Source organism: Pinus tabuliformis, chromosome 4_2, assembly GCF_031772625.1.
Source record: "Pinus tabuliformis cultivar Carrire ecotype Pingquan chromosome 4_2, CPIR1, whole genome shotgun sequence".
NCBI lineage: Eukaryota > Viridiplantae > Streptophyta > Pinopsida > Pinales > Pinaceae > Pinus > Pinus tabuliformis.
This window is the reverse complement of record NC_142304.1, coordinates 169,674,998-169,747,086: the sequence shown is the minus strand read 5'-3', so window position 1 is coordinate 169,747,086 and position 72,089 is coordinate 169,674,998.

The following is a 72,089-nucleotide window of genomic DNA, read 5'->3' as shown; positions in this document are numbered from 1 at the left end:
AAACAAGCGCTCGATCTTTTTGTGCAATAATCCCTCAGGTCCAAAAAGATTAAAATCTAGAGGAGGGATAGCTCTTCCGGTCGTTTAACGAGCTGGAAGGCCAAAACTCGGCAAACTTTTCATATTTTACGAGTCAGGAGAAAAGAGCTCAAAGAAGACTCGTCTTTTGAGGAACGAGTGATAAACAGGGATAGCAGCAGATTCCAGGTACAGGTTGGAATTTTCCAATCACGGCAGTGTCACAAGGATGGCTAAGTGAAATCACTCTTCGCAGCTGTTCCTCAAAATGGGTAAACAAACATATGGAGATGAACGATTGGCCAAATGAACGGATGGAGGTGAGACTGCAAGAACACGACCAAGGGCTTTAATATGGCTGTCAAAGGTTACATTTACCAAGGTTATTTACCGGTTCATTTTTTCTGGGTGAGCTTGAACTCTAGGGGAAGATTGCTCACAACTTATGTTTATTTTTTAACGAGCATGAACTATGTGCTAAAACTGCTCGGATCTTGCGTTTATTTTTTAACGAGCATGAACTGTGTGCTAAAACTGCTCGATTATACCAGTCTTAATACAAGGAACGCCTCAGGTGAGGTAGTCATATTTAAGGAGCTATACCTCACTAGTTACTCCAATTTGGCAAGTTTTAACTTTTGCCCCACATCCTTTCTTTATGCAAGCTGGAAACGGCTAATCCTACGAGTTTAACGGGTTAGACCTACAGGTTTAAAGGGAGGACCTAAAAATTTAAAAAATAAATAGTCGTCCCGTGCTTGCACTCCAAAAGGTTCGCATGCCCCCAGGTATAAAGTATAATTTCAAGGCTACCCCTCCTCTGTTCCACCTCTGTTTTTCTACTTGTCGTCTTGCTATATTTTTAACGATACTTGTCTTCTCGTTATTTTTCGGTGCCGATGGTACTTGTCTTCCCATCAGTTCACTTTTTGATTTTTGCAAGATCGCAACAGATAAAACATTGGCGTTACGGAGGGAGGTTTGCTTCTTACTTATTATCCGAAAAATGGTTTTGTTCGCTGCCGCAAACTAAACTCTTTTTTCCGGCGATGTCTATTACTAGGTTACTAAAGATGGTGACCACTTGTTGCAGCAATTTCATCTCTTTCTTTGGAGGCTGCCCCTACTTCTCCTTCAAAACATATGTTTTAATGGGTGAGGCTTTCCTTCAAAGATGGTGGCTACTTGCCGCCACAAATGGATCTCCTCCCTCGGCATCCTACTTACCTAGACAAGGGGAGCGAGAAGCTGATTATCTCACTCACATAATTTTGACAAAAGAACTTTATCCTAGAACAACCCTCTCTTCCATGCCGGACGGGGTACGGACTAGTCATATTCTTCTGCGGAAATTAACTTTATACCCAAGGTTTTCTCTGCCCAAGGCAGGCCAGGGTGCATGCCCCCTGGGTCCCAGTTCTTTCTTCCGAATCACTCGCATTCATCGGGAAGTAGAACCGGGGGTGGAGGCATTCCTTGAGTGAATAAACCGTTAAGGGATGGTATTTGACTATTTGCGATGCGTGATCCTGGAAATGAAAGTTGGTCTACGAGCTTGACCATTCTTCCTTCGTGCGGAAAACACATAACTCTGAAGAGTGAGGACACTATCGCCTCCATGCAATATATATAGTCTCGTCCAAGGAGTAAGTTATACACCAAGGGTCCCTAGACGACCATGACGTTCATATGAACTGTCTTCCCCTTCAATGTAACAGGAACATTGGGGAGAATCCCTAACGGGCGACTGATTCCTTTATCAAAACCTGATAGATTTCTCATCTCAGGTAAAAGCGCCGGGGAACCCAGTGCTTTCCAAGCAATAGAGGAAAGGATACTCACAGGTGCCCCTTCATCAATGATAGTTCCAGCCATCACCATTCTGTAGATTTGGATGATGATTCTGAATGGGATACTGGCTGGTAACCGGGGTCTGCCTAGTTGATTCCAATCAAAGGACACAACCAGGTTGCTTGGTGGTGGGACCGAATACACGGCTGGATACGACCCTGACGATGTTCCTTCCTGCGATAAAGGAATGGGCGCGTTTCCCTGATGCTCATCAGAGTCTGTGTTGATGAAAAGAATCTGGATGGTGTCATCCTTGTTCTCTTCAGTGAGGGTGTCATTTGAAGATGAATCTTCAACGATGGTGTCATTTGAGGATGAAACCTCTGAAGGAAGAACCGGGTCAACTGCCGTTTCGACCTTTAGACTTTCGTCTGGTCTGGATTCAGTAGGTTCATTCTCAATGACCGACACTTCAGCTGACCACTTGATCGGGCCAGCTGGATTTTCAACTATCGAGGGATTTGGCACGAGTTTTTGGTATCCAGGAGGAAGTCGTAACGGTGAAACCGGACGATCTTCCAAAACTCTCTTCACCTCATCTAAGAATGGACAACGGTGGATGGCGTGATTGCCTTCACACAGTCTGCAGGGTGATCTTGGTCTCCCTCTTTGTACTTCACTCTCGCTAGTTGACGGAATGCAATCAACATGTCTATCAGAGGTTGATGCTACTGGATTGTGCAACCTGGGGGACCAGTCCATTAGTATCTGGGGAATACAAGGACAGTCACGGTGGAAGTGGGTCCCTTTGCAAATGACACATGGCGATTTAGGCCCGGTCGGTGCAGTGTGTGGATTTTTGTCAGATGTCTTTTGCTTGCCCCCAGTCGCCTTCGCCTTAGGCTCCTTCTGCTTCTTTTCTTTCTTCTTCTTCTCCTTCTTCTCCATGGGAGGCTGACTTTTGCCGGCTCTACCTTGTGAAGATGAAGGATCAGAGGAAGAATTGTAAGAAGTGGAAGGCTGGTGGGTAGCTCTAGACTGGTCTGACTGTTGATTCGACTGCTCAGGATTAGTGGTGATCTGAACTACATTAGTTGAAAAGAGCCATACAGGTAGGCAAATTGTCAATCCTGGAAGTGACAATGTGGCCATATGAGGCGCACCAACATCTCCCCAAGAGGAGAAGGGATTGGGACTTCCACCAAGGTGACTTCCTTGGTTGGTGGGCTCCATACTTTTCAACTGAAAGATCAACGTGGGAATAACAGGTGATTATGTTCCGATTAAAATAAATTTTATTAACGACGCTTTAGACACAACTTTGCTTTTTCATGTTTTAAGAGTCGAGAAAAAGCTAAAGATGACTCTAGTCTCCTTCGATGTTTTAACGAGCCCGAAGTGACAAATGCTCGGATGGACTTTTTCAGTTATAGAGTTTGAAAAAGGCCAAAAGAAACTTCTCTGGAGTTCTAGGCAGAGGGTGTGCCAAACTTTTCGCGAAACCACAGAATACGTTTTACGGTACGGGTGGTCGATCTTCGTGAATGCTGTGTTCACTGCATCGCGATCAGTAGGGCGGCCGACACGGCTTCCTATGGATAAAGGCTTTGTTCCTATAGGGGTCTCCCAATATATACGCGACGGTACGTGGGAGCACAAGTCCGTATTAGTGCCACCGACTCTCAGGAGGAATCACCCACCTTTGTAGAGATCGACAGTCACTATGTTTAACGACGCCGGAACACGTCTCTACCTAGACCTCTATGTGTTTGCATTATGTTACAAAGCGTTGTTATGTAAATTGAATTTATTTTAATGTTGATCTTGTTTAGCAGTTTGCCTTTAAGGATCACCACCAGATGTATGTAACAAATTCCTGAATGTAGTCTAAGATGAGAAGCAAACTTTTCAATCTTTCAACTTTGAAAATCTTAACTACTGAGGGAAAAGAAAGACAAATATTTTCACACAGATCATAGAGCACACACTAATGCAATTTTTCCTAAATCAGTATGCAAACAGTCAAATGCAAAATGCACAATGCATGTATTTTCTTTTCCCTTTCTTAATGTTGATGTATTACAAAAAGAAAGTTGTTATATAACTTTGATTTCGATTTCAAGCGAAAGTAAACAAGCTAGTCCAAAATCAAAAGACACCTTAAGATTTACTTGTTTAAACACTGGAAATGCATGAAATCAAACCATAATGACGAAAGTAAAAAGACTAATCAGCTATGGACAGCAAACAAGCTAACTCTTTAGACCAGCAAAATGCCTAACACAGGTTCAGATCTAAGAGGCCAAAGCAAGACTAGTTCACTTTCGTTATGGGAAATTGTAAATGATGTAAGAAATACAAAAGAACAAGTACAATTTCATTATATAACAGAGGCGGAATGATGGCAAGTAAGGTTGGTTTCAGAACAGGTACAAGACTGGTAACTGGCTGCAAAATCTATAGTGAAAACAGGCAAGAAAAAAGGGAGGAAACCCCAAATGCACAAGGCAAAATTGGGCCAACGCAGGTGCTGCACAGCCAGTCTGGCTCTCAGCGCAGGTAGCCCCTTCGGGACCTGCGTTGCAAAGTAGGTAGCCTGTGTACTACCTACTTTGGAAAACGAAAGTTGCGTTTTCTCAGTTTCCGGGTCACAATTTTCTCAAAAATTCACAGTTTTTGCTCAAATCAGAATCTATCAGTCAAGCACACACTAAGGGATGACAAGGAAGATGAAAAGCTATCACTAAGAGCTTACAAGGATCCTTGTAGATCAGCTCTTCAAATCATGAACATGCTCAGAAATGAGCTAGAGTAGCTGCCCTCTACTTCGCTTTTGATATAGTCAAAAGCTTTTCGATTTGGTACTCTTTTGTTCAGGAAATGAATAGCAAAATACTACAAACAATCAAACAGATACGATCCCCAGTGGAGTCGCCAGTTTGTTGTATGGAAAAGTATCCGATTCGGATGACCCTATCCCACTCTAAGGGTGATAGTACCTCAGCAACAACTGTAAATAAAACTACTTAAGGTTTACTTCTTTATGAAAGCAAGAGAGAATGAAGAAATGCACTAACCGTTGCCTTGCGCTTAATATTTGCTCCAATCTCTTCTCTTTGCTGCTTGCTCCTAGCTCTTTGCTCTTTTTCTGGCCCAGCTACAATGAGATCCTGCAAAATAACAAAGAAGGAAACTACAAGAAGCATGCAATCATAACTGATTCAAGGATTAGCATAAATCAAATATACAATTATCACAATACATCATTGAAACAAGTGCATATAGAAGAACCTCAATAGCTTTTATTAATGGAAGAAGTAAAGTTCTGAGAGTGTTACAACCATTGAAGGCCCCAATCCAGCAACACCTCCCAGCAGAAAGAATTTCTCCTCTTCACCTCCTTCAAGCAATCACCCAATAGTTCTATAGTGAAACCAACAGCATATCATTACTTTGCACAAAATTCCAGCCTCCTGAGCTCATAGGAGAGAGCTCAATATATAGATGAATTGAGAAAGGATGAGTCAGCTTGCAACTGATGTGTAGCTGCCTTGTGTCCTCTCTCTCTTCAGTTGATCTTCAGTTCTTGAGTCCACTTGGAGAACCTTGCTTCCACTTGGAGAAACAGAGCCTCTGACTCATCATAAGGCGAAATCCCTGATCCAAGTGTCATTTTTGGAAGATTCCAGAGCAATGACTCAGTGTGCCACTTGTCCCATCTCACTCAGCACAGGTGGCCTTTGTTCTACCTGCTTTGCAACGCAGGTACACCATGGAGGAGTTGAGTTTCAGCGCAGAAGCCTAGTGGAGCACCTGCTTTGATTTCAGGATTGCTTGTTTTTGAGTGTTTTCAGGTGGAGAACTGATCTGAGAGCTGTTGGTTTGCTGATCTTGTTCCTCTAGGGGTAGGAACATCATGTTTAGGGACTTTGGATCCCTTGGATTATTGACAATTCATGCCTGATGCTGCAAGGCACAAAATTGTCTATAACACATGGTAATTCCCAGAAGCTTTGAAATTGATTGGGTAAGCTTGAAAATGGTTGAATAAGTCCCCCATTGGGTGTGAATGCCTTTAATGTACAAGTAGTGATGGCTATGTGTGGATTTCAACAAAGTTGAGCACATATGAATTTAGTCCAAAAGAGAAATTCACCCAACACATTATATATATCTCATTTTGGATTTGAGATGTGGTTGGTTAACATGATTGAGTGAGAAAAATATCTAGAATAAGGAAGAATGTTTTAGGTGTATTGGTGAGAAAAAACATCTTATGCATGTGTGAAAATGGTGGCGGAGTGAGTAGATTGAAGGACTGTAGCAGAGTAGTAAAGCAGAATATTAGTTTGTGGATCAAAATTGTGGCTGTTGTAGCAGAGTTTGTTTGGAGGAAGATAACCTTAAGAAAAAGGCCTGTAGTTGAGCATGGATTGAGCAGTGCACTTGTCACATTATTTGACATTTGTTTGCAAGGTTTCTGGTGCATATGGCAAAATGCCATATTGATTTTATGTTGTTGGTATACTGTGTGTTTGATATGCTTTTTGTATACTATAGTTTGTATTAATGAGATTTTTATGGCCATGAGTGGCTTGATTGATGTATGTTAATATCATGGTTGAGTGTATGGGTTGTAGTATTGCTGCTGGTTTTTTATGTAGATGGGAAAATTGTTATTGAGTTGTTGAGGGTGTCATGCTGATGGGGTTTTATAATAGAGCTAAGTCGTATGTATGTTGAGCATAGTGTCTTGAGGATACAATGTGAAATATTATGGAAAAAAACATCTGCATAGAGTTTTTGGAGGAGTGGCCTCTAAGTGTTGAATTGCTAAGTTGGAGTAGAGATTTCGTGCTAGTGGTGACCAATTAATAGTTGGTAGTGGCCAACTAATTGTGTTTGAGGTTGAGTCTCTTAGCTGGTGGTGGCTAGCAATATATGTAAAATATATCATTTACTTGACACATAATATAATATTTAGAGCAACGTAACAACAACAAGGGTAGTTTTTCTCTTAGAAGGATTTCCATGAGATATCTTTGTGTCTCCTCGTGATGATGATTTTTTTTTTTTGTGTGTGTGTGTGTGTTTTGATGGTTTTCTATGTGTATATGTTGCTTATATGTTTACGTGGACATTTTATATATTCTTATAGTACTTGCTTATGGATAGATCCTCTCACATGTTAAGATGTTAATGAGTGGTTGATTCAGGATTTGAAAGAAAAGAGTAAAAATTAATAATAACACAACACTAATTCAACCACCCTCTCAGTATTGCCAATTTTATTACAATTGGTATCAGAGTGGGGCTCTTGGTAGTAGATTAGTATTTGAAGAGCAAATCTAGGAGGAATGTTGGAAAATATTGGCATTTATTTTGAGCATGAAACATCAAGGACTAGCTATTCTAATTGCAGCAAATTTCCAAGTATGGAAAGTAAAAGTCAAATATTAATTGGAAGCTTGTGGTGTTGACATTTGGCAATGTGTTTGTGAAGGATGTGGAGAGAATTCCATGCTAGCAAGTGTGATGCAAAATGATGGCCAAGCAAGGGGAATTATTTGTGAGAATCTCCATTATGCAGATGTTGACAAAGTAGTAGATTTGAAATTTGCTAAGGAGATTTGGGAAATACTGCATATGTTATATGGAGCCAACATGAGTAATCATAATGGAGAAGTAGAGAAGAGCAAAAAAAATAATAAGAATAAGATGTGATCTAAGAAGGAAGAAGCTCCAGTTGAACCAATTGTGTAATAGAACAACATATCAGAAGGTATACACTATAATGATTTACTTTCTAGTTATGATTTAGATAGTTGTGATGATAATAATTTATATCTGGTTAGTCAAGAAGATGATGGTCATAGATTTATCCTCCTTAAGGCTGAATATGAATTTTCCATGGTTGTCATTAAATTTTTTTCTAGATAAGTTGGTAGACTAACATATGCATGTAGGGAACATGATAAGATGTTACAAATCTGTGATGAAAAGGAGAAGTATCTCAAGGAGGAGATCATTAATTTGAGGACCCAACTAGAGAAATAAAAAAGAATCATATATGTGTTGTTCAATTAGCTGAAGGAGAAAGAGGGCCGAGTTAAAGATCAAAAGGATGACCAATTTAAGCAAGAAAAAAGTACCAAGGTTTTGGACAACATCTTGAAGAGTCAGAGATCCCCCTCAAAAAAATTGGCCTTGGATTCCATAAGGGTGGATCTAACACCCAAGAAGGAAAAACATCAATGAAGCATCCAAGAAGCCTACAAGAGAAAATGGCACCAACATGAGTAGCAAGAAAGGGAAGAAGTAGCAGCATATCAAGAAGTAACCAAGGAGAGCACCTTTCACTAGAAGATCTTTCACTCCTAGAGTTGATTATGGTAGATCTATTATATTTCAAAGGAATAAAAGCCTCTTTGTTCCTTTGATGGATGATATGAAGTGTTATTCCTACCATAAATATGGACATGTGGAAGTCAACTGCAAGAACATGAAATTCAGATCTAATTAGTAGTTTGGACAACCAAGGAGAAGAGCGACCATCAGGGATACTTGTAATTTTAATGGTTTATGTTACTCATGTCATCTCTGTTGAAAATAGAAATAAGAAATGTTAAAAATAGCATCAAGAAAAAAAATCCTAATTTAATTTGTCCTTAATTTAAATTGGGAATAAAATTGTAATTCCACATTTCATAACAACTTGTATTAGTTAACTAAGTTAATTTGAATTAGTTAGCTTAGTTAATTCGAGTTGAGGGTTTAACTAGAGTCATGTAGAGCGTCTCCTACAGTTAGGAGCACTAGTTGATTTTATTTTGAGTTGTAATTATTTAATTTAGTCCCACTGAGTTAAAGTCAGTTAAACTAGTTCCATCTGATGGAGGAATTAGTGGGAGATCCTGCAATGGGGTGTAACCTATAGTAGTGGGGTGTAAATTGTAGTAGTGGGGTATAATTTAATGTAGTGTGGTATAGCCTGTAATAGTGGGGTGTAACTTGTAGTGATCAGTATACTTTAGATTCACTCATAATTAACTCATGTATGTCGGATCAGAGAAAGATGTTGGGGCCTTCGTTTTGATTATGAAGGATTTTGTAAGATTTTGAAGATAAAAATAAGAGGAAATGGGTGGCAGAAACAATAGTCAGGTTGTGGAAAAGACAGCTAGGGCGGAAGATAGGAACAAGCAGTTGCCGGATTCTTGTGGCGAGGTGTCAACAGAAAGCAGGGGCAACCAAGGGGACAAGGCGGACGAGAGGCAGCCAAGGAAAGAAACATCCAAGTGTGAACTAGTAGTGCAAGCAGCAGAAGGAATAAAAAAGGAGAAATCCGCATGGAGAAAGGGGTTGGTTGAGGCTTGATAGGTTGGTTGTAGTGTTCTAGTCACAGACAAGCAATGAGGAGGATGTGATCGCTCAGAGCATTTGAACTAAATACTGGAGTAGTAGTTGAGAAGCGGGCTAAGTCTGTGGTAGGAAGTCAGGTCATGTAATCAGGCATTTCATATAGTTATTTTTGGCTGAGGCCAATGTATCAGGTATTGCTATCCTGTTGAACTAAGATGAATGAAGAATTGGACTAGTTTCTTGGTATGATGTGTGTATTTACTTATGTTATATGAACCTACTAAATTTTTTAATGCACTGCAAGCCTATGCACATGATAGATTCATTGTAATGATTAATATAATGTTAGCTTGAGTATCTGCATAACGCTGCTTACAGACTAATGGTTGATATATCCCTAACCCTATGCTGAACCCTTTTTACTTCTGGTCGTAACACGTCTCGAGTGAGACTCCTTATCCATTGAGTAAGGTGAAAATGCCAATGTTGTCCTAGACTACAATGAACCATTGTTGGCTCTCTACGCCTGAACCTAGGGTATTTTGCTGATGTCACTTTTGTGCCAATAAATAGTTCCGTTGCTGGGACGTGAAGTTACAAGAACCGGTTTGGAATATGGTGTCAAGGATATTCAAGAAAGAGATTAGAGATTGGTGGAATAAAAGAGTAGATCAGTTTATAGCAAAACAAGCTATTCAAAGGGGTCAACCAATTGCCAAAGTGAGTAGAGAGACATTGTACGCTGAGGTTTTGAGTGACCAGTACGAGATCTTCTAGTGCAAGTTTCCAAAAGACTTGTATAACTGGTTATGAAGGCTAAAAGTGCAGAGTTGATCAGAGGGAATGACTTCATATCGTTTTGACTGGACTCCTTCAAACCTTGTATCACTTCGACAATTGGACAATGATCTGACAAGGGCAGTTGAATTTTGGGTACAGACTACAGTGGAGGGGTACATAGTCAAGTTTTCCATATAGAATTATCAATCCTTTTCAAGGGCGGAAGTGGTGTTCGAGTTAGGATTAAGAGGAAGGCCAGTGAGGGAAGTGCTGTTGTGGATTAAGATGTTCATGGTAGAAGAAGGGCTACTACCCTCACCTATAACAATGATGGTAGCGTAAAACCCCAGTACTGGGGGAAGGACCTAAGGGGAGGATGCTACCGTTTGGGGAATAGAGATACTGCTGAAGGAATGGATGTAGAAGGATTTCGGAAAGCTAGAGACGTTAGGGTGCTGTGGAGAGCACTGTTAGCTGACAAGTGGTAGGTGAGAGTGGTTCAAAGTCTAAAGAATAGAAAAATTGGATCCCACCAAGTAGGAGAGGTGTCAGGGAGCTTAGAAGAGGGAGAAAGAATAAAAGATGATGTAAGACAAGATAAGAATAACGATCAGAAAGACAAAAACCAGAATAATAAAGAGGATCATTCCTTACAAGTTGTGGGAAGGATAATGGAGGGACAGATGCCGAGTAGTCGTGAAGAGGAAAGGGAAGAGGAAATGGGTAACATCATGATAAGGTTATTTTGCAAAGGTGAAACATTCGCAAGAGGTCAACAAAAATACCCCAAGGTACAGGTAGTATCCCTCCCGACCTTCCCATGGTGCCTTAGAATAATCTCGAAAATTTTGTTGCTAAATTAGCTAAAACGATACAAGTACATAACATACATGAGAAATATAAGGGCAGTTTCAATATAGTAAACAACAAGGGAATTAGTGGTATTAGTAATCTGGGACTGCAAGGATCTCAGCAGCCCGAAACCAAAGGATTTGTGTTGTTGGCACATACTCGAATAAACATGGCAGGATATTTCACCAGATACCTAGAGTTTGTGGGTAGAGGAAATGAAGACGTAGAACAACACTGGTATCTCTGCGAAGCTATATGGAGAGCACGTCAGACACCAAACAATGCTAAATCAATTGAATTCTAGACCATGTTGAGGAGAGAGCTCTGCGTTGATTTATAAAATGGGTAGAATAGAACCATAATCCCACAGTAGATGAAATCAAGAGATGGTTTGTGCAAGAATTCAAAGTACCTCATACTGACCAGCAGGGGTTATCAGAGCTATGGAAAATCAAGCAGAAGGATGGTGAGACTGCTTGAGAACTAATGCAAAGATTTAAGGACGCTATTGCTAAGTTGAGTTACACCCTAGATCCTAATCATCAGAGAGATTGGTTCATCAAGGCGCTCTTACCCCTTACAAGAACACCATTGACGCAACAAAAGATCAGGACTCTCCAGGATGCTTTAAAAAAAATGTCACGTATAGAGGCCATGGATGGATACTCACATGAATATAGAGGGGGAGGGATTGTAGCATCTGTCAATTATGGGCCTCTAAAATTAGATTGCCAACTTAACTGAGAAATTGAAGGATCTACAACCAGTTCGACTAGCTAGACCTAATGTATGGTGCACTGTGGAGGGTCGTGTTGCGACATAATGTTCAAGGTTGCGAGGAATTAACCATTTAGGGGGGATTGCAAGACCATCAGGAACCCCACCAATAGAAGGAGTTGTGGCAGTAGGGCCGTAAGGAGCTTTCCCTGAACGGAATAATCAAGAATACTATGAAATTTGTAGGATGTTTGGACATCTACTGCAGATATGATCAATATTAAAAAGGTACTCCAATGTCCCTAATAACAACTATTGTAAGTTTTGTGCATCATTGGATGCTTTAGCAGAATGGCTAGATAAGTCGACATTCAGAATCAATGAGTCCAAAAGGGGAGGATGAGGAGGAAATGGGAGAGGAGGAAGAGCAGGAGGAAGAGGTCCCATAAGGTGCTATAACTGTGACCAAGAGGGGCATGTCACCAGGGAATGTCTGCTCCCTAGGAGACCATGGTGTTCGTAATGCAGAATCAATACGCACGCCATAGAGGATTGCCCAGAGCTCATCGCAAAATGGGAGGAAAGGACTAGACAGAGAGGGGCTAACCTGATTAATGCTAAACCTCGTACAGATGATGCTCTTACTGTAGCTAATATAAATATAGTTACAAGAGGAGGAAAGAAGACCAGGGAAAATCAGGGTGCGGTGGATCCGCCCTTGATCGTTAAGGCAACATCCCCGAAGAAATCATACAAGCGCGGGCAACAAAAACAATATTATCAGGAGGCAGATAAATTGTTTGAATGGATGCTCGATATAAAGGAGATACAAAAATAGAATAACCACGTGATCAACAATGCTCACTTGATAGAAGAATGGTTTAAGTTATTTCTACAGATCGTTGAGGATGAGCACATGTTGAAATAATTGCACAAAAGTTTAAAAGAAACATTGCTAAAAGATGAAGAGGAAGGGGAACTACCATCTGCCAACTTACTAGAAAGGCATACAAGAAGAGTGCGGTAGAATAAAAATAGAAGTGGAAAGGAATTCTGAATCAATGCTTAGGTTGCAAGATTCCAAATCAAAGACACAATGCTGGACTTGGGGTCGAATGTAAACATTTTGCCCAGGAAAACATGGGAGGCTATGGGGAAGATGTAACTAAAGTGTTCACCGATACATTTGAGGATGGAAAATCAGTACTGTATCCTATGTATTGGAAGGTTGAAAAACATAGAGGTGGATGTGGCGGGAGTAAGGAAATACACTGAATTTGAAGTAATTGACATAATGGGTGATAAGGACCCGTATCCAGCACTCCTTGGGATCGACTGGGCCCATGAAAAATATGCTGTCATCGACCTAAAGAAATAACTAATGATCTTTGAAGTAGAAGGGATGCGGGTAATACAACCCTTGGATCCGTATCAAGGACCCAAGTTCAGGAAACTTGTAGATGGCAGGGATGAGGCAGGAATGCTATACCAGCTATACACACTAAAAATAGTTAAGAGATAGGACTATATAAATCCTATTGCAGGGGGAGTATTCAGAGCTCAGAAACTCGTTAGGAAGCCTCGTGGGATGCATGGAAAATAAGGGGGATATGAACTTGATACTAGACATTGCGCGAAGATAGGCAGGATAAAATGGATAGGGGCAGAGGTAAGCGACTATCCCAAATTCCATGGTATTGGACTAGTCGAAATTTCCTTAAACAAAGGAGACAAAGAAGTAATAGAATATCACAAGGTTGCATTGCTAGATATCACATTACTCGCCACACCGGAAAGGTGGTGGAGGGCATACCACAACACATTGCATGAATGGGGAACTATAAATCAAGCCATGAGAGAGAGGTTCAGTCAAGAAGAAGATCGCCTGCAAGATAGAGTGAAATATATAGGTAATTTAGATCCTAAGAAACATTTAGTAGTTTGCATAGAAAATTGGGAAAGATAAAGGATTTCGAAAGAACTTTGGGTGCATGTATTTATACATACCCTAGGTACCATCCCACAATCTTGGTATGTGCAAGAGGAGCTCCGTAAACAAACGACAGATTGGAATGCCATGGCTACCTAGTTCATCAACAACTTCTCATTTAGGGATGATGATCAATGCATCACTGAGACATTATATGAAATTAAAAGAATCATGTTCACCCCATGACAGTTATGGGAAGGTTGTGTTAATGAAAATTTCTTACAGTATCTTTATGACACAGGTTCTCTAGAATATATGGCTTGCGACAAGGTAGATGCAGAACCAGATGAAGATGGGTTAGAAGGATTGAGACATCTGACCTTTGAGGAAACATAAAGGGAAAGGGATATACAAGAAAGTCCCATAGGAGAAGCTGCACACCTACTACCAATGAAATTGAGAAAGAAAAATATTGGAACAAAAGATAAACCTAAAATGGCGTCTGTTGGGGATTATTGGGATGAACATACAATAAAAGATATTTTTGACCTGTTGCAGGAATATCAAGACTTGTTCCTAGTGTTGGTAGCTGAGTTAAAAGGGATAAAAAGGGACATATGGGAGATGAAGATTGTTATGAAACTGGATGCCCATCTAGTAAAGCATAAGCCGTATAGGTTAAATCCTAGATTGAAAGAAAAGGTTAAGAGGGAAATCAAAAAAATTATAGAAGCTGGGATTATATTTTTGGTAGACGAAGTGGAATGGATCATTCCTATTGTAGCTCAAGAAACCAATTTCCTAGCTGTGGAGAAATTGTGCTTAAGACATTAATAACTATTATTTTACTGTCACTTATTTGTCACTTTATTGTTTGTTGTGTCTTTAAATGAAGGACCTAGAGAACTTGGTCTTTAACCCTTAATACATGTATGACCAAAACATATCAGAATGCCATTTGTTGCTAAATATAAATGATGAATGAAGAATGCTTGAAGGAGAAGTTAAATATAATATGCTGCTTTTTCACGCAAACTACTATCTGTAACTTAGAAGAATTATGAAAATGAGAACTGAATCATAGGCAATATGCTGCTTAACACATAAACTACTATCTGTGACTCTGAGAAAAGTTAAAGATGATATGTTGGTCTTTCACAGAAACTATTATCTATAACTTAGAAAGGAAGGTGAAGACTTCAAGTATAGGAGCGCTCTTTTAAGGAATTTTAACTTTATCTACATAAGCAAATAAAGACCCGCAACTTCATTACTATACTTGAAAGAAGAAAAAAATAACATGGCACATGACAGAGAAGGTTACAAAATTACACCCAACAACTCATGGAAACTTCTGATTCTTTCATTAATCAACGATGATATCAGGAATATAGTGGCAAAGTCTCCAGGTTCTCCAAAATTCAAACCACCAACCCCTTCTCTGTAAATTTTCCTCTCTTTATACATTGTGAAACAGTTGTTGATCTATAAAACTGTCAAACTTATAAAACTGTTTCTCTAACTTATCCGAAGTAAAAATTATTACAGAATCTTACAGGGGGTAAAAGACACCTCATAGAACATGAAATAACAAGAAATAACTGAACTTAAAAGATGACAATGACTGTGGCTTTTTGGCCCTGTTAATAAGCTCTTGAGTTCCTCTATGGATGCTTTAACAATGCTTAATCCCCTTAAACCATAATTATCTGCATTAAAATTTGACTTGTGTGAATACTGGGGCTTGCATATATATATCGGGTGCGCTTATATTGGCCAAAACACAAAGAAAACATGCCCATCTGCCTTTTATTCAGACTCAGATTTAACATTGATTTTTCCCTTTACCAAGCGAAATTAACGCAAACCTTTGGTAACTGTGGAATTGAAAAAGTATTAACTCTGCTTCATAAATCCATCAGATCTGCCTTTTCAATGCTCTGTTGACTTCCCATCTCAAATCGCAATCGGCCCTTTTCATTGTTATATCAACGTAATGTTGGATTTACACATAAAACCTTCATATTTGTGCTATTTGCATTATATCTCTTTTATAATAGAAATACACCGTAAACATACCTTTTCCATTTTTAATGTGGTCTCTGCACAAATATCGAGGGATACCTTTATCGCAATCGCTATCGGGCCTTTCCATTGTTATATCGACCCAACCCTTAACATATTGCGATATGACGGATGCGTTGAAGTTATAGAACATAATATAAAAACTATCAGGTCCGGCATCCTTATCGCAGATCGCAATCAGTGAATGAACCAATACATATGCATTCAACGCTTTACGGACCCGCCATAATTATAAAACATGATATATATAATATCGGGTCCGGATCGCTGTCACAAATCGCAATCGAAAATCAGATATATATATATATATATATATATATATATATATATATATATATATATATATATATAACTTTATGCGATGATCGCGGACCCGCTGGGAGATTTAAACATAATATATGTAATATTGGGTCTGGCCATTGCATATGCAATCGGCGGAACCCATATATATATAAAGGTGCACTATGTTATTGCAGACCCGTCGACACTTTACAACATAATATATATATGTTTCGGGTCCGCCTATCACAAATCACAATCGGCGGAACCCAACGTACATAGTTCTGCGGTGTAGTGGACCCGATGAACTTTATAAATCGTAATATATATATATATATATATATATATATATATATATATATATATATATATATATATATATATATATATATATATATATATATATATATATATATTTCAGGTCCAGACCTTTAACTTTATCACTTGTTTCCTTTGCGATACACAAAGTGCTTTGCAATATATATATATACATATGCATTCATATAACCATCGGTTTAATCCTTGGATATACTATGGCCGATTCTCTTATTTTTACTTGTTCCTTTACAAAGAAAACATATCCGATATACCATTATTACTCCTTCCTCTTGCTTTTATCTATTTTTGATATTTTCAAGTTTTTGTATGAAAAATAAATATTAAAGGTAACCAAAAATTCATGTTACAACATCTGTCTCCACCTGGGGGTAGTTCTTTTGCCATAGAAGCACTAAGAACCACATATTAGTGCCTTCCATTGGGCATGGAGTCATATATTGCTTCACCAAACTTAACTGTGTGAAAATTTTGTACAGTGAATCCACACCGAAATCTGCAGTGATAAAATGCTTGCGCTTTGATAGCAAAGTATTGAGAATCATAAATCAGTAGCCTTAGTTGGGCATGGAGTCCAAAACTGTGAAAACCCTAAAATTTGACAACTGAAACCTGACAATCTTGAAGTATGACACCTCTGCAAACCAGTTTCCAACTGGGAAAGTCACCCTTATTCATCAACTAATGATTAAACTGAAGAACTGCAACTGGAAACCAAATGCTCAACACCTGAGCTTATTTATGTACAAGTTCCTACATATGTACATGATTAATCTTCATCAGGTGAAGTCAATCTTCCAATGGTACCAGGTTAGCATTTGAGTGCTTAATCTGGAACCATTCTGCCAATGAATATTGAAAATGCAATTCATCCTGAACAAAAGATAAATTATGCATAAAAGCAACTCACAACAAAAATTAGGAGTATATCCACAAAATGATATGTGTAGATTGCTGATAAATTCTTCCATGTAATCTGCCACAGGATCTTCAAAAGTATAAGAAGAAATATGTTCTTGATTAGCTCCAAAAAAGAAATTCTCTATGTATGGAGGTTTCTTCTCGATTAAAACTTCTGTTGGGATAATATGTTCAACAGAACAATTAGCAACACCTTTAAGAAAATGATCTATGTCACTTTCATGTCTCCACTTTTCATCTCTAAGCTTTAATTGAAAATAATTTGTAATTATAGCCTTAGGAAGAAAAATAAATTTTTTCTCATGAATATATGACATACGATCAACTTCAAATAGATTGTTTACCTCTGATCCATGAGCATCATTGTGTTCTTTAATGCAATGGTATACAATCTCTTTATCAGCTTCCTTTTTACATGAGATAGCCTCTTTTGCTATGATAGATGGCTCAATATATTGCTGTCCAACATATCCCACTTGCTGGTTTCTTCTTGTATGTTTAACACCTAACTGATGAGCTTGAAGAGCTTCGTCTTGATCCCCATTTAAACCATTTTCGTTATATATGGGAGGATCATCAAATTCAACAAAATAGGAACTCTGGGGATTTATTTGCAACTCAATCATTTCTTCCTCTTCTCGATTGCTGAGCAGAGACTCTTCCTGCATGTTTGAACTTTCTTCCATATGAATACTCTCTTGATTTGATTGGAACAAAGTTAACCAATTATCTGCTTGGGAGATTATTGGAGAGAAATGTTTTATAAGCTTCTCCACATTTTGAGAAAATGATGCTCGATCTGCTTGGAACATAGTCAACCAATTATTTGCTTGGGAGATTATTGAAGAGGCATGCTTTATAAACTTCTCTGCATCATTTTGAGAAAATGATAGTTCCTCGCTTTTAGAGACTTGCTCATAGTTAATCTGGCTATAATCTCTCTGAATTCTTGATATATTATCAACAAGATCATCAGTTTCCTCAACAGGATTATCTTGAGCTTTTAAAGTTTCTTTAGAATCATAATATTCACAACAACCTTCAAAAAGAAACCTGTGTGGATAATAAATTCTACAAGAAGAATTGAATGCTAAATGGAAATCTTTCAAAGATGAAATGCTTGAACGAGGCAGAGACCTGAACCAATCCCTAGCTTCTTGGTCCAAAGAAAACATAAACAACTTCATCTTAACATATTCATGAATGATGCCCTGCTACTCCATGCATTCATGAAACTCTTGGAGATGCTGAGCTGGATCTTGATATTCCTTTCTACTAAATTTTGGAAGATACTCATCCCAAACATAAAATGTAGGCATATCATGAGGATAGTCGGTGATCCCAGTAAAATCAAATGGATCAAATTTATGGACTAATAATGCAAGGAGAGCCATTAAAACCCAAAAAAGAAAACTTCAAAGTGCAGTGGAGTCGCCAGTCAATGTTCTAAGTGAAAATCACAGGTGTGAATGTACAACCAATTGCTGAAACTTGTCATTCTCAAGAATCAACTTCAAACTTAATAAACCCAAGGAAAAGTGCTCTTATTCTATTTCTTTGCAGGCTGTGGTCTTTGTTACAATGGAGTCTCCTTTTATTGCTTTTACTCGAAACAGCTATGTATTTCCTCCTCACTGAACAACTAGAGGAAAACATGAAAAACCCAGGGGAAAGTGTTCTTGTCTTCTCTCCCTGGCAGCGACGCCAATTAATGTTGTACCTTAAGAAACCAGTTTCCTGGCTGTGGAGAAATTGTGCTTAAGACATTAATGAATATTATTTTACTGTCACTTATTTGTCACTTTATTGTTTGTTGTGTCTTCAAATGAAGGACCTGGAGAACTTGGTCTTTAACCCTTAATACATGTATGACCAGAACATCTCAGAATGCCATTTGTTGCTAAATATAAATGATGAATGAAGAATGCTTGAAGGAGAAGTTAAAGATAATATGCTGGGTTTCACAGAAACTACTATCTGTAATTTAGAAGAATTATGAAAATGAGAACTGAATCCTAGACAATATCGCTTAACATAGAAACTAACATCTATGACTCTGGGAAAAGTTAAAGATAATATGCTGGTCTTTCACAAAAACTATTATCTATAACTTAGAAAGGAAGGTGAAGACTTCAAGTATAAGAATGCTCTTTTAAGGAATTTTAAGTTTATCTACATAAGCAAATAAAGGCCTACAACTTCATTACTATACTTAAAAGAAGAAAACATAACCTGACACATGGCAGAGAAGGTTACAAAATTGTACCCAACAACTCATGGAAACCTCTGATTCCTTCATTAATCAATGATGATATCATGAATACAGTGGTGGAGTCTTTGGGTTCTCCAAAATTCCAACCACCAACCCCTTCTCTGTAAATTTTCCTCTTTTTATACATTGAGAAACAATTGCTGATCTCTAAAACTGTCAAACTTCTAAAACTGTTTCTCTAACTCATCTAAAGTAAAAATTATTACAGAATCTTACAGAGGGTAGAAGACACCTCATAGAACATGAAATAACAGGAAATAACTGAACTTAAAAGATGATAATGACTGTGGATTTTCAGCCCTGTTAATAAGCTCTTGAGTTCCTCTATGGATGCTTTAATAATTCTTAATCCCCTTAAACCATAATTATCTGCATTAAACTTTGACTTGTGTGAATACTGGGGCTTGCATGTATATCGGGTGCGCTTATATTGGGCAAAACACAAAGAAAACACGCCCATCTTCCTTTTCTTTGGACTTAGCTTTAACATTGATTTTTCCCTTTACCAAGTGAAATTAACGCAAACCTTTGGTAACTGCGGAACTGAAAAAGTATTAACTTCGCTTCATAAATCCATCGAATTTTCCTTTTTAGCGCTCCGTTGACTTCCTATCACAAATCACACTTGGCCCTTTTCATTGTTATATCAACGTAATGTTGGAATTACGCATAAATCCTTCGTATTTGTGCTATTTTCATTATATCTCTTATATAATAGAAATACACCGTAAACATGCCTTTTCCACTTTTAACGCGGTCTCTTCACAACTATCGAGGCATACCTTTATCGCAATCGCTATTGGCACTTTCCATTGTTATATCGACCCAACCCTTAACATATTGCGATATGATGGATGCGTCGAAGTTATAGAACATAATATAAAAACTATCGGGTCCGTCATCCTTATCGCAGATCGCAATCGGCGAATGAACCAATACATATGCATTTAGCACTTTACGGACCCACCAAAATTATAAAACATGATATATATAATATCAGGTTTGGATCACTGTCGCAAATCGTAATTAACAATCATATATATATATAAAGGTTATGCAATGATCGCGGACCCGCTGGGAGATTTAAACATAATATATGTAATATCGGGTCCAGCCATTGCATATCGCAATCGGCAGAACCCATATATATATAAAGGTGCGATATGTTATTGCGCACCCGCCGACACTTTACAACATAGTATATATATGTTTCGGGTTCGCCTATCACAAATCGCAATCGGAGGAATCCAACGTACATAGCTCTGCGAGGCAGCAGACCCGACGAACTTTATAAAGTGTAATATATATATTTCAGGTCTAGACATTTAACTTTATCACTTGTTTCCTTTGCGATTTCGATACACAAATTTCTTTGAGATATATATATACGTATGCATTCATATAACCATTGGCTTAATCCTTGGATATACCGGGGCTGATTCTTTTATTTTTACTTGTTCCTTTACAAAGACAACATATACGATATACCATTATTACTCCTTCCTCTTGCTTTTATCTATTTTGGAAATATTTTCAAGTTCTTATATGAAAAATAAATATTAAAGGTAACAAAAAATGCATGTTACAACAAGTCCGATAGACATACAAAACAAGAAAGACACGACAAATATTAGAGTCTGTGTTGATGATCGAAGTCTCAACAATGCATATGTGCATGATCCCTTCCCAACACCCTTTAGTGATGAAGTCCTGGACAATGTAGCGGGAAATGAGGCATATTTATTCACGGATGGATTCTCAGGCTACCATCAGGTCCAAATAGAAGAAGAGGACAAGAGGAAGACAATGTTCAAAATTGAATGGGGGTCATATGCTTACCATGTAATGCCTTTCAGTTTGAAGAAAGCACCTGCTGTCTTCTCAAGGATTGTTATAGCTTCATTATGAGACTATATTCACAGGTTCCTGGAAGTGTACATGGATGAATAGACAATATATAGTCTGTTGAAAAACACACAAGCTTAATAAGTGTCATGTTTGAAAGATGCTGATAGTTGCAAATTTCCTTGAACCTAAAGAAGTGAATTTTTGCGATTCCATTTGGAACGTTGCTAGGCCACATTGTCTGCAAAGATGGAGTGTGCGTAGACCCCACAAAGGTTGTAGTAATCGTTAACATGGAACCACCACACAATGTAAAGCAACTGCGGTCCACTTTGGGCCATACAGGGTATTACCAATGGTTCATTAGGAATTATGCATCAATTACAGCCCTGATGGAGAATTTACTGAAGAGGACAGAAGTATTCACTTGGACAGAGGACTGTTAAGCAACATTGGATCAATTGAAAGAGAAATTGGTAACTGCTCCTACCTTGTGTACCCATATTAGAACAAGACATTTCATGTACATATTGATGCGTCAGGGATCGTACTAGGAGCAGTATTAGCGCAACCAGGTGAAATAAATATGGATCACCTAGTGTACTATGCCAACAGGAAATTGTCAACCACAGAAAGGAACTATACGACGACAGAGAGGGAGGTACTAGCCATGGTTTACTCTCTACAAAAAATTTAGGCATTACTCGTTGGGAGTGCCATTTAAATTTTTCATAGGTCATTCAACTCTAAAGTATTTAGTGAACAAACCAGTGTTAGAAGGTAGAATATGCCATTGGTTATTACTCTTCCGAAAAGTCACTTTAGAGGTAGTCAAAAAACCTAAAAGACTGAATGTGGGGCCAGATCATCTATCACGACTGGATATTGGAGAGAATGACAGGTCAGTAGATGATTAGTGACCTGATGCCGACTTATTCAAAATAGAAGCAGTTCCAGACTACCTAGAAGAAATTACTGGGCTATTAACAACAGGGCACGACCCGGAGGGGTATACAACAATGCAGAAGTGAAATTTAATAATAAAGGCAACAAACTATCGACTAATCATAGGACATCTCTATAAGATGCACATGGATCAAGTCTTGAGACACTGCATAACTTAGCATGAAAGAGAATGTGTGCTCTGGGAATGTCACGCTGGGGTCGTGGGAAGCCATATAGGAGGAAAAACCACCGTAAGGAAGATACTGCATGCAGGATTATGGTGGCCAAACCTCCACAAAGATTCTATGGAATATGATAAGAATTGTGATGTCTATAAGAGGATTGGGAAGCCTTCATGATGATATGAACTCCCCTTAAAACCAATTCATATAGTGCAGATATCCGAGAAGTGGGAAATAGATTTCATCGGACCCATAACACCTCCACCACGACACTCACATGCAAGATACATAATAACGACTACAGAATATCTCACCAGGTGGGTAGAAGAAACACCAGTTAAAGACTGTACAACTGACACTAGCGCAAGGTTCATTTAAAAAAATATAATTTTAATATTTGGATGAAAAAAATCCTGACAAGTGATCAAGGAACACATTTTATTAATGAAACTGTTGAGTCTCTTCTCAAGAACTTTATGATTCAACATCATAAATGTCATCCATACCATCCACAGGCCAACGAGACTATTGAGGCATTCAATAAAATACTGGAGAAAGGTCTCACGAAAATTGTATCAGCTAACAGGGACGATTGGGATGAGCGTGTACCAACAACTCTATGGGCATACAGAACAAAAATGAAAAAACTTCATAAACAAACACCATTTCAAGTGGTATATCGGAAGGAAGCAGTAGTCCCAACAGAGTTCATAGTTCCCAAATGTTTATTTATTAAGAAATAAATATGAAAAATGATGTAGCATTAAGAGAAATACTAAATCAACTGACGGAAATTGATGAATCCAGATTCTTGGCCAAATTTCACCAGTTAGTAGAGAAAATAAGGAAAAAATATTGGCATGACAAGCATATCAGAAAGAAGACATTCAAAGTTGGAGATCACACATTATTATACGACAACAAGTTCCAAAAATTCTTGGGTAAATTGCAGATGCACTGGTTGGGCTCGTTATAGTTGGGAAAATCAAAGATTCTAGAGCGGTAAGGTTGGCACAATTGGATGGAGAAATGCTACACGGATGGGTAAATGAGGCATGCCTAAAACACTTCCACATTCCAAAAACCACACTATCAAGTTAAGGGGTCCTCGGAAATGAGCCCACAAGTAGGTAGTAGTAAATAAAATTTAGTCAAGTCATTTCAATATTCATTTGAAGTTTGTGTCTTTTATCATCTTTTAGCAAGAATAAGCAAAAGCGTCAATAATATCGCAACCCATTTGTGGTTGGGAGGAATAGGTAGACTTAATAGTCACTTGTAGGAATTTTTTTTTCCAGTTTTTATGTCACACGTAGGCAAACACTTTTTCAGTCTTAACAGTCACAGACTCTGTCTATCCTTTCCACCATATGAGTAGTCATTTCCATAATAAGTAACTAATAATGCAACTGTCAAGTGGAAGCCATAAAATATTTTCCCATTAGGAACAAATTTAGCTAATAAATACCCTCCATTACGAAAAAGTTATTAAGCCATGAGGGCCACTCTGTCCTTCCCCATTCCACGTCAAAAATGTCAGGTCCAGGTCAACCGACGACGACGAAGCACTGTTAAGATACATGGGGAAAGTTTTCGTAGTAACTAGTTTCCAAAGTCCAGTTAGAAAACGTCATGTCAAGTTCGGCTACTTAATTTGCATGAAAATGTAGGAAGCTATAGAATTTCAAGTGCAGGTAGCAGAGAAACTCCAATTTCTCTCTTAAGAAAAACAACAACAGAAGCGCAGAATTTCAAAGCCTCAAGTGATGATTGTATATTAGAGACAAAGAGCAATGGAAAAGGGAATTCTTTCAGTCCTAGAGGATAAACTAGATGAGAGAATTGCGTTGATGGAGAATCTATATGACAAATATGACAAATCTACCTTAGTTGAAAATGACCTTACTGATTATTTCTAGTTTCCAACGCTAAAAAGGGAGGTCTATATAGAATAAATTCAGAAGGAATATGGCACAAGAACAACCAGAGTCAAAGAGGATTTCAGAGGTTTACAGAGGTCGACGCTGATCAATTTGAGAAGTTTACTGGTCTTCGGCACTCAACTGGCTGCAATGTAGTGTACAAAATTACTAGCCAGCAGAATGCATGGGGGATCCCTGTGGCTCAACAAGGAGTACCCAATTCACGTAGATGATATCCATCGTCTCATAGGGCTATCAATAGGAGGAAATGCGGTGAACACAACGTTCTAGGAAGGAATGAAAAGAGTAAAGAAGCAGGAAGAAGATGATTATTATGAAAAATATGGAATGAAGCACGATGGAAGGGGAGCCAAGATTGACATGATCAACAAAATTGAGATAAGGTTCACTTGGTACATCATAACAGGCAAGACCATGAAACACTTCGCAAGAAATGAATTCACTCTAGATGCATTTCGGTTTCGGAACACTGCTGCAATGGAGAAGTGATCAACTGGTCTACTTTCGTACTAAATGAGCTCTTTGAAGCATGTGAAGATATCTAAAAGCAGAGTACCAATTTCTTGTTTAGATACATACTAATGTCTCTGGCGATGTGGAAATGGCAGCCACCAAGGGGGAGGGAGATGATGCAGATTACTGAAGGACAACCATTAGTGCTCTGGTATGAGCCATGGAGAGCTTCAAGGGACCTGAGCAGTAAAGAAATTAATGAGGTAGCTTTCACTGAATGGTATGAGCTGATGCTGATTAGAATCAGGTCAATAGAGAGAATACCCAAACCACTTCTAGATGAGTTCTCCGAAGAAATCTAGTTTGGAACCTCACATGGGCACACTTACCTTTGACCCCAGTGTGTCCATCCTGACACCTTCAAGATGAGGCCACAAAAATTTGTTTTGACTGAAGCAACACTCCATAGTGAGATTGGATCATGGCCGGGGGTGGCATGTGAAATTACAGAGGGAAAGTACCAATATTTGTTTGGCCGATTAAAGCCATAGTTGCAATCAGGAGAAGCAGGAGAAAGCAACAGAAAGAGGCTAGCTGAAGAAGATATACACCCAATGGTGCTACAAATGGAACAAAAAATGTTTGCAATAAGGAAAATGATCACAAGCTTTGATGAGCACTCAGTGAGGCTAACCAGCCCATGAAGTTTCAAGGTTCTACTATGTTTTCACCAATAATTACAACTCCGTTGGATATGGAAATTTCCACTGGTGGCACTAGAACCCCATCTCAGCCAACAATCCCAAAACCCAAAAAGAAAAGAGTAGTTAGGAACCCGATAGTTAAGAAGCCAAGAAATACCCCAAAAATTCACATTGTCAACCTTACTGATGAGGTCAGACAATCAGTATCCGCATCCCTGATTGTTGATGAAATTTCCCCAAATACCTCTACCATTCCACCTCAGTCGTGGGAATCTTCTCCCCACATGACCTCCACCTCCTTAACCCTGTCAGAAACCATCTGCTTCAGAACGTGACTAGCGACTTCAGATATGGAGGTTGATTTGATAGAGTATTTTAGAGGGGCCACTTCTAGTAGTGGTACCCAATATACCTCGCCAATCTCTTTACTTTCGGGGTCGGACCCACTCCAGGATAAAGGACCAACAACAACCCTTTCGCAGGCAAGGGGCGAACAGTACCAACCATTATTCCCTATAAGTTTCCCGATGGTACCTAACCCTAATATCATTCCTCCAATTCTTGAGTTCACCCCACAATCACAACCAGTTCATTCTCCCACCTCCCATTACGAGGAATCCATTACTAGCGGCTTACCAATTCAGCAAAATTTTCCAGAATCAAGCACAATGCAGGCTGACACCTTGCATGATACAGGTGGATGTTGGTGGCCACCCACCTATCCCATTTGGACCCCCACAACTATCTCTTTCAATTTTTTAGTTTCCATAATTGTAGCACAATTTACTATTTTTAGCAGTTTTTCGGGTCCCGAACTTTCGAAGCTGTTTTGAGGCCCTAAACGACGTTTTTTTGGGAAATCTGGAGCAACATGAGTCCATGGACCATGTTTTTCTTCCCAAAGTTATAGTTCTCAGATAGATCTTTCTAACGAGCTATTGTACGTGTCAAACGGAGATCGGGTGCCAAAGTTATGACCCCGGGAAGTTGATGTACCAACTTACCCAAAACGGGGCCCACAATTTGGCGTTTCATCTTCTAGGGTTAGGTTTTGGGATTTTAAGGGTTTTCCATTATTTCTCAACAATAAACAGGCCTTCGAGCCTCATTGTAACACAGTTCAGAGGCATGTAGCCACCACATCTCTTCTCAGAGATAAGCTACCATCGCGCTAGTTGCTTTTTCTCTGTTTTTCTTTGCATGTCCCCAACGAGGTTGGGATATAAGGAGTTAGGGCTTGAACTGGTCGAACCTTTACAAGACTAGCCTCGCAAATCCTGATGGCCTCCCATGGTGGATGAAAAGAAATACGAGGGGGCAGGAGATCCCATCAAAATCTTGCTCGAAGAAGCCCTCGAGCGGCAGAGGAATGCGATGATGGATAGCTTTGTGCAGTTCCTTCAGCGACTACCCAGAGGCGATGCATCGACTTCCAACATCTACTATGGAAATGCCACACCATTTAAGGTACAAGTTAATTTTGAATTCCCCATCTTCGAGGGTCAAATAGACGCAGATGCCGTAGATAAATGGTTAAATCTGCTAGAGGGTTATTTTTCTGTTCATGATTTCTCCAGTTGGGAAAAGATTATTTTCACTCTTCTCAAAGCATCCCCCCACATTAAGGACTAGTGGGAAACCTACTATGAGCAAAAGAATGAAAGTACGAGCTCACTATTTTTAGCCACACCCACTTTGGATTCATCCCGGGATGCCATCAAGGAGTAGTACTACCCTGTCAAAAGCTATGAGGACAAATACATCAAATGGACCACACTGCCGCAGGGAAGGGACCAATATGTGTCAGAGTTCACAAACATTTTTCATACCCTTCGTACATAGTTGGGTATCAAGGACTTTGAGCTGCATTTGGTACTCAAATACCATGGCTGCCTACACAGATATATCCAGGAAGAGATAGAGTTCCTGAACATCTCCTTGCTGGGAACGGTGTATCGATACACTGTGAAAATCAAGCAAAAGTTCAAACAAAAGAAGCGAGACTTTGGATCTGCGAATCCGAAGACCAAAGGACAAAGCCAAGGTGGGGTGACCCAAGACAACCCGTCGAAGCTGCAAGAAAAGAGCAACACCACGAAGTCAAAGAAGGACACAGGAAAGTGGTGTGAGTTCCACAAGAGTCCCACTCATAACACAAGTGAGTGTCAGACCAAGCAGTCACTGGTGGCCAAGTTGAAGGCTTCAAAATCAGATGCATGTTCTAAACTTGAGTCAGAACATGACAAGGGGAATGGCAAAGGGAAGTAGATCATTGATGCGGAGCCCAGTGTCACTATTGCCACCGCCAAGATCCAGAAGAATGAGCTCGAAGATCCAGAGGAAGGGGAGCGTCTTTTCCACTCACAGATGTGGGTGAAGGGTTCGTCGCTGCAATTCATTGTCGACAATGGTAGCCAAAAGAACCTCATTTCAGTAGAGGTCGTGAAGCGGTTCGGCCTACCAACTACACCAAACCCGCAGCCGTACAGTGTCCAGTGGCTTCATGAAGGACGAGATCTCAAAGTTTTCCAGTAGTGCCGCCTTCCCTACAGCATCAAGCCCTTCATAGACAAGGTATTGTGTGATGTTACACCTCTGGATGTTTGTGATGTATTATTAGGCTAGCCATACTTGTGGAAGCGACATGCTGTATATGAGTCAAGGCCTCGTGCTTTCATTATTTCTTTGGATAATTCATTATATAGGATACCGAAGGTAGCCCAACCTACCGCCACCTCTTTGATATCTATTAAGAAAGGCAGCAAGCTCATCTCCCAGACTAGGAAATTCATTTTCTGTCTGATTGGCTCCCAAAGTAAGGGGAAGATCATCACCAAATCCATGACCCCCACGAAGGGTTCCTCCACGTAGCAGCAGCAACAAAGGAATATGGTCATGAAAGAACACAGGAACAACTTCTCCTCACCCACAACTACCACACAAGTTTAAGGTGGGCAACAAAGTCTAGTTGCATCGACCAAAAGAACGCCTTACAAGATCCCATCAAAAGCTCCAACCACTCCGACATGGTCCTTACAACATTACCAAGGCTATGGGAAATAATGATTTAAAGCACGACATTCCTCCATTCCTTCGCCTACAACAAGTGTTCAATGCGTACCACCCTCGACCATGCTTCCCACCATTACTGGACACATCTGAGATTGCAGAACAGCTCACCAGGGACCAAGTTCAGCAGATGGAGGAACTCAACACACTGGGGACCATTGCTTCCTAAGGGGGGAGGAATGATCCAAGTGGATGTTCGTGGCCACCCACCTATCCCATTTGGACCCCCACAACTGTCTCTTTCAGTTTTTCAATTTCCGTGATTGTAGCACAATTTACTATTTTTAGCAGTTTTTCGGGTCCTGAACGTCCGAAGCCATTTTGAGGCCCTAAACAATATTTTTTAGGATATTTGGGAGTAACACAGGTCTATGTACCATTGTTTCTCTTCCCAAAGTTATAGTTCTCAGATAGATATTTCTAACGAGCTATTGTACGCGTCAAATGGAGATCCGGTGCCAAAGTTACGACCCTAGGAAGTTGATGTACTAACTTACCCAAAACGGGGCCCACAATTTGGTGTTTTATCTTCTAGGGTTAGGTTTTGGGATTTTAAGGGTTTTCCATTGTTTGTCAACAATAAATAGGTCTTTGAGCCTCATTGTAACATAGTTCAGAGGCATGTAGCCACCACATCTCTTCTCAGAGATAAGCTACCATCGCCGTAGCTGGTTTATTTCCATTTCTGTTTGTAAGCATATTTCAATATTTTACAGTAATGAAATGAAGTATTATTTCTACTGCATCTCTGTGTTTATGGTTATCTCTGTAATTTGTTGCGTTCCTATTTAAATCCAGATCAGTGGTATGGCGATGGTAACTTATCTCTAAGAAGATATGTGGCGGCTACATGCCTTTGAACTGTGTTACAATGAGGCTTGAAGGCCTATTTATTGTTGAGAAATAATGGAAAACCCTTAACATCCCAAAACCTAACCCTAGAAGGTGAAACACCAAATTGTGGGCCCTGTTTTGGGTAAGTTGGTACATCAACTTCCCGGGGTCGTAACTTTGGCACCCGATCTCCTTTTGACACGTACAATAGCTCGTTAGAAATATCTATATGAGAACTATAACTTTGGGAAGAGAAACATGGTCCATGGACCTATGTTGCTCCCAGATTTCCCAAAAAACGTCGTTTAGGGCCTCAAAACGGATTCAGAAGTTCAGGACCTGAAAAACTCCTAAAAATAGTAAATTGTGCTACAATTATGGAAACTGAAAAATTAAAAGAGACAGTTGTGGGGGGTCCAAATGGGATAGGTGGGTGGCCACCAACATCCACCTGGATCATTGCAACACTGGTCCTCGGCACAACTGTTTGCATTTATTCAACAAGTGACACAAAGAGCTGAAAGGATACACGATGATCTGGCCAGGGAGCACGAGAAGAAAAAGCAACAACTATAGGAAGTGACAGAGGAAAGAGATCAATTATGACAAGCTAATACATATTTGCAGGCACAGGTTGATTGGGTAACAAAGAAGTTTCAGTCACTATGGCCAATGATCATATATGCCAACACAGAAGATCCAAAGGACATTACAACTTTCACTCCGATGAGTTGTTGCGATCACATTCAAGCAACATGTTCAAATTTGGTGGCAACCAACGCTGATATGAAGAAGAAGCTAGAAACAGGAAGATCAACGTTGCCAGACCTGGTCGAAATATATGCTAGAACAATAGATGGAAATATCAGCGAAGTGGCAACCAAGAAGCAAGCACTCGCTGAGGCACTAGCAGATGGGTATGCCCTGATGGATAGAGTTCACGATTGGCTGGGAAGCCTTGTGTTGAAGAATCAGTCAGTGTACCCTATGAGAGAGAAACTACAAATACTGTTTGCCAATAGCAAAGAATGCATGGATTCCAACCAACTCTAGAAGATTGATGAGATGATCGCCGCCATCTAAGAACAGGTTGATCGGATTGAAGAGGAATCAGTGAAAACCAAAAATCTAATAAGAGACCTACGTCCAATGGTTCGACTACAAGTTATGGCTCTGAAAGAAGTCTACAACAACAGTGAAGAACAGTGGGACTATCTGCAGAGTAAAAATCCAACCGAATTAATGTCCAACATAGCCGAAGACTTCACTCAACAGGATGACACAATCATTGTAGGATGGGAATCTTCTCTCAAAAAATACAATGATTTCATGCAACAAAAAACCACCATTGTTCCTGAGTTGGGACCTTTGTTTGGAAAAGAAGGACAACAAGTTGAAGAAGGCGCAATGGGAGCAACAACCACCGAGCAAATGAAAACTGAGACAATGGGAGCATTAGCTCATCAGCTGATAGAACCAGAGTAGCCACCGATAGGAGTACCTACTGAGACACCAACAAGACCCGCAGAGCTCGAAATGAATAGACTCGAGGACGAGTCAAAGAATTATGGTCGGGGCCCGTTGGGGCCTTCATTTTGATTTTGAAAGATTTTGTAAGATTTTGAAGATAAAAAAAAGAAGAAATGGGTGGCAGCAACAATGGTCAGGTTGCGGAAAAGACTGTTAAGGAAGAAGATAAGAACATGAAATTGCGGGATGGTTGTGGTGAGGTGTCGGCAGAAAGTAGGGGCAGCTAGTGGACAAGGAGGACGAGAGGCAGCCAAGGAAAGGAACAATCGAGTGAGAACTAGCAGTGCAAGCAACATAAGGAATACAAAAGGAGAAAGTCACAAGGAGAAAGGGGTTGTTTGAGGCTTGATGGGTTGGTTGCAGTGTTCTAGTCACAAAAGAGCATCGAGGAGGATGCAATCGCTTAGAGCATCTGAACTGAAGACTAGAGCAGTAGTTGAGAAGCAGGTTAAGTCTATGGCAGGCAGTCAGGTCATGTAATCTAGTATTTCATATAGTTATTTGTGGCTTAGGCCAATGTATCAGGTATTGCTATCTTATTGAATTAAGATGAATGAAGAACTGTACTGGTTTCTTGGTATGATGTGTGTATTTGCTTATGTTTTTTTTTCCCGTAGAAAAAGTCGTAATTTCTATTAAATCAGAGAAATTACATTCTGTAGATGCTGAGCATATGCATACCGAGGCTGGCTGCCTCTCCGAGTCTCCGAGGAGACTGTTAATTGTTCCAAAAAAGACTGAAAACTGATAAACTATCATGTGAAACATTTTCGTCTCCCCAAACTGTTATCCACGCAGGGAGTTTGGAGAGGTATATATCCAAAGATGATCAAATAAAGAGAGATGAATACTTGCAGGATTCATTTGCAGTGTAGCTGTAGCTTACTGCCCCAAAATAGCAAAAAATTATAGCTATATTGTCCGCCATTGTTGATTACCAAACATATACAACAGTTTATATATAAAGACTAGGAATGAAAACAGTATTGTGAGCATGTTGGGACCCCTTTCAGTTATGAGCATCCCTTTGAGCCTGGTGGTCATCAAAGGGTCTGTGATAGTGCTGAAAGAAGGTTCCATCCAGATCTTCTTGAATTAACCATTCCGCTTCCTGCCTTTGTGCTGCTTGCTTGGAAAGGTGGTCCGCCCGAGAGTTGCGCTCCCTGTATATGTGGCGACAGTCAAATAATTCAAATGCATCTGTTAGTCTGAGTGCCTCATCCAGTATGTGTCGCAAAGAGAAAGCATTGCATGATGTTTTTCTGGTGAGCCAATTACAAACAATTTTTGAATCTCCAAACAGTTGTAGTTTTGTACAGCCTTTCTCATGAGCAAAATATATAAGGTTTTTTGCAGTGGAAAGTTCAGCAAAATTGTTTGTGCCTCTCCCCAGGGGGATTTGTATCATGAAGTAGTGATTCTCCCTTAGGTAGAGGAGTGCTCCCCCCCCCACAGGAATCAGCTTGGGCGGAGCCATCAAAGTAAGCCCAAGGGAAGGATTTGTCAATGAGTTCGGGAGTAATGGTCCGAGGGGGGGTTGGAGGAGGATCCTCAGGAATGAGGGCTAGGTCTGCAAACAAGTGGGCAATGATTACTGGCCAGGGGGGCGGTTTCTGATCAAAAACTGCTCGGTTCCTTGCTATCCAGATTGACCAGCACATTAGAAGAGGGATATTCTTGTTTTTGCCAGAGTGTTGCTCCTGCCAGTTTGACCAGGCCTCAAAGATAGTCATGCCATGCCATTGTTGGAGGGAGGGAGAGTGTGTGCGGAGAGCAGCCCATTGTTCTTTAACCACTGGGCAAGTGAGGAAGAGATGTTCTGTATCTTCGTCATGTCTTCTGCATAAGTGGCACCAGTAAGGTCCATAAAAGGATCTCTTGATCAAGTTTGCCCCCGTTGGAATTTTATTGAAGAGTATCGCCCACATGAGGAGTCTCGTTCTTGGTGCTGCCTTAAGGTGCCATATCGCTTTCCACCATTGCTGTGCATTGTCTGGCTGAAAGGTGTGCATTAACTGAAGGTAGCCTTCCTTTGGGGAGTAGGTACCATTTTTGGCTAGAGCCCAGACTATCTCATCATCCCCCTCTGTGATTCTGATATGAGCTTGTGTGAGCGCCTCTGTGAAAGCCTCCCATTCTTGTCTCCATGGAGCCGGAATATTGAGGTCTCGTGAAGTTCTCCATGCCTGGTGGAGAAAACTGGAGTTTTCAAGGTCTGCAATTTGAGCAATATTTGTGACACCTTGATCCCTTAGATGAGCTAGGAGCTGTCCTGATAGTCTATGCATGTTTCCACACCCGATCCACGGGTCAATTCCTAAGCGGACAGAGTCTCCCTGTTTAATCCTCCATGTCAGACCCTCTCGAATTAGGGGAAGAGAATTGATGACTGCTTTCCATATGATGGAATGTCTTCCATTGCCCCTATGGTCCCTACGAATCCAGCTGTAGATGCTTTCTGGAGCAATGTATTTTTCCATGACCACTTTCTTCCAGAGACTATTTGATGTGAGGAGCTGCCATCCCAATTTTGCTGCCAGTGCATTTGCAAATAGGTCTAATCTCTTTATTCCCCAACCTCCCCATTTTTTTGGTCTTGCAATGGTGTCCCATTTTACCCACGCAAAAAGATTGCCTTGATTAGATCCCTTCCATAAGAATCTGCAGCATATTTTTTGGATTCTGGATAAGATCCCTCTTGGTATCCAAGCCAGTGACATCCAGTACACCGGCGTTGCTTCCAGCACAGCTTTGATGAGAGTAAGTCTTCCAGCCCTCGTGAGGTATCTATTATACCAGACATTGATCCTTTTCTCCACTTTAGTAATTAGCCAGGTCCAATCAGCTATTCTGTATCCACCATGCTTCACCCTGAATCCCAGATACTTTAGCCCTTCCTCCATTGGCTGTATATGGAAAGGGAAACGGTTTGTTGTGTAGATGATTTCATGAGGGGAGCATCCAAACACTGATAAAGTAGATTTCTGTACATTAATTACCATCCCTGTAGCCTTCTGGAAGAGATCAAAAACCTGATGGAGCGCCGATGAGTCAGCCATGCTGCCATTCAAGAAAATCAGTACATCATCTACAAAAAGTAGATGTGTGAGGGAGCAGTTATCCGAGATTTTGATTCCTTTGATGCGGCCTCTGCTGTGTTCAGATGCAATTAATCTACTTAGACCTTCCATAATAAGCAGAAAGAGGAGGGGGGATAGGGGGCATCCCTGCCTGAGGCCTCTTTCAGCGGAGAAAAAGGGGGTGGGGGAGCCGTTGAGGAGGACACTGAAAGGTACATCGGAGATGCAACTCATGATCCTCTTAATAAAGAGGAATGGGAAGCCCAGATGGGTGAGAAGCATTCTGATGTATAGTAAATTTACCCTATCAAATGCTTTTGAGAGGTCCACCTTGAGTATCATGCCTTTTAGATTTTTGCTGTGCAAAGAGTGAAGGAGTTCTTGAGCTGTGCCTATAGCTTCATGGATCTGGCGCTTGTGAAGGAAGGCAAATTGTTCAGAGGAGATATTGGCTGAGAGAAATGGCTTGATTCTGTTTGCTAGGATTTTAGCCAATATCTTGTAGAGGCAGTTGCATAGAGAGATAGGTCTGAATTCATCAAAAGATACAGGCTTGTCAGATTTGGGAATGAGGGCTATGAAAGTGGCCTTAATGCTCGAGGGGATGGATCCATTTAGGCAGCAGTGATTGATAGCTTTAAGAATGTCATGCCCAAGCAGCTCGAAGAATGCAAGATAAAATTCAATGGTCCAACCATCAGGGCCCGGGCTTTTGTCCTTTTGGAAACCCTTCATAGTGGCTTCCAACTCTTCCAGAGTGATGTCTTTTGTAAGCTCTTCAGAATCATCCTCCTCCACAAATCTGGGAAATTGCTCTGCCACCCTCATGATTTCCAACAGATTTGCTTGACCTGGGGCCTTGTATATATTCCTGAAGTGCGCCGTTGCCAGATATGCCAGTTCTCCAGGTCTTCTTACCAGATGTCCTTGTTCATCCTGTAGCTCCCAAATAGTGTTGATCGCCTTCCGCCCATTTGCAAACCTGTGGTAAAACTTTGTGTTCTCATCCCCCTCCTTGAGCCAAATGGCTCTGCTTCTGAGTCTCCAGGAGTCCTCTCTGTCTCTAAGGATCTGTGATCTCTGTTTGATCAGGTCATCATAAATGGATTTCTGATCAGGGGATAAGAAGGTGCCATCAGAATGGGATTCTAGAGCCTCAATAGCTTGTTCCGCTAAGGATAAGGTGTGGTCGTCCTGAATTCTTTTTGTTTTTGCCCATTCCTTTGAGAGCACTTTTATTTCAGATAGGTTCCTGACAAACCCAGTGGCTGGGTCAGGATTCTCCGGGATCGGGTGAGATTTCCAGAAGTCCGATACCAACTTGATGTAGGAGGGGTCTCTGAGCCAAGTAGCATTAAATTTGAATGGAGCTTTCTGAGTCTGTTGTCTAGCTTCCATTTCCAAGAAGATGGGCCTATGATCTGAGATCCCACCACTTCCTACCCACTGTCGTGACCTAGGGTGATGGGTACAGAGCCCTTCTTTCATGACAAAACGATCCAGTCTTCTTGCTAGACTTTGGTCCCCAGTTCGGTTGTTTTTCCATGTGTACTGGGTCTTTGCAGAGGGAAGATCAATCCAGTGGTGATCTTCAAGAAGATGCCCAAAAAAATCAGAGAGGGGATCTATTTGAGCGAGGTGGCCCCAGGATTCAGAGAAGCCAATAGAGAAGTTTAAGTCTCCTCCCAGAATTAAGTTCTCTGCTTGTAATAGAGGGGAGCCAAGGAGCCTCTTCCAGAATTGCTCTCTATTGTGACATGGGCCGTAGACATTTATGATTTGAAGGTTTTCCTCCAAGTCTTTTGAATATATTTCTGCCCCCAAAAAACCCCCTCCACCCCATATGTTCTTAAGCAGGATGGAATTGTTCTTTAGCCCCATAGCAATGCCCCCTGACCGGCCAGATACATCTATGGCTGAGAAGGTCCACCCAGGCATCCATGAGTTAAGAGTGGAGATTGCAGAGTCCGCAGTGCATAAGGTTTCTTGTAGAAAAATGATGTCCACAGGATTAGAGTGAATGAGTCGCTTCAGGGCCGATTTTTTGTCCGGGCTGGCCAAACCTCTGCAGTTGAAAGACATAATTATCATGGAGGGGGGTGGAGGAGGGTGTCCTGCGCTCTAAGGGCCCTATCAAGAGTCTGCTGTTTGCCAAGGAGGACCTCCTCCTCCGTGAGCTTTTGAGAAATCGACGTGTATTTGCTTATGTTATATGAACCTACTAAAATTTTGAATGCATTGCAAGTCTATGCACATGGTAGATTCATTGTAATGATTAATATAATGTTAGCTTGAGTATTTGCATAAAGCTGCTTACAGACTAATGGTTGATATATCCCTGACCCTATGCTAAAGCCTTCTTACTTCCGGTTGTGGCACGCCTTGGGTGAGACTCCTTACCCATTGGGTAGGGTGAAAATTCCAGCGTTGTGTTAGACTACAATGAACCATTGTTGGCCCTCTGCGCTTGAACCTAAGGTCTTTCCCTGATGTCACTTTTGTGCCAACAAAAGACCCATTTAAGATTGGATTTCAGGGATAGTGCACTATCAGTTGTAAAATCATCGAAATTAAACTGATGGTGCATGCAGTCAGAAGAAGAGCTAAAATTAATCATTTCTTAAATAGAAAAGTCACTAATTTTAACCATTCAAATTTCCTTTTAAAGGAGGAATGCAGACACAAGTTTAATCATTTTTTTGGTGAGCACGAGTTGGTGAGACCAACCAATAGGAAGCACAAGTTTGTGCATGGATCTTGTGAGGGCAAGGAAGTAGGAGCTTGGAAGGATAGGAATTTGGCTAAGTATTGGCGAAAGGCAGTTAGTTAGGTAGAGGATAGAAAATACTTTTGCAGGTTAAGATCAAGGTTAAGCAGAGCATATTGTATTCATCCAAGGCTTGCCTAGGAAGTAGTGAGACATTTAGAGATAGTGTAGAGGTTGCTCGGGATTGAGAAAAGCATTGTAATCTTCTCATATTTTCTGACTAGTGAAATATACATATAGTAGGGGTTTTTAGCTATGGATTTGCCCAGAAAATTATTGTGTTTCGTGTGATTGATTTTTTTTTTCTCTTATATGCTTCATGATTTCGTGATCGTTTAATTGTTTCAACTGATGAATAGAGTAGATTCAAGTATATTATTTTAGTAAATTACAATTATCAGTTTGAATCTACGGGGAATTTCTACATGGTATTAGAGCTAAATTTGTAGAAATTTTTTCATGGTATCAAAGCTAGATTTGTAGAAATTTCTACATGGTATCAGAGCTGAAATCACAATAGAAGAGAAGAATTCAGAGTTGTCCTTGTAGATTGATGGAGTTCTAGTTCAGGGTAGATCCACAAGACCCTATGTGCAGACTTCTTAATGGAGTTGGAAGGATGATAGAGGGCAGATTAATGAGCCAATGTTTAGTGACACAAAATGGAACTGTGATCATTAATATTGGTAGATTAAAGACCAATGATATTTCCCATAGGGAGATCGAAACTCATAAGGAGTCTAGTTTTAGAGGGGGAAACCCTATGGAATCTAGTACTTCAGGATCGACAGAGATCACACTCATTATTGCAGTAGTTGCAGGAGCATCATAGAATAAACAACATAGAAGTATGAGTAGATCAGATTGATATCATGCATGCAAATCCTTGATGAGAAAGGAAAATGTTAGAGACTTGGTGGTTGAGAGGGAGCATGAATTACCTCTCAACATGTAGCCTTAGAAGTAGCCTCAACAAGTTGTTGAGCAACCACAATTGGAGAAGCAAAGAGAAGACTTAGTGGAGACATCTACACAAACGGAGACCTCAAGTAGGGGGGAATTTTGAGCCAAGTTGGCAGAGGGAGCACATGCAGCCATACCTCTAGGTGAGAGTTGAGGCAATACAATGAAGCAATAGTCCCAAGAGTGCATAAATTTGGGCTGGATCCTTTGAGGTGTTTTTGTCTCATGGATCATTAACTTGCTATGGGGTCCCACAATATTTAGTAGCAAGAGGATCAATGTCAGCCAGATACTGAGTGTAGAGCATGTGTTGACAGTAGAGCATGAGGCTTAGTAGTAGAGTCAACAACAACACAATTTTCCTAGTAGACATTTGCAGACACAATTGATTTAGTTTATTTATTTTTGGATACTTTGTTGGGTTGCAGATGTTGCAGTAGCAACAACAACAATGACAAGTGTTGCATGCAGAACATCCCAAAGGTACCGGATCAAGATAGAGTTGAATTCCTTTCTTGTTGAGAGGGAGCGTTGAAAATAACAACAAGAAATGTTAAAAATAACAACAAGAAGAGAAATCCTAATTTAATTTTTCCTTAAATTAAATTGGGAATAAAATTGTAATTCCACATCTTATGACAACTTGTATTAGTTAAATAAGTTAATTTGACTTAGTTAGCTCAGTTAATTTGAGTAGTGGGGTGTACGTACTGTAGTGGGGTGTAACCTGCAGTAGTGGGGTGTAACTTGTCGTAGCGGGGTGTAACCTGCAGTAGTGGGGTGTAACTTGTAGTGATTAGTGAACTGTAGATTCACTCATAATCAATTCATGCATGTCAGATAAGAGAAATACCCAGTTGAGATTGGAGTTCAAGGATAGTGCACTATCAGTTCTAAAAGCATCTAAATTAAACCGATGGTGTGTGCAGTCAGAATAAGGCCTAAAATAAATCATTCCGTAATTAGAAAAATCACTAATTTTAACCATTTGAATTTCTTTTAAAAGGAGGAATAAAGGCACACGTTTAATCAATTTTTTTGTGAGCATGAGTTGGTGATACCAAGTAATAGGAAGCACATGTTTGTGCGTGGAGCTTGTGAGGGAAAGGAAGTAGGAGCTTGGAAGGCTATGAATTTGGCTAGGTATTGGCAAAAGGTAGTTAGTCAAGCAAAGGATAGAAAATACTTGTGTAGGTTGAGCAAAGCATATTGTATTCATCAAAGGATTTTCTAGGAAGTAGTGAGACAGATAGAGATTGTGCAGAGGTTTCTCAGGTTTGAGCAAAGCATTGTAATCTTCTCATATTTTCTGACTAATGCAATATATAGATAGTAGGGGTTTTTAGTTGTGTATTTCCCCATAAAATTATTGTGTTATGCATGTTTGAATTTTTTTCTCTTGTATGCTTCGTGATTTTGTGATCATTTAATTGTTCTCACTGACGATTAGAGTAGATTCAAATCTATTGTTTTAGTAAATTACAATTAGTAGTTTGAATCTACAAGGAATTTCTACAATCTTTTTGGCCATAAGGCTATGCATTACAAATATAGCACATGGAGGAGAGGCATGGTTAGTATAAAATTAGACCCATTACCCTTATATCTTGGCCATTTGGAGTGTTATATATGCCGCAATTTAGGTCATATTGCCAAAGATTTTATGCTGCCCAGTTATTCAAGGAAAATCTAGTACAATGAGTAGCAGAGCCAAAGTCCTAGAAGGAAGTTAGAAGAGGATGTGCAAGCAAAGAGATAGAAAGTCAATATTTGGAAGAAAAATGAGCAGCAACTGGTGAGTTAAGGAGGGATAAACCCCTACTATAGTCTATTATTGCATGATAGATCTACTTGACTAAAGAGGTACATATGAGACTTGCATGGTCTTAGGGGGAGTGTTGGCAAATTGATGAGTATCAACATCATTGAGTTTTGATTGAATTTTTCCATGCATTTTTAGATCAACAGGATCAACATACTCATATGAGCACTTGGTCAACACAACCCTAGAAAAGTCAACGCTGCCCAGAAAGTCAACACTGCCCTAAATCAGTCAATGCTGCCCTAATTTAGTGAACGCTGCCCTAATTCGTCCTTCTTCTTGCACGTGTGAGAGAAGTTGCTCCTTTGTTGGCTCAATAAGATGAGGAGAGAGAAGATGAGTTGAGATGAGATGAGTTGATAATGAATCAATCTCACTTGTACTTATATGATTTGTTGGGCATGTGTGCCACACATTTAGTCGCTGGTCCACCTTGACAATTTGTCATGTAAATACGAATAAATTCATATCTCCATAAATACTTGTCGGAATCGGATGATCTTTAGATCTCCTACACTTCTCGACAAGAGGAATCTAGGAAAAATATCAGCTGCCATAAATAAGATGACCCACATGGAGTTTGGCCCTAGTTGCCAATTTTAACACAAAAAGAGGGAGAGGACTTTGAAAAGACATTTGCTTCATTTGCCAGGTAAACTTCTATTAGAATTATTATTGCTTCTGTCATGACACTAGATCCGATGGATGTAAAGGTTGTTTTCCTTATTGGAGTAATTGAGGAAGAAGTGTATATAGAGCCACCTCAAGACTTTGAGGTATATGGAATAGAGTCTTATGTTTTCATACAAAAGAAGGCATTACACAAGACTTTGTGTACTTGGATTGAAGGATCAAGGTTGATCTTGTTATTATATGACTTGTTTTTGACAGGAACAAAATGACTCACATGACAGAGGGAGTGTCATGTCCCTTCTCAAACACATTTTTAACAGGGTACTGCTACACAATTTTGCACAATTTTGGCTAAGGAAGAGAACCGATCATTTTCGACTTAGGGACTTAGGAGGCAATTCGACTTTATTTGGTTTCTAGTGGAATGTGGGAGCCACCCACTTGGGAGTTCGAATTGGCCCATTCGAATAGCTTGGAGGGAAAGTCGAATAGGTGGATGGAGGGGCCCACATGAGGCTAGGGAGGCCAAAGGAGTCATAAGGAGGGAGCAACTCTCATTTTGGATTCATTCTTACACCTTGCAATCAAAATTACTTGACTATTCATTTTGCTGTTTAGCTGAGTCAACCGGTTGTTTAGCCACGAATCTCTCAAGTGGGAGATTCAACCTCTACTTTGGGGGACCATCCATGCCCGCCCTAGAGAGGCAGTTCCATAAGTATTTTAAGAGTTCCAGGAGTGTGTTACAACGCTACCATTCAGCGACAACAGGGAGTGTGTATTCTAGCTAGCCGGAGAATACGCAAGGGGATTTTGGAGCTATTAGAGATCAAGCATTTGCCGGGAGAGTTAGAGGATTGGGAGAGCAGCAAAGGGCCTACCTTTCTTGTGAGTTTGGAGCCAGCAGAGCCAACATCCCAATAGTTTGATTTATAGTTACCTGGGCCTGTGTAGAGAGCCATCACTAGGCTCATGTGGGAGTTGGAGGAAGGAATTGTAGAGCTGGAGTGGGCCGGGAGAAGTAGATCACTTGAAGGGCCATTTGTGGAGGATTGCTAGAGTTGGGAGAGCAGAGATTGATAGGATCAGTCACAACAACAAAATTCGAAATTGGAGGAGGGCCAAGCTGTGAAGGGTCAATTTGTGAAAGTTGGAACCAAGGGAAACCCTTTCTGGGTTTTTCTGGGTTTTGGGCGAGGATCGCACTCCTAAATTTATAGAATTTTCTCGGCAGATCTAACGGGTAAAACAGGGGTCACAACTCAACCAACAATTAGAGAGCTAAGACGAATTTGGGCCAAAATTCTGAGGTCAACATTTGGCCAATTCCTTTGTGGGTTTTTCTGGGATTAGGCCAAGGAGCAAGGAGCTGAAATATCATAATTTTTTGAGAACGAGAAGCAGTGATTCCAGCCCTTCGAAGTCAACAAACAGAGCAGTTTTTTGGAGTAGCACAATTCAATTTGGTGCAGCAGTTGTAGTTGCCTTCAGTTCAACATTTTCTCACGTGGGGTTTGTCATGCTTGTCCATTCAGACAAGCCTAGGTGCACCATTCTATTTTACTATTGTATTTGCTCCTGAGGAAGTAATAAAATGGCTCAGTAGTTCTCTATTTCCAGTGTTTCCATGGGTACTTAATGTATATTTCGTTTTTCGGATTGCTGGATTGTTTGCATGCTTTGTATGTCACTTACATTCCTGTTTAGGAACATTACCGTGGTATCAGAGCCTTAATCTTGGCTCAGCATGTGGGAAAAATTAGAATCAAACAACATGGAGGTCCCTTGAAATGAGGTGGTGAGGATACAACAAATGTGATTGATGTGGGAAGAAATTGATTCATTCCTTAGTTGGGAATCTAGACATGATTGCAACTGATGTGGAGTTATTGGGGGGAAACTGTTGGTCATACCAATCATTGGGTCATGGCATTCATGCGTCCCTCTCTTTTTGGGAATTTTGTGAACTAATGGGTATGTACAAACCAATGGAGATTCAATGGGATTTTGCAGGGATGAGAAGTTTTAAGAAAAAAAATGAAAGAGTAGTTGAAGGGGCCATGGTTGGCAAAGAGATATTTGAGCATACACCCATTGATGAGGTATTCGGGGTTGTGATCAAGTTGTCAAGTGATAATAATGCACCACAGGTTAGTGAAGTGCTGGAAGAAAACTCCATTGTTGTTGAGGAGTCGATAGGTAGAAAGGCCTCCAGATGTATGACGGAGTTGCCAGATGATAGTCGCCTACAACTAATTGGTGAACATATCATGCATATTGGGTTGTCTATGGAGGAGCAGTCGAAGGCTCATGTTGAGCCCGTGATGGAGGTGGATGTGCAACCATCGATTGGGCTAGCCATTGATGAAAGGCAACATAGGGGTCTATAGCATTATCAACCCACCCTTATGTTATGGATTGAGGGAGGTTGAGTTGTCTAGACGTACCCGAGGGGGTGGACAGTTTAGTAGGACTGAGCTGAGCATGATACCACATCAGCTTGGAGGGCTTGTTCCTTCCATATAGGATTACACATTCGATCTCTCCTTTGGGATTAGATGGTGAGAGGTACTAAGTTGGTACTCGATGGAGCAGGTTAGGCAGTTGGATACATCCATGGCCACATGTCAGCAGAGGACATGGATTACTGGAGGGACTCGAGGGCCAGACTACTTTTGGGATCCAAGTGGGATTTTCCATCACATCATAGAGCTGGTAGGTGATGGTAGTAGCTACGGGATGGATTTTATGCTTGAGCGCACCCACATTTTCAGATCTCCATCAGAGCCCCAGTTAGTACTAGTGACAGGATGGTTTGACAAGCGAGCAAACAGATTTCATAGTTGCCTTGGAATATTGACGGCGTGGAGTCACTGGGTGACTAGCTTACTTTGGTGGGAGCTGGTCGGAGGAGGTGGCATCGACAGGCTATTAGACAGGGCATTGTATGTAGAGAGTGCTCTCTTACTACCATATGGGATGCAAGGACTATTGAGGATAGGTGCAGTAGTGTCATTTCCATTAGCATGTGGGGAGTCGGGTCGCTCAGGTCTTTCAGAGTAGAATGCGGGATGTAACCCACATCATGGAGGACGTACTAGCAGAGAGGTCGATATTTTGGCCCATGTAGGATACTGTATGTTACAGGGTGGTACGATAGTGGGCAGTGGTACAAAGGACTACACAGAGTTATGCCATAGCATTTAGTGTTATGTAGATGGATGTAGTCTAATGCATACAGACCAAACGTTAGGCCATAGCATCTAATGGTGTGTGGGGCTATGGAGCGAGGAGCATGGAGATGTAGGGTGGTGTGTCATAGTATGTTGGATTGCGCTATGTAGTGGGAGTGTCTCACATCGCATTGTACATGTGGGGAGTGACAGGTACAATGATACATGCGAGACCCAAGTCAGTACAAGATGGCATAGCTATAGTCGAAGGTATCCAACGATGTACAGGGGTAGGCCATGGTGTACAGTGGCATGTCCAGGAGTACTAGGATGATCAGTGGCATGTAGGGGTGTATAGTGCTGCACAATGAGGTCATGGGGTGTTGCCTCCAGGGAGAGACTTGGATGAAAACACCGAGCATACCTTTGGGCATAGTTCACCCAGGATCGACAGGGACACAGGTGAGCAATACTTGATGGTATCTTCGGGGACTCACACACCTGAACCTCTTCTACATCCCTCACAGGCACAGTCGATTTTTCTATTGACTTTCTGCAATTTGGACATGAGCCATGGGGGACGAGGAGCTCACCTAAGATATTTGGGTGAGACTCAACACACTAGGGGGGAGACTTTTCAACAGTGGCATTGGGTTGGTGTGTCAGTTGACAGCCACAAGTTGGGGGATGAGGTGATCATCTACAGGGGTAGCATGTCGTTCATCACCGAGCCTACATCTATGCATCTAGTCCCGAGGGAGACATGTGTCACTCTTTTCTCAGGGAATGTCGGGACCGAGCATGAGTAGAGGATAGCAGTTACGAATGAGGTATTTTCTTAATATGTTTCCGGGATCTAGACCTTATATTGGCACATTGTTGATAAGGTGGATGGCAGACCCAGGGGAGATGATTGGTAGGGACAAGAGGGATCCACATACCTTGAGTCAATTACGAGTATCAGATACCCATCATTTGGTTGCATTCAGGGGGTAGCTCTTTGGCACACGTGGCTTCCAACGATCATTGATACTACACAGTGGAAGGCACAGAGAAAATTAGCATGCATCAGATTAGCCCATGATATATGGAACCTATATAGTGATCACATGCAGAGACTAGAGACGAGGGCCAGAGGGATTCCATCGGTTGACAGGGCTATGCCGCAACAGGTCTGGCTATGGGATGCAGGAATTCAGTTGATCGATAGATCACTCGTGATGAGCGGAGTCATGACAGAGAGTGATATAGTTTGCTCTTGGGATGACACATGGGGGTTCACAGAGGGTTTCATCATATGGGGAGGTAGACATTCTCTGTTGCTACACAAGTTCAGAGTTAGATTTGGATAGGTCAGCCTGGGTGCCATGGAGATGCCCATGTAGGATGTGTCTCGCCTCTTTCGGTATTCCAACATCGAGTTCCAGGAGAGGAGGATATTGGTTGTGCACGATGGGGAGTATTACATAGTCAGAGTAACGCAACGTTAGCATGGTGGCACCACACTATGACTAGTAGGGAATTGGGGCATCACAACTCTTCACAACACAATAACCTTTAGGGATGCGCCAACTACTACAGGGGGAGATCATACAAATCTTCCATTGGGCTTTAGCGAGTCACTGATGGAGCAGGGGACTTATGGTACTTTCACCGGGCAGGATAGTGAGTGGAGTGAGGGGAACTTCATGTTGGATAGGATTACTTGGGATGCTGGTATTGAAGGATTCTTCCATATCAGGATAGTGCAGAGGCCAGGAATGATTTAGTGGCACATCTGGGACCCTGGCACATTTTGCAATGACAGTGGGAGCAACAGTTAGAGAGGTTGCTTTCTCAGGCATTTCTTGAGGACAAGTGATTTTTGGTGCATTGGAAGATCTTGCCAGATGAGGATGCCACCTGGGAGGGTGAGCACATTTTGGATCACCCAATTGTGAGGTTGCTTGAGGGCAAGCAACATTTGGGAGGGGAGGACTGTCGTGTCCCTTCTCAAACACATTTGTAATAGGGTTCTGCTACACAATTTTGCACAATTTTGGCTAAGGAAGAGAACCCATCATTTAAGGCTTCGGGACTTAGGAGGCAATTTGGTTTTATTTGGTTGCTAGTGGAATGTGGGGGCCACCCACATGGGAGTTTGAATTGGCCCATTCGAATAGCTTGGAGGGAAAGTTGAATAGGTGGATGGAGGGGCCCACATGAGATTAGGGAGGTCCAAGGAGTTATAAGGAGGGAGCAACTCTCGTTTTGGATTCATTCTTACACCTTGCAATAAAAATTACTTGACTGTTCACTCTGCTATTTAGCTGAGTCAAGTTGCTGTTTAGCCACAAATCTCTCAAGCGGGAGATTCAACCTCTACTTCAGGGGACCATCCATGCTCGCCCTAGAGATGTAGTTCCATAAGTATTTCGGGAGTTCCAGGAATGTGTTACAACACTACCATTCAACCATAACAGGGAGTGGGTATTTCTGGCTAGTTGGAGAATAGCATGGGGAGTTTGGAGCTATCAGTAATCAAGCATTTGTGAGGAGATTTAGAGGATTGGGAGAGCAGCAAAGTGCCAACCTTTCTTGCGAATTTGGAGCCAGCATAGCCAACATCCCAGCAGTCCGATTTACAGTTACCTGGGCCTGTGCAGAGAGCCATCACTAGGCTCACATGGGAGTTGGAGGAAGGAATTATAGAGCTGGAGTTGGCCGAGAGAAGTAGGAGATCACTTGGAGGGCCATTTGAGGAGGATTGCTGGAGTTGGGAGAGCAGAGATTGATAGGGTCAGTCACAGCAAAAAAAATCGAAATTGGAGGAGGGCCAAGCTATGAAGGGTCAATTTTTGAAAGTTGGAACCAAGGGAAAACCTTTCTGGGTTTTGGGCAAGGATCACACTCCTAAATTTATAGAATTTTCTGGGTAGATCTAAGGGGTCAAACAGGTGTCACAACTCAACCAACAACTAGAGGAGCCAAGGGTAATTTGGGGCAAAATTCCGAGGTCAACATTTGGCCAATTCCTTCATGGGTTTTTCTAGGTTTAGGCCAAGGAGCAAGGAGCTGAAATCTTATAATTTTTTGAGCACGGAAAAAAGTGATTCCAGCCCTTCGAAGTCAACAGACAAAGTAGTTTTCTGGGGTAGCACAATTCAGTTTGGTGTAGCAGTTGTAACAGCCTTTAGTTCAACATTTTCTCACCTGGGTTTTGTTATGCTTGTCCATTGAGACAAGCCTAGGTGCACCATTATATTTTACTATTGTATTTGCTCCTGAAGAAGTAATAAAATGGCTCAGTAGTTCTCTATTTCCAGTGTTTCCATGGGTGCTTAATGTATATTTCATTTTTCTGATTGCTGGATTGTTTGCATGCTTTGTATATCACTTACATTCCTGTTTAGGATTAATTACAGGGAGTAGCAGTGGTAGGAGGATTTTCTCACATTATAGAGAGAGAAGTTAAGCCCCTCCTTCAGTGTCAGAGGAAGTTGACCTCTGAGTTCGAGACAAAGGATCTAGATTTGATGCATTATCACCTTGGTAAAGGAAAGTATACTATTGAGATCCTCTAGATGATGGACTGCAATATTGTCTCTAAGAATAATATGCATTCTATGAATGAACCATGCTAAACAAAAAATATGCTTCAATAGGAGGTAGTAGTGGCAAAGGGAACAACCAAGATTGCCACAACATGATTTGCTTTAATGTCAGAGGGAGCACCCAGTCACACTGACTGTAAAGCGACTATGGTGATGGATCCAGTAAAGGAATCTGACCAGTTTATGATTGAGTCGAGGCATGGGACACAACATTTGTTGAGGTATCGACATGGTATAGTTGGATATGGATTGAGATATGATGAAGTACAACTGTTGGAATATACAAATTATGATTGAGCAGGGAGTGTGGAAGATAGGAAGAGCATACGAGGATGTTGTTTCAGTTTGGGTTGTATAGGTAGTAGACATTTTTCACACTTGGCATTGCAAAGGCTGAGTATATTGCAGCTAGTTTAGCAAGTTTTGAAAGAATGTTGCTTCAGAAGCTACTCCTAGGATTGTTTGAACAAGTGTAGGAGACAATCGTAATGATAGGTCGAAGAACATGGGACCACTAAATATGGGATATGGTACAAAAGGGAGCAGTGAGGCTCCAATGCATTTCTATAGACGAGCAGGATGCTAACATTCTCACAAACCCAGGTTGAAGTTTGTATACTTCAGGGACAAGCTTCAATTAGTTGAGAATGTTTCCCTCAATCAAAGGGAGTGTTGATGATGTAGCATCGAAGGGCAAACATTCTCCCTAGGTTAGGATATTGACAAGCCAACGATATTGGCTAGGGGTCATGTAATGAGGCTACGGAGAATGGCCCAAAAAAATTCAAGTCCTTGAGTGCTTCCTTAGATTTCCAAGAGGTTCTTGGCTAGTGCGTAGAGGGAGTGCCTTTAGCATTGAGCAGGTGTATTACCATTCAACTGGTATACAGGTGTTGACTAGGTTCTTGGTGACGAATTGGATAATTGGTGAACGAGGAATAGTCTTGATCCCAGAAGACCAAAAGGATAGTGGGACCCCAGAAGGCCTTTGGGAAATGATTGGCTAAGTCCATTTGCAAAGGGGATGTGTCTAGTGGGTGACTAGATTCCATTGCATGATCTTGATTTGGGATGCTTTCCACATGCTTCTGTAATAGAACATGAAGTGTATGAATTCATCAATATAGAAAGCTCTTTGAACCTTTTCTTGGGATGGAGAAATTTTTCAACAATGAGATACATCTAAAAAAGTCAAAGTGAATACCTCCCTAGCTAAGAGGGAGCGTTGAATTTTGTTAGTTGTGGCCAATATTCCTAAATTGTATTAGCCCACAAAATAAAAGAAATAAAAGAATTTTTAATTTGAATTCAAGTTGGCTCCAAAAGAGAGAATCAATTTTTTGAAATTCAATTTTTGCCTCCAAATGTACAAGTCAGCCAACCCAAAAGACACACCTATTAAGGCTCTTCAAACTCTATATATTTCCAATCGACTTCACCTCTTGGAGCCAATTTGGATCACACATGACATCTTCTCTTTTGTCCATCCATGCAAAGGAGAGGGGAAAGGAGGTCGAAGTTTTATCTATGTTGACCATTTCTTATTTTGATCTATTTGACCGAATAGTGGGTAGAGAAAATCGAATTTTGTTGGCACTTTTCAAGTAACAAACCGAGTTTTCTTGGTAGTAGCAAGAGGCAAAAATTCAAAATGTTATTGCATAGTTTAACTACAAGTTGACTGAAGCCAATTTCTCTAAGGTTGACAGTTTGACCAAGTTTGACCTGGTCTTGTTTGCTGATCAGTTTGACTTTATTTCACTAGAAAATCAGATTGTATCTCTTGTTGAATTGGACAATTTCTCTAAGAAAAGATTCAGGTCGACTTGATGAAAAATTGTATTTTTAAAGGGATTTTTGAATCCATTAAGAGAGAGATCGAACCCAACTAAGACCACACCACATTATTATATATATGAGTGCCTTCCATGGGGAAAACTAAAATTGAAGAAGGAAAAGATGAAGCTCTGAAAATCGCAAGTGTCCGAGGCGATTAAAATTCCTGAGGAAGAAAAATTGCAGGATGTTTTTGGGTTTTCTTTCTCTTTGTTGTTTGCTTGTCTCACACAAGTACTGTTACCCACCATCCTTGGGTAGTATCAATAGGAGAATTTTTTTTCTCCTAGATGGTCCTCAATCGACAGCCAACAGGCCCTTGCAGCCACCAGAGAGCTCGATGTGCCACTGTCTCCGCCACTTGAGCTAGCCCTATGCTTCCTTTCCCATCTACTATGATCGTATGTTTGAAGGTGGGCCTTCCAACCTCGAAGGTATGATTTTTCATTGTGTAGTTTGGTATTTTTGTTTACTTATATTGGACACCTTTGGGCATGGATTAGTGGGGGGGATTCATCAGAAAGAGTGGTCTTGGTTTGTACTCTTGTCTCCTCTGCCCAACTTGATGGTCAACCTTGTATCCTAGTCCTGTGGAATCTCCTTTATTGGCTACTAGCTTTAGGGATGCCACCACATGGGAAACCATGATTTTTGTTGCGTGGTCCTGCTTCCCGACACCATATACATCACTCCCCTCGGCTCATTACAACCCCATTCACCATTTTTCCCATCTAGGTCCACATTTTTCTATTGGGTCCACAAGGAGTTAGCCTCCCCTTCCCCTTGTCCACACCTTGGGTCGGGCCTGGAACGATGCCCCAGAGGTTGATGCAACTAAAAGAAAAGAAAAAGCATAATTTGGCCACTCACCTTGGTTCCTAAGACCCCTCATATTGGTACCCTGCATCATTAAGGAACCCATGATTGTCCCAACCCCTGGTGGGTAATGAACTACCCCACCTTAAGGGGGTATTTACAGCTATGTCATACATATCATGCTCTCATCCCCTAGAACCCCAAACAATTACAAAGGAAAAATCTATAAAAGGAAAAAGGCATATGAAGAAGGGTGGAAAAACAATGCTCGGGGTAACTCATGTACCACGATTTCTCCATCCTACATTCATATACCCAAGTGTGGGCTTCCCTTATTTAGTTACCCTTGTATTGTGGCATGTGGCTTGGATCCTTTCCGTAATGCCCCACTCCCTTTGATCATTATTTCACTTAACACCTTCCATTTGATGGATGTACCATGGAGATGTCACCACCTTAGAGGCTGAAACCAGCTAATATGGTCCTTGGTTAACCTTCTTTTTAAACTTGGAGACACTTGTACTTTCTAAATCCCATTATGGAAGAGCATGCCACTATGAAGTGTCCACTTGGTTCCATGATTTGTAAGCTTGTTTACTCAATTGCACTAATGTTTGGTTGTAATGGAAGGTGAGGGGACAAATTAGATCTTATAGAGGATTGCGGGTGGGTCTTCTTCTGGGGTTTGGTCTCCCTATACATAGTCCAAGCCTTCCAGAGGGTCATATTGGCATTTGTAGGGTGAGCGTTGAGAACCATGGGTCTCCACCATAGTAGAGAGCAGATTGTCACTTCATGGGATCTTTCAATTCCACTTATTCCTTGCTCGTGTTCCACCTATTGGACAATGATGATGCATGTAACGAACAAAGTTCTTATACTTAGATGAATGCTCTAATACCAATGTAACAAACAAAGTTCATATATTCAGAGGAATTCTCTGATACCAATGTAACAAACAAAGTTTGTATACTCAGATGAATGCTCTGATACCAATGTAACGAAAAAAGTTTGTATTCTCAGAGAAATCCTCTCATACCAATGTAACGAACAAGGTTCGTATACACAATGAAATAATCTTCAAAATACTTCAAAGACAAAGGCATCCATTGTAGGACAAGTAATTGTATGTTGAATATTATATAAAAGAATTAATGAGATGATTAGAATGAGGGTGAGGGTCTGCTTATACACCCTAGGTAGATACCTCTTCACCAACAGTTATGTCCTTAGGGACATACCTTTTTATTAGCTAGTTACTAATTAATCATTATTTATTCTTATTATTGTTTTACATTATTTATATTATTTTATATATTATTTTATTCATAACATTATCTGATCCCGACCATTGGACATTAAAGTCTTCTTCAACGTAGTTGTCGTCGCGATCAAGCGTTTCGATATACAGTTGGAGGTTCTCCATTCCACCAGATTCGCCAATTGGTTTCTAACCATAATAGAAAATAATAATAATAAATTATTATAAAAAAAATTATAAACAAAAATAGTTAAAATATAAAAAGAAGTCAAATTTTTTAATATAAAAACAAAATTCAAATAAAAAAAAATAACCGTGGCTATTGAGTGTTAATTCAAACAAAAATCGCGTCTCATGGTGCCATACCTCCACATTGTTGATTAGTTGAGTAAATTAAGTGGATAAATTAATCGTTTTATTTGAAAACAGTGACGGGCATTTTTAATTCTCCAATTTAAGTTAAAAGCTATATTGAATATAATCAATATATATTAAATTTAATTCAAAGGCCATCGAGAGATCACCAAAGGATAGTGCACTTTTGTGATATTCGAGTTGCATAAATTAGTTGTAGACACACTGCATTTCATTAGTGAAGGTTGATAAAAGGAAAATACTATGTAGTATCCAAAGTTAATGGAGTGGGAGTTTTGAAGCAAGAAGGAAAAATTTAATAAAAGCTTAAAGGTTTATATAATAATAATAAAGTGGATAATATTATTGAAGAAAAGTATTATTATAAGTATTAAAAAGGTTATTATTATTTAAAGAAGGTACTTTTTAAATATAAGTTAATTAAAGTTCAAAGGTAAAAAATAAAAATAAAAATAAAAATAAAAAAGAGAGAGAAATGGGCAAAAGTGTTTAGTATTCGAGATGAAGCAAATGGAGTCTAATGAATTAAGGACAATTTTTGTATAAGGGTATTTCAATCACACATCACTAGTTAATTACATTAAGAGGGAGTCTCCAAGGGAAAAAAATTTAATATCGCTATTAGTACAAGCAATGCTGAAAATTACATAAATATTAATCTGGTGAATCGACTATTAATTTCAGATGCCAATTTAGGCGAAACAACAATTTTTTTTGGAAAAAAAAATATGAAATTAATGATTTACAAATAACAATAGATCATTATGAGTACATATCTCAATTTCATGTTGTAGAAATGTATGACATAGAGTTTGACATAATTCTTGGTCAACCTTGGTTTAGAGAATTGGGTGTGTTCAAGTTAAACATAGAGGATTTTTTTGATGTTTTCTTATAAGGGAAAGATGATCACATTCAAGACATGGCAATGAAGTCAAAATCGATAATGTCCTCATTAGAAGACTTTAAAGATGTTAAGAAATTGATACCTCAAATGACTCAAAACTCAATATCGGAGTATCAGAAAGAGTTTGAGGAGGTCATATCCAATAAAAACAAAGAAAATTCTCTTTTAAAATATTATATCCAGAAACTACTTGCATAAGTCAAAAAGTGTAAAACTAAGAAGCACAAGTTAGAACAAGAAAAAAGAGTTTCAACAAGAAATTCAATGAAATTCTATTAGAGAAAGAAGAGGAAAATTTACGCATAAAGGACCTTAACAAAAAATTATTAGAACAAATCAAGTGTTTAAAAAGGTAGAAGCTTGAATGCCAAAACAAAGTTGACTCAGAAAATGAGGAACTCGTACATCTCAAAAATCATAATTAGAGTCTACTCACTTAAATTTAAAAAATTAAAAATGATAAGAAATCATTAAACAACAAAATAGAAGAATTTATCACGAAAGAAGTGTCGAAGTCTTCAGTATAAGTTGAAGAAAAGATATGAACTTCGACCCAATCAATATCACAACTCAAGAAGAAGAGAAACCTATAGAAGTTAAAACCAATTCAGATATTGCAGTTCAAACAATGGAAATTCCAAGTGATGATTGAATAACCAACTCAACAACAACAATACCTGAAGTAAATTGGGAAACCACCACAAACAAATTAGGGCAAGATCAAACTGCAAGAGCTCCTTATCGACACCTGAATCACAAGAGTAGACATCTAAGTCAATCTACATATTTGAACCATTCAGAATAGAAACAACAAATATATGTTCCAAGGAATACTGAAGTTTACAAGATCGATTCTTATGATAACAATTCATTACAAAATTCTAGTGATCAGAGGATTCCACAACAGGTTAATCTAGGATGGCTCGATTATCATCTTGTATGGACAAAGATGAAAGTTATGAGACGAGAAGATATTCAATACGAGAAAAGAGATCAATTTGCTTTGAGGATAGAGATTTTTGAAGAGGAAGACAATGTTATGTGTGAAAATTTCTAAATAGAAATCCAACTGCAGTGATTAATATTATTTCTTCTACTTATTATCTCATAAATAAGTTATTCACAGTGTTCTTATGGAAAATATCGAAATATATTCTATTGTAGCATTCACAATTAAAATATTGCACAAAGTAAATGCAAAGAAAAATAATGGCACAAATACAATCACAATGACAATTATTTTTGGACAATTGTCCTTGGAAAAAACCCAATGTGGGAAAACCGGTGCAGCAGATGAGGGTTTCTTTATTATTCTTTAGCAAAATCTCATGTACAAGTTACAACCAGCAAAACAGAAGTGAGAAAATTTACAAATGCTTCCTGAAAAATCTTTCATCCAGGTGAAGTACTCCTCTTCCTTCTAAATCCTTCTGCGTCCCTTTACATCAATTTCCCCACGCTAGCCCAACGTCAAACTACCCATGCAGTCCCAACATCAACCTGCCTCTTTCTACGTCAACCTGCCTCTGCGTTGTCTCTCCCTGCTCTACGTCTTCTTGCCTTGCACTCTCGAAAGATGTTGATGCCCTCTCTTCCTTTCTCACCTGCAACTCTCCCTCTAATTCAATTTTCTCTTGTAGAACTTTGACCAGTGAGAAAATCGATCTTACTCGGGTAACTGAGTATTTGCCTTTGGTGTGTTCTCTAAGTGCCCATCAAGCTTTCTCTTATAATCATCTTGCTGATCAATAAACGACCCATATTAGATCCTAATCAATGGCAATGATCATATTGACTTGATCTCCACCTTCGAGAAGTTTTACCCACAGTTTATATTAATATCCATTAATTATTTTAATTTCTTAAGGTTAGACTTAGGGTCCCGTTAAAAATAATTAATTATTTTAATAAAATTGCCTTCGAGTGGAATTTCCCAAAACAATTTCTTGGTATTGGAGAATACATATGTCTAAGCCTCCCTACAAAATTTGAGACTTAGAGCACATCTGATGCTACTAGAAATCAACACTCCCTCTTAGCGAGGAATGTGCTCTAGCAATGCACCTTGCTGAAGCATCACTTTGTTATGTAACATCTTCTCTGCACTGCTGATGTCGGACATGCTCTCCACCAACAACTGCGCAAATGTTGCATCTATACCACTGCTGACCTTGCCACTGTCAACACTACATTTGTACTGCAGCTCCCTCTGCCACTATAACTGATGAATCACCTACTTTTGCTATTGAAACAGATTCTCTACCATACCCATCTAATCTTTGAGCTAAATGAAGTTAGCTCTTCCTAGAGCCTTTGTGAGTATGTCTACTACCTGATCTTTTGTAGGGACATACTGTAGCTGTACTGCCCTACGCTAAACACTGTCTCTAATAAAGTGACATCTGATATCAATATGTTTTGACCGATCATGAAATACTAGATTCTTGGAGAGTTTGATACAACTCTGATTATCACAGTAAACCCTGGTCGCTTCCATCCTTTTTCTGAACAAACTCATAAGCAATTTTCTAAGCCATATAGCTTCGCATGTAGCTGTGCTGGCTACCCTATATTTTGCTTCTGCGAAGCACAGAGCTACTACCAAGATATCATCCCTGATCCAAAACTGAAGCAGTACCCTAAGGTACTTTTTCGGTCTACTGAACTACTTGCCCAATATGCATCTATGAACCCATTCAATCTGACATCCTCCCCTTGGGAGTATTTCAACCCATATCCGACTGTTCCATGCACATACCTGAGAATGTGTCTAGTTTTTGGTTCTACCATGAACCGACTAAGAGTTTTGACAACAAAGCAAATGTCTGGCCTAGTGTTGACCAAATACATGAGCGACCCAATGAGCTGTCTGTACAAGGTGGGGTCCACTTCTTTGTCTCCTGATGCATCTATTTTCTTCCAGTTGGTGATCATGGGAGTAGCCATGGCTCAACAATCCTGCATTCTGAATCTCTGTAGCATATCTTCCTTGCCCAAGGAAGATCTCCCCATTCTTCTGCCAAACTTCCAACCCTAGAAAATAATGCATCAACCCCATGTCCTTCATGTCGAATTCAATTTCAAGATTCTTCTTGCAATCCTGTATTAGCTTGGATGACCCTGTTAAAAACAAGTCATACACATATAATGCCAGAATAACTGCCTCATTCTCTATCATTAAGTATTAAAGAGTGGGATCAATATCACTTTTGACAAATCCCAATTGCTGCCAGTAACTATCAATCCAACCATACCATGCTCTGGGTGCTTGCTTGAACCGGTACAGGGCTTTCTTTAGTCTACAAACATGCGTTCTCTTTTCATGAGTTGCGAAGCCTTCCGGCTGTTCTATATACACCTCCTCTTCTATCATCCCATTCAAGAATGTTGTCTTGACATCCATCTGGTGAATCTCCCATCCCATTTGTGCTGCTAGGGATATAATGGATCTAATAGAGATGTATTGAGCATCTGGGGCGAAGGTCTCTTCATAGTCTATTCCTTCTTTCTGAGCGTACCCCTTTGCCACGAACCTAGCCTTGTACTTCTCTATACTGGCATCTACAACATACTTGATCTTGTAGATCCATCATGATCCTACAACTGATCTATCCTCTGGTCTAGGTACTACCCAAACATCATTTGTCATGATAGAGTTGTACTTTTATACCATGGAATCCACCCATACTTGGTGTCGAACAACTTCCTGAAAGCTAGAGGGTTCTTCAACCTGAGCTACCAATGCCTGGTATCTGTCAGGTTGTCTATGTTGCCTTTTCTCAATTCAAGGAGCTCCAACAAACTCCTCTGCGTTCCTCAGTGTCTGTCGTACTTCTCTACTGGTTCTACCGCTAGTGGTGGGAGGCTTAATCAACTCCTCCTCCTGATCTTGTTGTTCCATTTGTTAAGAACTATTTGGATTTTCGCCTTCTGAGGAAATACTGGTATTGATCACGGTGCTCGATCCATGTGTCTGTTTTCCTCCTTGCTACCCCTACTGCTCCTGGACTAGTCGAACATCTCTTGACTGATATTCTTCAGGCATCTCATGAGATTTCTTGAAAGATCTATCCTCCATGAACTTTTTATTCGATCTTCTTCATGCATCTCATGAAATTTTCTGAAAGCTCTATCCTCCATGAACTTTGCATACTGTCTCACTACAATCTTCCTGTTGTTAAGAATGTAGATTTTGTATGACTTTGAGGTCTCGTTGTATCCCACGAGATACCCTTTTCTATAGCCTGATCCAGTTTACTATGCTTCTCATCTGGAATGTGACAATATGTGATGCTTCCGAATATCTTGAGATGACTCACTTCCGGCTTCTTCCATGTGAAGACCCCTTCGGGCATTTTCTTCCTCAATGCTCTATGAGGAGTTCTATTATGGATATACACCGATGTGTTGCAAGCTTCTGCCCATAAATACTTAGGTAGATCTTGATCATACAACATAGCTTTGGCTGCCACAACAATAGTTCTATTCTTCTGTTCTACTACTCCATTCTGCTCCAGATTATATGGAGCTGTCCACTCTCTTTTGATGCCTTTCTTTGCGCAGAAATTTGTGAAGTTTCTGTCCGTATATTCTCCACCATTATCTGAACACAATACCTTTATCTTTTTCTTTGTCATATTTTCAACGAGAGCCTTAAACTCTCTAAATCGGTCAAAGACCTCATCTTTGGTCTTTAAGAAATAGATCCAGGTTTTTCTAGAGTGATCATCAACAAAAGTGATGAAGTATTCGCCACCACAAAGAGCTCTTATGGACATTGGACCACAAATATCTGAGTGTATCAATCACAATACACAGTCTGCTCTATTGTTACTTTTGGAAAAAATTGCTTCAGCGTACTTCCCTAGCACGCATCCTCGACATAAGTCATCATGCTCAACACTAAGGGTTTGTACTCTTGTAACAGTCTCTCTGAGCATCCTTAGTGCTCCATGGTGTAAGTGTCCCATTTGCCTATGCCATAATTCATTTCGTTCATTTTCACCATTACAGTTGCTGTCTATCAGTGCCATTGGTGACTAAAGCTACAACCTATACAATTTGTTGCTTCGATTCCCAATTTGTCTTTTCTTTGTCCAACTTGGATGCCTGACACATACTTTGTTTCCTATTAAATATACATCGTATCCCTTGTCTTGTAATTGGGACACTGAAATCAGTTCTTTCCTAATCCTGGCACATGCAGAACATTGGTGGCTCAGATGTTGGTCCCCGCTTCCGTCTGAAATGCTATGGTGCCTCTCCCTACTGGAGTACATTTCATTATGTTTCCCATAGTAATCTGGAAGTCCATTTGTTCTTCTTGATAGATCGAGAAATGTTCTCGTACTCCAGTCATATGAGCTGAAGCCCCGCTATCAATGTACCAAACATCTACTGACGTTGAATTTGCTAGGCATGCAAATTTTTATTCTAATTTGGTAGACAACTATGAGACACTTTGAGTATCCATCTTGTGTTGATTTTTGACGCTATCCTACCCCAACAACTGCTGCAAGAAAAATTGCATTCCAGCTGAGAAGACCCCTCTCACTGAATCTTCTACTACGATGTTCTTCTACCACTGACAGATTTCGATCAGGAAAACTTACCTCTCTGCCAACTCACTTAGAGAGAGTTTTTTCACGAAAATCTAATCCTCCTGGCTTGAACTGTGCAAACCCCTTGGAGATTCGAATTATTCTCCTTGTAGGAATTTCAAATTCCTTTCTTCCTTCAACGCTGGGTCTTCTGGCTCTTTTCTTCTGCTTTACCTCAACTTTGATACCATGTGAAATTTTGTAAATAGAAATCCAACTACAGTGATTAATATTATTTCTTCTACTTATTATCTCATATATAAGTTATTCACGGTGTTCTTATGAAAAATATCGAAATATATTCTACTGCAACCTTCACAATTAAAATATTGCAGAAAGTAAATGCAAAGAAAAATACTGGCACAAATACAATCACAGTGACAGTGATTTTTGGACAATCATACCCGAAAAAACCTAATGTGGGAAAATAGGTCAGCAGATGAGGGTTTCTATATTATTCTTCAGCAAACTCTCATGTACATGTTACAACTAGCAAAATAGAAGTGAGAAAATTTACAGACGCTTCTTGAAAAATCTATGACCCAGGTGAAGTAATCCTCTTCCCTCTAAATCCTTCTACATCCCTCTGCATCAATTTCCCCACGCTGGCCCAGTTTCAAGCTGCCCACGCTGGCCCAGTGTCAAGCTGCCCACGCAGTCCCAACATCAACGTTCCTATTTCTGCGTTAACCTGCCTTTGCACTGTCTCTCCTTGCTCTGCGTCTTCTTGCCTTGCACTCTCGAAAGACGTTGATGCCCTCTCTTTCTTTCTCACCTGCGACTCTCCCTCTGATTCGATTTTCTCTTTCTGAACTTCGACCAGTGAGAAAATCGATCTTGCTCAGGTAACTGAGTATCTGCCTTTGGCGTGTCCTCCAAGTGCCCATCAAACCTTCCCTTATAATTCTCTTGGTGATCTATCAACGACCTAGATTAGATCCTAATCAGTGTTTAGGATCATATTGGCTTGATCTCTGCCTTCTTCTAGAAGTTTCACCCATAGTTTAGATTAATACCCATTAATTATTTTAATTTCCTAAATTTAGATTTAGGGTCCCATTAAAAATAATTAATTATTTTAATAAAACTGCCTTCTGGTGGATTTTCCCAAAATGATTTCTAGGTATTGGAGAATACATATGTCTAAGCCTTCCTACAAAATTTGAGACTTGGAGTACATCCGATGCTACTAGAAATTAACATTATGAAGAAAAGTATATATAATAATACAAATAATATAAAACAATAATAACAAGAAATAATGATTAATTAGTAACTAGTTAATGTAAAGGTATGTCCCTAAGGAAATAACTATTGGTGAAGAGGTACCTGTCTATGGTATATAAGCAGAGCCTCACCCTCATTGTAATCATCTCATCAATTCTTTTATATAATATTCAACATATAGTTACTTGTCCTACAATGGATGTCTTTGGCTTTGAAGTATTCTAAAGATTATTCCGCTGCGTATATGAATTTTGTTCGTGACATTGGTATCAAAAGATTCCTCAGAGCGTATGAACTTTGTTCATTACAATGCGCTTAGACCACCTTTCCCAACCGACTCCACTCTTGCACCACACGCTTGACAGCTAATTGAAGGACCATATGAGGATGTGTCTCACCATAAGAGATAATGGGAGGGATTGCATCATTCTTCCAACCCTTACAGATGGGATACAGGCTTGTTTGATCCATTTGTAGACCCATCAGGATGTTTTGTGCCCCATAGCCACATGGGGGCACCATAAGTCATTTGCTTGGACATCAAAGGGCCAACCTTTTTATCACTATGTTTGGAGCTTGTTGTACCCATTTTGTCGCAAGTCCAAGGAAACGAACTACAAAGACATGAAGAAATTTTTCCAAAGTTCATAGTCATCTGCCAACTACATGTTCTATCATTGTAAACCCAATTTCTGCAAGTTGTAATGTAAATTATGCTAGTATGACCCTTTAATTTTGTAACAACACCTAGGTAAGCCTTTGATTTTGGCGACAAATTTCATCATAGGAGGTTTTTAAACCTCACAGACTATGAGTGTTTCTAAACACGGATAATCGGCAAAGTTTTTTCTCTAGCTTAAACCCCAAAGCTAGGTTGGAATTCATTGACAAGGTCTTAGGTGAGTCCTAGTGTTATATCGAGTCTTTGTAAAAGTGGTTTGGGAATACTTTAAGTTGTTTGGCTAAATTATTTTATTACAAATCACTTGGTCTATTCTAGATCATATTGTGTTTCAGAATTGGGTAATGTCATGAGAGTCTATAACGAATGTATACTCCATTTGAGGGTTGAATTATTTATAATATCTAATGTAAAAAATATTTTAGTGCATGGTCCCTCATATTTAGACACCATGGCTAAATGTTAATTTTAAGTATGTTCTATGCTTAGAGCAATTTATTTCAATTTTTACAATTAGCTCCATATCTTTTCCAGATTAGCAATTACATCAACATTAAAGTTGCAGATAGAACATAAACAGAAATCGCAGAAGACAAGCCAAGACAAGAGGACACAAGATGTGGCGCTAGCCAGGGACAAACCCCAATGTGGGGAAACCCTTGATCAATTCTTCTTATATGTTCTTCAATAGATTAGCAAAGAGAGAGAAAGAGATAGTACATTTACATAATGTTTTAAAACTCCAACTTTGACTTCGACTCGGCCGAGGGTCGACTCCGACTCCGAATCCAACTCGGTATCAACTCGGCTGACTCGATTTCAATGACTCGGTCGTTGTAAAAAATACATCAAATATTTATTTTTTATAAAAACACATAATTTTAGCGATTTTCATTCATGTTTCCAAACACACGGCATTAGAATACAGATAAAAGACAACATATGATCAAAGTAGGCTCATGAATATATCCATTATATCAAAATGGCACCCAGTGCATTGTCCAATACATACATAATGATGATATAGAGATCAAAACAAAAACACATAACCAAGGAGGCTAGAAATGGCCTCTACAACAAAAGTCTGTAACCAGTGCTACTGGCTACTGCTAGAGTTGCCAACATCATCTGGCTCAATGTTACTTGGGAGTGGGAGCGAAAGCAAGGATCGGGAGCAAAAACGAGAGTGGGAGCGACATTTTCAGAAGCTCCCGGTTTGGGAGCGAATCTCGGAGGAGTTCAACAACCAATGTCACTAACATCAAGTTACATAGAGGGATTGGTGCTCTTGATTAAATATGACTTCCATACCCTAATACATGACAAAATTCAATGGAAACATTGCAATCCCCCAATCCTGAAATCGTGAAAAACTGATAAGTCTGCTGGATTTTGAATGAAATCTAAAATTCTACTTTCTCCATATGAAATCCAATGAGGCCGGAACCACCCTCAAACATCCTGAGTCATTTCATGGTAATGTTAAAAATTTAAGTAAAAGGATGAAAATGAAGATTAAGAAGAATGTCACTTTTACTTTAAGAATTTAACATTACCATGAATAGTATATCAATAGTATTAAATAGCGTTTGGGAGAGGGGAATGGACCCCAAAGACCAACAAACCAATTCATAAAACCATTTGGAGTCCCCCACACTCAGCAAAAACATAAAAAAAATAAAAAAAATTCGTTTTTGGGGGTTCACTGGCCACTGGAAGTGACTCGGCTGAGTTGATACGGACTCAGCCGAGTCGGATAGGTTAACACCGAGTCGGCCATGACTCGGCCGACTTGGTCTTAACCCGGCCGACCGAACTAGTTCAAAAGCCGGGTTGCAAATTTTTTTACTGGCTTAGACCAACTCGGCCGAGTCGGTTCCTAGCCAGCTGACTTTTAAAACAATGCGTTTACAACAGAAGTCAACACTTTGACTTATCTAGATAATAACATAGATCATCTCTAAGAAGATGAAACATGAGATCAGTTGAAGACATGCTGCTTCAACTAATTCTCCAAGGTGACTCCTTCACCTATCGTTGTGCTACATTTCGTCATCATGTTGTACCTCACCGTGCTGCACCATGTTGCACCCATCATCACTATGCTGCATCTCATCACACTTCATTAATCATGACTTGTACCCATCATTGTACTGCATTATGTGCCATTGCTGCACCATGTTGCTATCTTGACCTATGTGTTGGCTGCACCTTGCTTGCTTGTTGTCCCTTGCATGCTAGCTGTAACATTGCATGCTTGGTGTATTTGTTGCTAAGTACCATACAATTGTCCCAATGTTAGTTAGTTGTCCCTTGCATGCTACTCTCCTTTGGAGACAGATGCTCCGACTGTTCCAACAGTTCCCAATAGTTTTGACTTTTCTGGCTTTTCAGCAATTCCGGCAGTTCCAACTTTTCTGGCTTTTCCAGCAGTTCCGGCTTTTCTGGTTTTTCCGAATTTTCTGACAGTTCCAAATTATCCAGCTTTTCCGACAATTCTGGCTTTTTCAGATTTTCTAGCTTTTCCTACTCTTCAAGCAGTTCTAGCTTTTCTGACAGTGCAAGCTTTTTTGGTAGTTTCGGCTTTTCCGGCAATTCCAGCTTTTCCAGCGTTTCTGACTTTTCCGACAGTTCTAGCTCTTCCGACAGTTCTGGCCTTTCCGACAGTTCCCAATTTTTTGGCTTTTCCAGTCTGGCTTTTCCGGCTCTTCCGGCAGTTCCAGCTTTTTTGACAGTTCCGGCTTTTCTGGCAGTTCCAACGGTTTCGGCTTTTTGCCCTCTGGATCAGGGCAACGTTATCCCTTAGGATCTCTCCTCCTACTAAAACCCAAAGACAAGTAGAGAGAGGAAGAGATCCCAAGTGTGTGATGATGAAGTGTCCAAATGAGGAGAATGCTTCTTGTATTTATATGCAAAAAGTTGAGGTTGAATAGACATGACTGTTGGGCTTTTGAGCCTACATAAGTTGTTGGCCGACTTTGACAATTTTTCCATAATCAAAATAAATTCATATCTCCACAAATACTTATCGGAATCGGATGATCTTTAGATCAATATTACACCTCTCGATAAGAGGAATCTAGGAAAAATATTAGTAGTCACAAATAAGGTGATCCACATGGAGTTTTTCCCTAGTTGCCAATTTTAACACTCCCTCTCAACTAGGGAGAACTCCATCAGCAATTCGTCTAATTATCGCTACTATTCATCCATAAAATGCATTGCCCTGTATAGCTTGACCCCTGCTCTACTCTGTTCTGCTTTGCTCTGCTCTACTTTGCTTTGCTTGGCTCTTGCTCGAACTATGAAGAAGAAGAAATGACCAAGGATGTGTCATACCATCCTCCACTGACCCAAAGTCAGTCTCAAAGTGTGTACCACTCTCACTGATCCCAGATCAGTATCATTGATCCCAGATCAATGGAGGTCATCCTAGCATAGGGAGTACCGTAGGTACAATGATGCATCCATCGATAATACTACTATGGTCCCTATCCTCATTTCCCTGCTCATTGATCAAATGAGAGGTACTTCCCATGAGCCCCAGACTGCATGGGTAGGATGCCTCAACAGGAAAACGAATCATCCTATCCACAGGAGAACGAATCATCTTGTCAGTGGATGCCACGAAGAACGAATCATCTTGTTCCACTGTCGCCATGGAGAACGAATCATCCTAGCCCACAGGAGAACGAATCATCCTGTCCACAGTCGCCACGGAGAACGAATCATCCTGGCCCACAGGAGAATGAATCATCCTGTTCCACATTCGCCACGGAGAACGAATCATCCTGGCCCACAGGAGAACGAATCATCCTGTCCACAGTTGCCACGGAGAACGAATCATCCTGTTCCATAGTCGCCACAGAGAACGAATCATCCTAGCCCACAAGAGAATGAATCATCCTATCCACAGTCGCCATAGAGAATGAATCATCCTGGCCCACAGGAGAATGAATCATCCTGTTCCATAGCACACCACTAGGGGAGGGTGCGTTGCCCTGTTGGGTTCATCTCTTGGATGTTGTTTAGTGATTTTGCTAGATGTTTTGTTGAGAAAACTATGACAGCTAGATTAGGGTGATTTCTCTTTACTTTGATCAATGTGGAAAAGGTCGAAGTCGAGATTAAATCGGCAAGGGTCTAGAAGTTGAAAAAGTCCTTAAAGTCGGGAGTTTTTTTAAAAAGTTGGCAAAATTAAAAAAATAAAAAAATATTCATTTTTAAAAAAATCCTGACTTTTTCAATAAAATCCCGATTTTTCAAAAAAAAAAAAATCGTTAAAGAAACTACCTCATTCACGATTTTTGGAAAAAGTCCCGATTTAATCCCAAATTTTTCGATTTAATCCCGACTTCTTTAACTAGGAAAAAATCACCAAAAAATCGGCCGATTTAATCGGCCAGCCAAAAAAATCGCATTTTTGGGATTCAATCCCGATTTTTTCCCGACTTTTTCCACATTGACTTTGATAATTGTTTGTGATGTTTTTTACTTAAATTTGATGTACTTTTAATTAGTTGATTCTTCTTTTGATTATTCTAGTGTTCTTATCATCAAACAACTATCAAACTATGAAGATCAGTATAACAAGAGGACACAAGATATAGGCTACTAGCCAGGGCTGAAACCTCTCCTAGAGAGGAAAACCCACAAGAAGTCTTTGCTTCATATAGAATCTTCAAATGACGATTTCCAAGATATCTAGACCAAGACTAAGACCCCTCCAAGACCAAGTCAGCCTATCTTTTTATCATTGTGTCCTTTCCAAAGCCAACCCAAGTCAAACTACTTGAAAACTACTTCAACTTCACTTATGATCTCAAGTTCGGACCTGCAACTTTGTTAAAATTGGAAACTAGGGCGAAACTCCATGTGTGTCATCTTATTAATGGCAGTTGATATTTTTCTTGGATCCCTCTCATCAGGAGGTGTAGGGTTTGTAAGCTCTGCCACATAACTTCGGTTCTTGAAGGTGAGGGACTAGCTTGGTTGGGTTAATCACGCTCAAAGGAGGCACATAGTGATCATTCTTCCTTTTTCTCTTGCCCTGCTTACCCTCTGTTATCTCCATATCCTCCGCTCTTCTTCTAAAAACCCACAACCCCCCTTGTTGTTGTAAGCCCCGAGCGCTAAAGCCAAAGCCCCGTGAACCCGCCCCCATATGACTTGGCGCCCTTACGAAATCATCACCTTTAATCATAGCCGTAGAATCTCCGCCTCCCGATCCAACAATTCTCCGTCACGCCTGATGAAAACCTGCGCAATTGATTCCCCATTGTCTGATCACCTCCGCCACGATTAGACAGCATTCCCTCTCCCTGCGTCCACGAAGTGACAGGACGTTAATGCACAATGGAGAGTGGTTTTCCTCTCTCCTCCGCCACCACACGTCACGCGTTGAATGGGATCGCGCGCATCTGTCCTTTTACCGTCCAATGTCCAACGGCGGTGCGATCAAAACCGCTTACCATGAAAACCTCCGTCCCCGCCCGATAACCGCCGTGTGCCTTCTCCTTCCGATCACTGTTGGATCTGCCTGCCTGAGATCCAACGGCTGACAATCATTCCGCTCCCGCTTCTTCCGATATCCCCGTAAACTCATCTCCGCCATCTATCCTCCCGATCCAACGGCCAGTCTCGCTCCTCCATCCAGCTCGTACATTTGCCACATAGTCCACGCTCCTCGACCATTTCCGTTTACCCGAAGGACGAAGGTGACTGACCTACTAGTACCAGTCGCAGTCGCTCCTCAACGACCACATTCAACATACAGTATGGCCGAGAAGGAAAACGACAAAGCATGAGCACGCAGTGGCATTTAGCAGTTATGGAACCTCATGGGTACGAACACTCCAATTGCCTGAGAGGACAGCAGAGCACTCGAGGAGATCAGATTCACCCAATGAGACAAGTAAATGCACTCAGAGACTCCATCAAGTAGTTAAATGCGGTTGGTGGTCAATTATGACCCCTCCATACCTAGAATGGCCAAGTGCCTTTGTAATGAAATTCTATATATACCCACAAACAAGATGTAATCAGGGTTGATGGTTGATGTTTTGATGTAAAGTTCAACTTCTAGAGACTGTAACTATTTTGATACTTGCAGCATCTCATCTTCATTTTTAGCTAATACAAGCTTCTTTTGTTGTTAATTGCTCACTTTCCATTTATCTTCTCTTCCAAGCTGTGCCTGACATGCTGTATTCCTAAACTCTTGATGTTTAGCATTAGAGTAGCTGTCATCCTACCTCTGTGTTAAAATCTTGCATGTATCATTGAATAAGTTATTCAGGTTTCTCTTCATCTGGTGCGAGAGAGCTGTCATCCTATTTGTATATTAGTAGATTAGATTTGCAGACTTCTTTACTAGTTTCAGCTGGCCATCACATGGTCTTGTGCATCTGCTAGTGTGGTCAGTATTCTCCATATTCACCCAATCTTAAACTGTAAGTAGTTGGTGGTCTAAAGCCTTGTAGTTTGGGGGTGTTCACACATGTCTGGAGTCAAGCAACGTAGAAGTGGTTATCTAGCTTGGACAAGCATCATTCCTTCCATTCATCCATTTGCAACAACAAGTTGAATTTATATGTTACCAGGCATCTCCGAGCTACAACCTAGGAGGGTTTCTTGGAATCCTAACATAATTGGCGCCGTTGCCAGGGAGAGGAGATTGAAGCTCAACTTCCCTAGGAGAACGACACAGCTCTAGCTTTGATGATAGACAAAGTTTGGACACATTTTTGGTTGTAATCATCTATTTGGCAACTCTACTGGAGGAACAACTTGGTGGCGACTCCATATTACAGTTCTGCCTCAATTTGTGAGGCACTCGAAGAAATCCTTAGAAATCACCAGCTAACCCAATGCCTGACCCTGAGAAGATTGTTAAGCAAAGAAAAACATCACAGAAAGGAGCATCAGGATCAGGTAAGCCTAAGCAATCTTATGTATCTCTGCAAGAGAAGATTATAGCTGAGAATGTACAATTCGAAGATATAGAGCCTAGCATTGTTAGTGAAGAAATACCTTCAGAGATTCATAAAGCTCCTTGTTCTTTTAGTTCCCCTTTGGATCTCAGCCCAAAGAGAGTCTCCCATATAGTCCATCATTTTCCTTTATCTCTATCATCCGTTCCTCAGTCTCCTGTCATCCAAACAACCAGTACTTTTCCATCCATCTCAGCCATGGTAGGCCAACAAGCACCCACCAAGATGGAAAGGATCATAGCTGCTAGATATGGACCCCTGGTCCTACTTGTTCCTTTGAATGCCATGCCTGCAAGAGAATATCAGAAATACATGCCTAAGTTCACTGGTACAGAGGGAGTAACAGCTGAAGAGCACCTTGAGTCTTTTTATAGCTATGCTGATAACCTAGATATTAGTGAGGATGATGTCTGGATGAGAGTATTTGTCCAAAGTCTTGATGGAGGGGCTAGAAATTGGTTCAGAGAACTGGCCCCTAGGTTTATAACAGATATTGAAGCCTTAGATGATGTATTTTTGAAGCATTGGGGAGATAAAAAATACCTGCTATATTACCATACCAAGTTTGGAAACCTCAAGAGGGAAAATGGGGAATCATTGTCTGAGTTCAATAAACGATTCAATCGTATGTATAGTAAGATACCAGTTGAAGTAAAGCCTACCCCCATCTCTGCCAAACTCACTTATGCTAATGCATTTCACTCCGATTTTTGCTTGCTGTTGAGAGAAAGAAGATGTGCCACTCTGGCCGAGATGCAAGATGCAACATTAGAGGTAGAATCTAATATCATGGCTGCAGAAAAGCTCAAAAGTCATGCTGATAGCAGGAGGCAGAGAGGTGAGGCTTCTTCTTCCTCTGCTTCATCTTCAGAACCTAAATTAGACAAGATGAATGAAATGATAGAGTCATTGGTTGCTGAGATATCTAAGTTGAAGGTTGAGCAGAGTTCTGGAAAGGCAAGGCTTACAAACACATTTGCTCCAAGAAATCCAAACCCATTTAGAAGAACAAATGAACAATTACAGATCATTCAGAGGGGTAAAGAATCTAGTGAAGAACAAAAGGTTAAGGCTCCTTTCCAAAACGTAGTCATGGAGGAGGAGCAGTTTGAAGAAGAAGATGAAGTCCATTGCATGGAAGATAAGGGCAGTTCTGCCTTCTTGACGTTGGCTACCTATGAAGAATCATTACTCCAAGGCCAAACCAGTCAAGAGTGGGATAGGGAGGTTGTTTTGTAGACTGATGAGCATCAAAGATATAATCTGAGGTCAAGACCAAGCAATGTCAAGGAGAATCCTGTCCAGAGAGCTGCTGCCCCCACAAAGCATCAGAAAATTAAACAGAAAAGGCCAGCAGCTAACCCAACCATCCTCAAAGCACCAACTCAAGAGGTAAGAGGCCCTGACAAGTCCCCTTCCCCTTTTAGCTTTGAATCAGAAGTCCAGAAGTTAAAAATATATGTGCCTCTGATAGAACTTGCAAAGAGTGAAGTTTTTAGAAAGCCTATCCTTGATGCTCTTGAGCTGAAAGCCTCACAAGCCTCCACCGACTATGTTAATTTGCAAGATGAAAAACTTGCAGTTGTGCTTAGCCCAATGACTGGACCTGCTGATGATAATTCCCCATCATTTTATTTCTCCTTGACCATTCATGACAAAATCCTCCACAATTGCTTGCTGGACACAGGAGCCAGCCACAATCTGATGCCCAAAGCTGTCATGGAAGAGTTAGGCCTTGATATTACCAGACCTTATCATGATCTATTCTCCTTTGATTCAAGAAAGGTGAAATGTCTGGGGTTGATCAAAGATTTAGCTATTACCCTAACTCAGCTGCCCATGAAGAGCATGATGATGGACATTGTGGTAGCAGATGTCCCCCCTAAGTTTGGCATGCTATTGTCCAGAGGATGGATTAAGAGACTAGGTGGGACATTAAAAAATGACCTATCTTATGCCACTGTCCCAGTCTTTGGGGGAGAAAGCAAGAGATTATATAGAGAGGCACAACTAGCATACATTATCAGTGATGAGAAGAATCCTTCTAATCATCCCATCTACGTTGTGGAGACTGATTTTGGAGCATGTATTCTCCAAATTGAAGAATCCCAGAAGGCCTTGTTGCAACTCAAGAAACTAATAGTCCAAGCCCTAGGAGAGCAAGGAAGTTGGGTTTGGGAGATGTTTTTTGACTGAGCATGTTCAAGGGAAACTGCAGGAGCAGGGGTGGTGCTAATATCTCCAAAACAAGAAATCACACATCTGTCTTTTAAGCTGACCTTTCAAGTTACAAATAATATAGCAGAATATGAGGCTCTGATATTGGGCCTTAGCCAGCTAAAGACAAAGGAATCAGAAGCATAAAGGTGTTTGGAGACGTTGATCTTATCATTCAGCAAGTGAACAAAACATTTCAAGCAAAGCACCCAAGGTTGAAAGCATATAGAGATGAGGTATGGAGACTCAAAGATTCTTTTGATAATTTTTGTATCTCATATATCCCTAGAATAAAAAATCAGCGTGTCGATTCCCTTGCTGTGTCTGCTAGAATGTTTATCCCTCCTATGCCTCCCAGACTAGTTTATGAAGTTCAGATGAGATATAGACCATCCTTGCCTGATAATGTCCATCATTAGAAAGTTTTTGAGTATGATGATGAGGTAAAAAGGTTTCTGCAAGTCATTGATGAATTCTCTAAAATGCAAATTGATCAAGAGAATGAAGCTTTGGAAAAAAACCCCCAGCCCCAGCATAGAAACAAAATTGGCAAAGATAAAATTGTCCAGCTACCCAACAATCAGATACCTAAAGGTCTAGTTCCTTTAGAAAAGTTGTTTGATCAGAATGATGTGCCTTATAAGGCTGCCCAAAAAGAAGACCAGTCTACAGTCTATAAGCATAACATAGGGAGTCCAGAGCATCCAAGGTATATAAATCTGTTCACCCATCTGTCTGCTGCCCAAAGTTCTGAGTACTGCAATTTAATGAAGCAATTTGCTGATGTTTTTGCTTAGGAATATAGTGACCTGAAAGTGTATGACAAAAAGATCATCCAACATAAGATTCCTTTAGAGAATGTTGACACCTAATCCTCAGCGGTTGGGTAAACTGGAACGTGAACAGTCATCAAGAAGATGAACTAATCAGTCACATTCATGTATATAAACAATAGTTACCTAATGAAATATTCAATCAGTCTTTTCTGCCAAGTCTGGAGTTACCCTGGCCTGACATGGTATCAGAGCGCAGGTCCCAGATTCCTTGTAACTCCTCTGTTCATAATGCCTCTGGCCTGAACGTTTTTCTGGCCATAACGCATCTGCCTGAACGTTTGTCTGGCCTAAATGTTTGTCTGGCCTGAACGTTTGACTCTGTGCGCGCATAAAGACTCCATGCTCGCTGCCCTAGGTGCTCCGCCATTTGCCCAAAGATGATAAGGATTCCGTTGTCAGAATCGATAGAGACAGTGAGAGGTTCATTCACATTTTGAATTAGCTCCTGCGCAGGCTGATTTCTTCTGCCTCAACGGCTTTAATGCCATCTGAGTAATAACGCCTTGCATACCCATCGAATACTAATAATTTAGCACTAATCTCTTTGTTTTTACCGTTTACTGTATATGCATTAAGCCTAACCTGTGTGAAAGATTGCGATCCGCCAGAACATCACCGCCCGAGAGCCATTGCTCATCTTCTGAGCCCGAGAGCCATTACTCATCCTCCATTTTCTTTTTGCGCTATGTCTGTAAAGAAAGAAGATCGACCTCATTCTGGAATTGGTGAACTCCTTCGATCGTGAAGGATGAGAGGACTTTTGCAGCGATACTCTTTCCTTCCCGCAATTTACCAAAGAAGACTGACCCAAAATCGCCTTGCCCAATCTTTTCATTAAAGTTTTGTGTGCATTCCCTTATCTCTGGTAATGTAAACACACGATACTTTGTCGAGGTTGGCACCATAATTGTCAAGTAGTCTTCACTACGATGATTTTTAGTCCTGAATTTCTTCCAACGAACCGCAATACACACTATCAACGCTGCTGCTGTTATTAAAGGTCCGCTTATCATTATTCCGAGGACAAGGTTCATCACTCCTGATCGACGATTTGCTGCAGAAATGGCAGAAGAGGTCGGAGAAGGATCCGCATTGCAGAAGAGGACTGTATAGTGAGTATACCAAGGACTGTATAGTGAGTATCTGTTGTGCAACCAAACGTGAAGTCGTTGTTGTCACCCGCGTAGCTCTGCACAGTTTTGTTCATTCAAAGGAGTTGTAATATTGCACAATTTTTTTATCTTTTGAATGGTAATGCTGTGAGTCAAAGTATTGCGCCGTCTATAAAAACAGTCTTTCAAAGCAGTCAAATTATTGTGCAGTTTTCAAAGCATTCAGAGTATTGCGCTGTTTTTCAAAGTGTTTGGTATTGCGCGATTTATTACACAGTTTTATGTGAATGGTAATGCTGCGTTGAAGCATAAAGTGATATATTGAAGTGATATGTACATAATATTTCAATACTAATGCTTCTGTCAAACATTAGAGAGATTTGTAGAAAATATAGTGCATAAGGCTGTAAGGAAGTTTTTTTTTATCAAGCAGAAGTTATTTTTTACAGAATGCATTCAATCATCTCTATGGTAGGGATAGTTCTCACTGGCAAAGAGAACTATCCTGAATGGTCCCGGATGGTAAAACACACCCTCATCTACAATGAGTTGTGGAAAGGAGTATGTGTCGGAGAAGAAGACAAAGATCCTGTGCAGCCTACATCAGATAAAGAGCTTGTCATTTGGGAAAACAAGAACAACAAAGCCTATGCATTGATCGCAGCATATGTAAATGAAGAAGTAAGTCGTCATATTTCATCTTATTCAACTACCTTTGAAGCTTTACAAAAGCTGAAAGAACTCTATGACTCACATTCTGCACTTGAAGTTGTTCAGCTCATGATTAAACTCTTCACTCTTGAACTGAAAAATAATGATCCTCTTGCTCTTGCATCTGAAGTAAAGTCTATAATGCATGATATTAAATCCACTAAGGTTGAGCTGGATATCCCTCTTATTGCTTTTCTCAAGGCACTCTATCCTACTTACTCCAATTATCTTGAGTCATTACAAGCAAATGGAAATCTTAAAGATATAACCTTTGACTCCCTTATGAAAAAGTTTGCTGAAAGAGAGAAAGCCTTTGGAAAGAAGACAGTCCCTGAATCTTCTGAAGAGACTGTTTGCCTTGCTCATAAAGAAAAGCATCCTGCTCAAGATTCTACAAGAGGAAGAGGTGGACGAAGAGAAAGAGGAAGATACTTCAGAGGCAGGGGGGGCAAACATTCTCAAGGAGAAAAGGTAGATCTGCATTGCATTCGTTGCAAACGAAATGGATCACATGATGCTTCTACATGCAAGCTACCATGGGACAAAATTGAGCAGAGAAGAAACCAGCAGAAAGGTAAAACTGATGACACAGACAAAGGTAAAGCACCTGAATCCGCTCACTATATTGAGGCACAATG